Here is a 72,089-nt window from a genome sequence, read left to right as displayed (position 1 = left end):
GCGAGAGGTAAAACGTGACCTTCGCCCTATATAAACTACTGAGCAGCAATGATCTTTTCAAGGCACTAGTATCGCACAGAATTGAGAGATTCCATATTATGGTCTCTATACTTACCGTACCGTATTGAAAGAGGTCGCCGACGAGTTGAAATCAACAAATTTAGACTTTAGTTGAAGTTGCATGAGAGAGCCAGACAGAGATGGGATCAGTGACGAATGATGCAACACCGTGTGAAACCAGAAACGCGCAGACATGCATGGGGTACTCTGTATCTCTTGAGTCTGCAAGTACAACGACTGCCGTATCTGAACATGGATTTTTGTCCCGGTATATTCTGTTTTCAACTTTTGGCAGTAAGAACACGCCAGTCGAAGTACTTCCTGAAAATCAAAGAGGAAATCTTAATTAGTTTTAAATCCCCTCAATACCTAAAAACATTTCAAATCCCACCCCTCTAAATTATCCAAATTGTTCAACCCCACTATTATAGGGCCAATTTTTTATTAAGCCAACAAAATAAAATTTTTGATATCTTTGTTTTTCAATATTTTTGCTGTTTTTATAGACTCTTATCTTATCTTGTTTACTCTATATCATGTTGAAATATTCATTCTGAAGCTTATCAACAGCCTGCATATGTGTTACTTACACTTATATTGCTGGCAGTTACATTTCAGTCCAGCCATAATTTTAATGTCAACATTTCTATAACTCTCCTGCATATTCATAATCAGGCAGTATTAACAAGCCTAAAGCATTTCAACATTATTTTAAAAATTTAAGTACAAGAAAATGATGTTGATACACAGAATAAACAGTATAAAAATGTCAAGAAAAAAATTCAGGTTTCATATAGCTACTAATCATATCATACATTTTGGTTACTCTCTATCTATGGACATTAGCGATAAAATGGCCTCCATTGTAAGTGACACTCTCTAAAGATAAGTTTAGGTGAAAGAAATCTCTCCCCAGGACAGTTTTCTACAAAGTGGCTCCCTATGATTCGCAGGGCCCACCCCATCGTTATCACTGAAGCCTCCCTAAGTAATATCGTTTGGTGAATATCTCTTGCCCTTAGCAACAATACACCGGCTATGGAGGTATACCCTTTGTACAACCTGGCACGAATAAACACAGTGGGACAAGTTTGATCTAGCACCTGCTGAGGATAGTTCCCAGTTACCCATTAAGGTACCGTTCAGTTTTTACGGCCGGGGGGGGCCGGCAAAATCCAGGGGGGGGTCATCATAATTTTGGAATCCGCAAAGGGGGGGTCATCGCTTTTTCACTGGTAGGAAAGGGGGGGTCACCACATTTTCAAAAACATAATACCAACAATAAAGTTCACTTTATGCCATGGCCATGATCGACTCTCTTTACCGGCGGGCCGCCTTCGGCGGCCCATTACAATAAATATACATTATGTATTACCCATGACCCTCTTAACGGGCAGACGCCTTTGGTGCCCCACTCCAATTAGGTTTACTTCATGCAATGGCCATGATTGACCCTCTTTACCGGCGGGCCGCCTCCGGCGGCCCACTACAATAAATTGACTTTATGTAATACCCCACGGCAATCTTACCGTAAAATTCCCAATTGAAGCCGCGGCTTGTATTAGAAACATTTTTGAGGGACCCCTGGGATCACGCACTGAATAATGGTAATGGCCGCGCGCCTTCAGCGGCCCTGTCCAGTAAAGTCTACTTTATGCAATAGCCATGATCGACCCTCTTTACCGGCGTGCCACCTTTGGTGGCCCACTAGAATAAAGTTGACTTTACGTAATGGCCCATGACCCTCTTAACTGGAGGGCTGCCTTTGGCGAACCACTCCGATAAAGTTTACTTTATACAATGTCCATGGACATGAGTTGTCTATGGAAATGAAGTTAAAAATTGCCTTACAGTCGTCCTAATTAACAGACGTTTCAATGGATGTGGCTGAGAAGTTTGTGCACTGGCATCGAATAAAGTGCGCCGCGTACCAGAGTTCAAATCCAAACCATGCGGGTAAATTTGACATATGGGTTTTGGTTATTTTTCAGGGGGGGGGTCATCATTTTTTTTCGTCTGACAAAGGGGGGGGTCATCATTTTTTCACAAAAAATGCAGGGGGGGTCTATATTTTTTTGAACACCGGCGACAAGATTTTGCCGGCCCCCCCCAGGCCGTAAAAACTGAACGCTCCCAGTTACCCATTAATCTTAATTGCGTCCGGGGAGAGGTCAGAAAGGGAATTAAAAGATTAGACAGCGTGGAAATTCTGACGACTGTGATGTCATTGACATGTGTCAATCCATTGACTACGGCCTACTATAGCATATGTCACAGCCGGGCTTTCCTATTTAAGCGGTTGCCATTACATATTGTTCTGTGAACCGCATGGCGCAGCGCAGGTCATTGAATGATGTGTCCATATAAGTATACACCAATACATTGATAGCAACTTAAATTTGTCGCTCCGCATCAAGACGTTTATTTTGATTTCTTACATTTTGCAGTTACTGCTCGATATATCTCCGGAATGAATGTCCTAAATATAATATATGGGTAATGAGGAATTGGAAATGGGATGCATTCACGTGTTGGTTGAACTACTATAATGTAATCTTTACCGCGTTATTAAAATATATGAATAGGGCCTATATTATTTCCATTTATGCTTATGGTTCAATCAATCCATCTTACATCACGTTCTGCTGTACCGGTTATCACATGTTTGGTACCTTTGTACGTAAGTACAAAAAGGCCTGGTATGTGTGTTCATTGTCATATTTTTGAACAGATTTCCAAACCCTTTTTGAAAGTTTGTCAAAGGCTTTGACAAGCCTTTCTGGCCCTCCACGCATGCTCCTTAAGCTTTGTCCATGACAGAATTCGATGGCGCTGAACCAAGGTCGTGTACTCAAATTCATAAAAAAACAGAAGTGGAAGATTGTGAAAAAGACCCTCGTCTGTACTTTTCAATGTTATTGCAAGGCAGACAAGACGCAATCTTTTTCTTTTCTTGTGTGTGTATAAACTATGACAATTTTTCGACGACGACCAAACAAGCAAATGACTGAGAAAAATGTGTTAGCCTGCATGCAATGAATTCATTTTGACATTTCATGTAAGTGTTTTCGTGGAGAATTCCTCAATGTACTGTAAGATTGAGTTGAACTACAGAATCAACAGCCTTTTTGAGCAATTTTATCTAAAACAAAGGGTAGAAAAAATTCTTGAGCTAACCTTTTCAACATTTTACCATATGGAAGGAGTGTGAATTTTACATATGATAACAATCTCAATCGTAGTTCTGGTAGCAAGCTGATAAAAATGTATGTTTTGGTTCTTGACATTTTGGAAATTTGATGCAGTTATGCTTTTTTCTTTTCTTTCTTTTTTACCAATTGTTTTTCATAACCACTTTGGTATGAAAGTCGCTTCGTCCCATGCCTTGTCTGTCGCTATTGCCAGTGGCGCACTTTGCTTGAATGCGCCGACGGCGAAGACTACATCCAGCCAGACTGGTATACCCACGGGGAAGCCAGGATAACTAAATAAACAACGAAAACAAAAACTCGAAACCAACCAACCAAACAAAAAAGCAAATAAACAATGACAAACAAATAAAACGTCAGACCAAAAAAACAAAAAAATATACAATTAGATAAAAAATAGTAAACAAATGAATGAATAAATAAATAATTAAATAAATAAATGAATAAATAAATAGAAAAAATAAATTGAATAAGAATTCAAATAACTGATCAGTAAGTTATTTCAATTCTCATTCAATTTTGTTTTCCCGTATAGGCCTATTTATTTTATTGATTGATTGATTTATCTATTTGTTTGTTTATTAAGTTTACTTGTTTCAACTTGTTTGTTTATCTGTTTGTTTTGCACGTTTGTTTGTTTGCCCTGACCTTCCCTATGGTGTGCCATGCCATGCCCAGGCCTTTTGCAAGGCAAGGCCAGCAAGATCGAGTATGGGTCATGAGGTGAGGCGTCATCAGTCCGCAGCAAGTAGTCTCTAGTGTCGACTCGCGCCACCTACGACCAGTGGTTATGGGGTGTTAGTTACTTCCGTCAAAATGGCGACAGTTGGTTTGTTGTTACAGCGAGGCCTACGATTTTTACCACAAAATATGCGCCGTCAAAAGGTATTTAACTTCAATAATTTACGTTAGATACTGTATGTTGATGTTTAGAAATTGTCCGTAGATGTTAAAGGAAACCAAGACGACGACGAGTTCCATATCTCGACGGTTTGTTGTGTGGGCTACGGAATTCCGAAATTTGCCCATCCCATTCAGATTCTGAAATCCCTGCTTTCAGAATTAACCCTGACCAAGCTGATTAATTACCTAAATTAGTATAGGTCTGATCTTTTGTCAGCTCGTTTCCAAGCGATAATGTAAATGGCTTTCTGTTTATGGGGTCTTGGACACGCTTTTCCTTGCCAAACGCCCCGCCCTCGGTCATGGATGTTTGTACATCCATGGTAATTGGTATGGTGGCAATTCGGCCTGGTAAATACAAATCATTGTATGTATTTTAGCAAAGTCTTTTGTAGGAAGCCGAGGAAAAACCCACCAGTTTGACCTCCTGAGCCGAAACACAACGGCTGGACCAACGAACGGAACGGAACTGAACTGAACATGGCGTTCCATGATCATATCAATATTATCATGAATTCGTTACTGCAAGTGCGATCATTTTAGCTGCAGTACTGTAGCTCGAGGTTTTTCCTAGGTATTTGCCGTCCGACCCAAATACCCAGGCAAAACCTTGAGCTTCAGTACTACAGCTATTTTATAGCTCCATGCTGTGACCAAGGAGGTCCCCCTTACAACTCCTTGCTGCATAGACTTAGTAAGACACAGTAGAGCTACATGTATCTCTGCTAGTTGTTACCCTAGCCCTGCGTACAGGTGTGTTTGTTCACAGCGTTATACGGCCTCCACCACAGCCCTGCAACGGTCCATAGAGATAACTGGCGAGATTCAAAATGGCGATCTCCATGGGTAAACAACTTGTCGAGTACGTTATGTTTCAGAAAACAAGCAGTTTTGGACGTTAGGAGAAGTTAATTGCATCTTTTCTGGGGTCGATTAGGAGGTAAAGGTCGGCAGGGAAAGGATTTTGCCCCGATAGAGTAGAATTTCGGCCAAAAAGACTGTTTTTACGTTGCGGTCCGGATCCAGACCGCAGAGTCACCAGTTATCTCCATAGACCATTGCAGGGCTGTGGTGGAGGCCCTATAACGCCGGGAACACACAGACCTGTAGGCAGGGCTAGTTGTTACCCATAGTTGTTACCCATATTACTAGCACTCAGTTTCCTTGAAGACAACTTAGGGTGGCAGGGCTATGGCAGCAGATCCTACTAATTACTGCCAATCACTGCCCGAGCCGACCCGTCCACTACCCGTCGAGAAATTAGCCTTCCGATTACTGTAATCAGTCAATATTCCAATATCAAAGACTACTGCTGTATATAAAACCCCACAAAATAGGAGTCCAAGACCCTAAAAGCATTGACTTTCAAACCAACAGCAAGGCTAATCATGATTGTATTACCAATTACTGCTCGTTGATTTCCTAACACTACCTCTCCACTGCCCGCCTTGATCAGCGTAACCTGTTGTTCGAAATTCAAGGTTTTTGGTTGTAGACTATCATTTTGTAGGTTTCTATAAATAATAGTGGTCTTCGCTTTTGAAATATCATCTGATTATAGTAAATGGAAGGCCAATTTCCCTATGGACAGTGACAGGCAATGTTCAGACGGCGGCAGGCAGTGACTGGTAATACGATCATGCGATCAGCATTGCTGCTGGTTCCAAAATCAACGTTTCTAGGGTCTAAGACTATTAATTGTAGGTTTTTATAAATAATAGTAGTCTTTGGTATTGGTATTCTGTACTGATTACACTTTATTGCAAGACTAATTTCCCGATGGGCAGAGGACGGGCAGTGACATTCAGTAATCAGTAGGACCAGATTGTAGCAAACCCAAGCACCATGCGGTCTATAGTATTGCCCCCCGTACCTCTGCATCATGACAGGGCTGTATGTCATAAGCTACGCCTCCCACCACAGCCTTGCCGATCACCATATGCTAAACCACTGACTCCACATCAGTTTTGTGGAGGAAGGTTTTCCTGCTTAAAATAGACGGTTTGGAATCCAAAACATGCGTTGATCTGTGTTTCAAGCACAGTTACCATGTCTAGGCACAAAGTATGCTCAGTGGCACTTGTAAACTTCTGCAAAACCCACTTTTCTCTCTCTATGCGAGGAAAGTGTAACCGTCTGTATCCGCCGCCACTGTGAAGAACATGCCGCACATTTCAATGGCAGTGTAAATCATGATAAATGTCGCAGAAATCTCTCAGTCCATTGTGTAACCTTCATACACGGTAAAGATCAAGACGTCATAAACATCCTTGCAATGAACAAGCTACATGTTACTGCAAAAAGTATGTGCTGGAATTTGTTGCAAATTTTTGAACAAAATTCAAGTATACAATACCTGCAACAATTGTGGATGATTCATCTCACATTAACGTTCAACTAACAGAATAAACTGCCTACCAGTAAATGAGACTAGCAGCTATATCAAGTTCAAGACCATTTTGCAAACGGGAGCCGTTCTGACAGCATGCAAATCACAAATGTTGCGATAACTGGGATGGAGGTTAAAATATGTCTTTTTTTTTCAGATACAACAGGTGATGTTCGTTCGTAACAGGACTGCTACACCAACTGGAGCGATGTTAGCCCATCCTGAAAAAAACAAATTAGGTTTGACAAAGCTGCTGTTTGTCATAATTCCATTCGGGTACATTGGAGCCACCATGAGCAAAGAAGGAGCTGCATTTCTTGAAGAAAATGATATATTTGTTCCTGACGATGATGATGATTAACATGTAAGATTTGTTTCATCTTTGTAGTCAGTTTCGCTAATATCAATGTTCTTCATTTGGATTAAATATGGTGTAGCATTAGTGTGTGCTCGTGGAAGAGTAATTCAAATTTTTTTTACAGTGTGTGAAAGTGCACATTTCGAGCAGGGTTTAGCTTCATTTAAAGTGTAACACTTGTGTAATTCTTTTACACCATGATTTACCTGTGTTAATGCGTTAACAGTAACCACAGCCCTGGAGCCCAACACTCACATTTACACTACAGACAGCGTCTACAGAAACTCCTTTTACCCCGGAATGTACCTTCAATGGCTATTGCAGTCACAAGCCCAATAGTGCCATTGATTTGGCCAATTAAAACATGCATGGAATGTCCAAATTTTCAAATTTCTATGATGCCTGAATTTTTCTGTCCCCGTGTGATTCAAAAACTGTATTACAGTAAATATGAATTTGCTGGTTTGACAACTAGTCTGCCTTACCATGTTGAATTCCATCTCCTTCCAGAATTCCACGTGGTCTGGAATGAAGTGGTCGGGAGCATTACTGAAGACTTGGAAGGGAGATTACGCAGCAAAATCTACAGTATAACAGACCTGGCTGAAAGAGAAGGATGTGGTCGTATCTGAATGACGAGTCACAGAAATCTAACATCAACTTTCCGACCGTATACTCTACTAGCATCTGATATGGGTTTGTTAAACTGTAGTCACATCAAATCACTGGTACCAGTAGCTTGTAACAGAAACCATTGCTTGGCAGACAAATGCATCAGAGATTTTTTTCCCCTGTAAAATTCTTTGAGGAGTGATTGCTGTAATTAAAACCTTTTTTTAGTCACCTCTTGCTGTAAATAAAATTACTTTGGGAGCCATTCTGTTCTGGAAGACACTACTGTTCAGTATTCCTGTATTTTGTGGTGTGTTTCCACATCTTTTCCTGATGTAGTGCCATTACAACCATGCACACAAAGGTTGATTACATATAAGTATAGGGCAGCAATGTAGCTAACCAGATTTTACATTTTTACAGCACTGTATCACTCAATATATTTATAATAATAATTATAATATTCACTTTCACTGTGTTTTATTCGCTAAATCTTTTTGTTCTCTGTATGAGTGTATCATAAGTAAATTCACCTGACAAGCAAATTTTAGAAACATAGTGCACACAAATTAATGAGGAAATGAAGAAGTTTTGAGAATAATTTCTGTAATTTTAAGTAATTGGTAAAACACCAGAAAGCTTGAAGTAATATGACAATCTTTGAGAATGCCTCATAACAGTTGTTTGAGATCCACAAGAAAGCAATAACCTTGACATTGAAGTAAAAACTTATGGCATTTGTGTGTGTGTGTGTGGATTTCTTACCTCCAGTGTGGTGGAAGCCATGTCCATGTAAATATTTGTGGCAATTTCTGCAATGATTTCCTTCAACCTTTTTGGCAAAAGTGTTGCTTGATGGAATAAAATAATCACTGTTCTTTAAGAACCCTTCTGTGTTACAGTGTGTAGCAATTTTGATTCTCTGAAAAGTAGTGGGATAGGATTTGAAAAGATCTTGACTAGATAGGCATTTTCACGACCCGTTCATGACCTTACATTTTGGTGTTGTCATTGATTTGAATCAATCAGTGTCACAAGTACAGTCTGGAACAGCCAACTATACTCAACGAATCCTGCATTTCATTGAGTTTCCCCTGCGATTAGACTTGGTTCAAGTCGGTGAATTTTTAAAAAATAAAATCATTTATAATAGTTTCTCTTGTGTCTCTCCTATTTCGTACAAACCTATTCGGAATTTGGTAGCGCAGGCCAGGTTTTCACAGCGATTGAATGCGTTACCTTTGAGTCTGCGCAGTATAGTGAGTTAGTTTCTGCCGGATTCACCGACTTGGACTTCTTGCAAAGTACCGGCGGCCAGACGGACTGTGTACACAGTGACGTCAAGCAAATACAAAATGATTGACGGTTCCAGCCATTATTCTGGCCAATAAGGAGAACGCGTGAACTTCGTGTTAGTGGCGTCGAATAGGACCCTTTGCTGGGCCTTTTATTTTTCGCACGGAACAAGCCGTTTGACAACTTCTTTGGTCCCGATGGTTGATCATGCCGTATGTTGTGGGTTCGAACCCGATTGAAAACTAGCTGTATTGATCATTTAGATCACTGTAGTCAGAACTGCTGGAGCTTTTCAGCAGAGTTGATGCCGAATGCTGCATGATCTGCAACTCACATGAGTGTGCAGAAAGGGGTCAAGACTTGTACCGACGGCAAGCTCTATTTCTTCACAGGATAGTGCCTTTTTTCATCCTTGAATAACCGGCGACGATTATCACATTTTGCAACATGGGCCCCACAAACAACATAGATATTTCCACGCGTTTTCGGTGATACAATAGAGGGAGGTCGTGCTGACCTTTTTGGGAGTGATCTCACTCGACATCTTATGAATAATATATAAGTAAATAAAACGTCATCTCATGAATAATTTATAGCAACGCAAACCCTGCAGGAAAGCCAAGTCTGTGATTCCGGGTGAAACTCCCCTGTATAGCCTTCACCTGACTCATCACGTCCACTCCACTCACACGTGCGTTTCACATGAAAGCAAAATACAAATTATTGCGTTCACTCCACTCAAACATTCACAAATCACAGACTTGAACCAAGTCTACCCTGCGATGTGTTTTCACTCAAAAGTTCAAACACTGAATGTTTGATGATCAAACCAGGAACATTCATCCCCATAGTTGCAGTGTACAATAATTAATAGCAAGTGTCTACCAAATGTACTGCCCCATGATAAGCTAGCCTCTACTCAGTCTCTGTGCATTTGTGATACATCAGGGAATCGTGCTGTGTTCCAGGGATGTCACTCGGCTGCACAATGGTTAGTGATGTGTATATTCATGACTGCGATGCATGCTGTGAACAACTGTACTCTGCTGTAGCTAGCGTGGTTGACATGACTGTTCATGACTGTGATACATGCAGTGTAGAACATTTAGAAAAATACCCTATTACAAACCAGGAATTGAATCCAAATACCCTGACGACATTTACAGCAAGGACAAAACTGTAAGTTGTGTCGCATGTCCTGTGTGTCGTGTGAGTGAAAAGCATGCACATTCATGTCCTACAGGCTTGTTATACCAGTGCATATTAATGTGCATGTACTTTGCCACCTTGGGCAATTTGAATAAACTTGTCATGCCAAGGACACTGTGAGGTTGATGTGTGATGAAAATATGTTTATAGTTGGTCCTCTTCGTCAAAATCCCTGCAAAGTTTCTCCCATGGTAAGCTTGCTTTTGTCGTGACCTGTAAAAGACAACTTTCCCATTTTGAAAGATGCACAGAGAGAGTAAACTAGTCTTTCAAAAGGGCTTATCTGTGAAGTGTGGGGCAGCTTTTGGTGTTTAAAGGGAGAACTCTGCTCAAAGGTTGCCAGGGACCCCTACGACCAATGTTATCACTATGTCTCGGGTACATTGTTGATTGATGAAAGTTAAAACGTGTTATAACGATGAATATCATAAAACTTAAATGTTGATGTGATGCATCTAGATACCATGCATGAAATACATGGTTTGGAAACAAAAAAGTCGCACACGCGCATTTCCTACAACACCTTCCCTTTAATGAGCAGTTTCATGAGTTGTTTTGCATTTTGACAGTTTTAAAAACTTCATTAGTGAAGGATTGAAGTTAGAACATAAATCATTCTTTATTGAAATTTCTCAAAATATGAGTTTTGTTGTTTAAATGCAGTATATTAGGTAAGGCCTGACTGTAAAGGTTACCAATTTTTTTATTCACGAACAATCACTACAAGAGGATCAATATACATAGAAATATCTTCCGATAAAATGTCTCCTGAAGAACTTTTACCAAATGTTATACTGTGTTGTACATTCCCGATATAACTTCTGATGTACCACTGGTACAACATCCGGTTCAAAGTCATCGTCTACTACCGGTATACGGTAATCTTTGGTGCAAAATGCTGAAGTGAATTTTTAAAATCACTCACAAATCAAATGCAATTTACACTGAAACATCTGGCAGGATGATTTTTTAAAGGGACAACTTGCACATGTTTTGGTAATTCTTCAAATTTTGTCCCAGAAAGCAATATGAAATCTCTTTTTTTTCTTCCTAAAATATGTTGAATTGCAAAGAATTGGCCATCCCACAGTGAATCGTACATATGTGTATGGAGCCTACAACATGCAGGTATGATGTGTAAAAGTCCTGACATGATTTTATTATGAGTCTCTGTGATATAGGGACCGTGGTATAGTCAAATGTAACAGCAAGGCAACATTATTCCATACTCTACCATTAAAGAACACTAGAGGGCAACATGCATGGCAACTTCAAAACTACTTTTCTGCTTTCTGTGTACAGGGAATAGTCTACTGCAGAACAACTCATTTGGAGGCGTGTCTGGTACCAGCAATTTGATTGGACCTTGACATTGACAATCATTTGTGGTACCTTTCATTACCAAAGGGGATGTGCTAATTTCATGACTTTAATAAAATGTAATTATATATCGTTAATGCTTATTGAGCAGGCAATGTAATCCCCGAGGGACCCCCACCTCGGTGATACAGGACAAATGTGGGGGATTAGACAGTGTTTGTTATGAAACTATGCCCGAGGGGGTGGGGCAATTGCCTCATATTGATCCCCCTGGTCACTTTTACAGGCAAGTGCAGAATTTATGAACGCCTAACCCATTGGGGTGGGGGATTTACTTGTTTTAGGTGGGGATTTTCCAGATTGTCTTGCCACAGGGTGTGGGGCATTTGACAAATTTCATAAGACTAATTTCCAAATCCCCCCACTGTGCCCTGAGGTGGGGAGGGTGGGGGTTGACATTGACTGCTGCATTCATTCTTTTTCTTTTGATTCTTTATTCTTTTTCTTTCAATTCTCTTAAAATATCTTCGATGTTATTTGATCTTGAATTTTGGAAAATATATGTGCAATTACATATTAACATTATTTATATTATGCGCACAGAACCAAACAAAAATGAGGTTTCAACCAGAGTTATATCACTGAACAGAAATCACAAACTTAATGAAATCATAGACAGTAGAGGCGAGTTGAAATACATCTTCCATAGTTTGTAAAATGATCGGGAAAAAAACATACACTGTTGAAAGCAATTGCCTACTTGACAGTAAACAGCAGAAAATGACGAGCAAAGTTGAAATGACCCCTATTTTTGTTTGTTGATATAAATGTTTTTGTCATTTCAAAATAAACGATTTGAGTTCCACCATTGTTGCCTAGTTACAAAGGACATGTTATTGACCTGATGGTGTACTGCCACGTTATTCCTGACTCAACTTGGATTCCGGCAAAGGTAGTGAACTGTAATGCATATCGACCTATGTAACTCTGTCATTAAAACAAACAAATTTGTAGAGCCTTTATGTAGTTCAGGACTTCTGCTTGGCCAATCTCACACACAGTTGCTTGTGGTTAGATACACCAGCACTGTGCTACTGGCTATGGGTGTGGCCCTGTCCTGCCCTGATTTTGAGCTCTGTGTATATCCCTGCTGAGCTCAGCTACCTAGAAGAGCCCTGCAAGGCCTGGTTTTTGCCACACATTTGCTGTGGTCCCGGTCTACAACCTGACTGTTGAAGGCACATTGGTGTACACCAATGAAGAGCAAAGCAGAGATCAGAGGTTGCGAACCAAACAAGGGTCTGTGGGAGTCGACAAATTAAGCCAGTGTTGGATCTTATAGCAAGAAGTAGTCAGTGACTGCTATCATGTTGTTTAATAGTTATTTGTTATCGTGTGTAATCAAATCATGAAACGAAAACCATATCCAACTGTATAGCTTTTATGTAATCAACTCACTGAGTTTATTAAATTTGTATGAGTGCTCTGTATAGCATAACTTAAATTTGATTCTGAGATGTCAAACAATATGAATATAGTCCGAAAGCAAGTATCTGTGGGTGATAATTTACAATCTACATAGCTCCTGTGAAATTTTCATGCTCAAATTGTTTTAATTCAAATTCAAATGACTTAAACAATCATTTTTAAATGCTATTTATAGTTTGGTATTAATTCTTTACAAGGTTATCTGTAACTCATTACAGGACTATTGAGCTCACAAACATTGTGGTATTTCTATATTCATACAACCAAGACTGTACTACAGCCCGCTATGCATTTGCATTTTTGTATTATATTTAAATCATGTTCAAATATTTGACACATAATTATGACCCATTGTCATATCACAATGCAGTCTTAATTATGTTATGTAGCTGCACAATTTGTAACAAATCTACTCTGCAGTTGGGAAAGATTCAACCCTTTAATACTAAAATTTAAAACCCTCGGTGGAAAAAAAAACCAGGTGGGCGGGGGCCTTGGCAGCCTGCTGGAAAGAAATAAAAGGAGCCAACTTTGTTGAAAAACATATCAAGTCAGCAGTTTAAATTCAGATGATAATGAGAAACAGGAGAAGAAAATTTGTGATTTGTGGGGAAATGTTTGCCTAGCTTTAAAGGGATGTCAGAGCCTTGCTGCAAAGATCAATCTTCCAGACATGGCTGTTCACACTATCAGAATACTACTGTTATCAGTTATATTACAGATATATTCTATGGGGATCTGTATAAGACAGTTGACGCTGGATTGACCCACATGGTGCAGGAAAAGCACAGTACTTTTCACATCAAAAAACTTGATTTTAGTGCCTGATATACTTTGAAAATGTCTGAAGTCAGAATGAAAATTTGTACGTGTTTTTTGATTCCATGAAAATACAGAAGTCATAGCAGTTTGTGTGTGAATTGTATTGTTTCAGGCGGTAAGGACGGATATGATGGCAGTAATATTCAATCTGTGCAATCAACACCGGCTTCAAGTCTGCTTTGCAAATATTTGCAGTTACAGAAAGTTCATTACCAAATCAGCCAAGCTGATGGTGGTGAAAATAGAAATGAAATTTCTTATTCATATCAGTTTTGACAATTTTAGGTGACTTATTTTTCAAGAACTTTTCAAGGATTTTCCAGGTGGCAAAGACCATGGTATACACCCTACTTCCCTTCAGTTCTCGTGTGTACACACCAACAAAACAAGGTGCCCAAGTTCCATTACTTGTTGGTCTGTATGTCAGTTTAGCAGTTCACAGCTAAATATGTGTGTGCCACATCTGCCTGCAGTAAAATGTCTGCCTGTCAAAGGTTTACTAGGACCAAACTGGCTGCAATCAACTAGCTTGGTGGTTGTGGGGGCGTTGGTGGGGGTTGGCAGTTTGAATTGCACTGTGGACTTAGACTGTCACAGCCGCTTGTGCAATTGTGGCCTTTGCCTCTCAGTGTAGCTTGAATGTTTCGCTGGGCACAAGCCTTATATGCCTTCAGCACTCGCCCTCACGTCTGTGGCTCTCTGTTGTGGGAAAAGCATATTCCATTGCACTTGCCATATAGCTATGTCGGTATTTTAGGCAAAGAAGGAACAAGAGATAGTTGACAGTCTATGTAGACTGTCAATCTTCCAATCAGACAACTACACATGTAGAAAACCTTGGACAGATAAATATGATCCACTGAGTACGCAAAGTTATCATGTCACAAACTATCGATTTCTTCCATAACATTTGATTGAATTGAGACAAATGGCTGCAAAATGTAAATATTTCAATTTACACAATGCAGCAAAGAATTTGTGGCAACTTTTAATCCTCTCCCATGTACCGTGGATGCTCCATGTATGGATCCTATACCACCTTAGAACCCGGTGCTGGCAACCCTATCCCATACACTCTTCATCCCCCACTCCCTGTTGACAGGTCCACCATCAGGGTTGATAACAATAGGGTTGGGCTAAACCATTGTGGTGAAAGGGTTAAAACAATCTTTAATTGTCAGCTGACAGTATTGTAGCTATACCCTTCAGTCTTTTATGACAGAACAGCAACTTCTAAATTGGCTCTGCCTTTCACCACCATGGTTTGGCCCAAACCATTGCTATTAATGGTGATTATGGACCTCTTTATACAAAATGGGGGTAAACAAATAACCAAATAAAATCCTCAAGTTGAACTGATGAGCCCCTGAATAATTTCAAGACAGAGTCAGCATGCAAAATGTACAAATATCTTTCTTTTTACTTCTAAGTAACTACACTACAGCCAGGACACAAATTATCCACTAACATTTACTACTTTGTCACTAAATATAACAACTAGCATAGTCTTATATCTAATCTAAAATATCTGTCGTTAAAAACAATTACAAATACATAACCTTGTACTGGTCTACCCAAAAAAGTTCATATCTTTGTCAGAAATACGCCAAAATATTTATACTGAACATTTCTGTACTTACAAAACCGCTTTGAGAATATAAATCTATAGTATGATGAGTTCAAATGTAATTCTCCCCCTCCCTTTGTTTCTACCGGTAAGACCTGTCAGATATCAGCACGATGTTTCCATCGTCTATTTCAGTTTCCACTGCCATTATAGTCCTGAAAGCTGGAAGCTGGAAGCTTGGTGTAAATCAATATTAAAATTTATATACTTCACAGGGTATTAAATTGATAAGGATTTTTTTTGACAGAGATGTTCTCTTAAAAAGTTGGAGACATCTAAATGAGTGATTTTTTTTTTTCAGCAGATGCTTTCACCTTAAAATAGTCAGACACATCTGAACGAGTTAGTCATACATAGGGTATCTGAAATCACCGCTGTTAACCCTTTGAGCGCTGTAATATTTCACACTGAAATTTTACAGCAACGTTTTACCAGTTTTTGTGAATTTTCTGTAATTGTTTTGATAATTTTGGACCAAACAGACATCACACTTCATTGGATAGAGTTTTTCATCAAAATTTTGGCAAATATCTGAAAAAATTTCACTGGGGTTACATTTTATAAAGGGGACAAAAATTTACTTTGGCGCTCAAAGGGTTACTAAATGTTAGGTTTCCGTGTAGTGTCGAGACATGGTTATATACCATTTGTAAATCAGAAAGTGTTACACCTAAAATTGTCAATTCAATGAGGAAGTGCATGGACATAAAAACAGAAATCCTGCATTGAGTACATTGATATCATCAAATATTCACATCACTGTCAAAACATCAATGTGGAAAATTCTCCTTTACCTGTCATCAAAACTTCGGTGTTAAGGTAGTATGTGCCTCTAAAACTGATTAAAGATCTTTGCTCAAAACTTTCTACGAGGAAACTTAAAACCATTCTCTTTCAAAGTCAAGAATAAAAGGTCAGGGGTCAAATGTAAATTTTAGTACCAGAGATATAAATAAGTTGACAATAACAAACTCTTGAAATCCAAAATGGCCGCCATCTCTGTGTTAATTGTACAGGGAAAGTTAAAATTTTTGATTTACATAAAAATAAGAATGTGAATACTTTTTTTACAGCCTTCAAAACGAGGCTACACAATCGGTATACCAGAAAAGTATTAAAAAAAATTGTTTGTCTGAATATCTGTCCACTGAGGCGAATTCTACCTTAACTCTTATCGTATTTCATCAGATGGTTGGACTCCTGAGTGACAAGTAAAGTACTTGAAATAACTTTTTGTTGTTTCCTTGTTTCGTACAACAAGTGATACACATTTTCCTGTTGCCAAAGAATACTGAATTACTTGACTTTTGTGTCAAATCTCAAATGACCAACAAAATTCAGCATGTTCAGTACAGAGTGGGTTTCTTTTTTGAGAAAACTGACCACTGACTGAAATAGTCAGCAGATGGAGAGGTTTATGAAGCCTGGAATAGGACCTACATTAGCTTATCGAGTGAAAAAAAATTACCGATGGTAAAGTCATGTTCTTGAACACTGGAGTCCAACCATGCAAAAACACATTAGGATTTTAAGCGAGTCTTATGATGGCCGAGCAGGAGCAATCAAGGAAGAATCATCAGGATGATTTTCTTAAAAAAGAAATTTCAAAATATTACAGGGTTTACAATGGATATCTTCCACATTACAGACGCCTATCAAAGGCCAGCTTAACATTAAAAAGGTTAAGAAAATAACGAGAATATATTACCTTTGGTATTTTATAATCCATAGTTACAGTGGAGTGGAGGCTGGCCCTTTACAATTTAAAAACAGTGATTTTTTTTTACTTCCTCTGAAAATGTCTCCTAAAATTACTGTTGAGTGGCAATTGTAGGATAAAATATAACACTTCTCTGTGACACGAGATGAAGTACCAGTGAAAAGTTGGAAATAATTTACCATTAAGACGAAATTATTATGGTTACAGTTGATGGGTCTGTAGGTGCATATTTCAACCAGGAAGTTAAGTTGCTTTGAATTCTTGCAACATTTTACAGTTTACTGAAGAGTGGAGAGGCAACCAGTGCCTGCACAGTTATCAAAATATCCCTGTAAGACCATCTATATGAAAAATAATAAAAAAAGGCCATCTAATGAATTCTCTTTGAAGACATTATTTCTTGTCATCGTGTGAAAGTTATCCGATAACCTGTCTCAATGTTTAGTTTTGGCGATATAGTGTGAGTAGATAAGGATCTTGAAAAGTGCTTCCTCAATTTGATACCTGTCAGTTAGGAATTGTGACCGTTTCTTCTATTATGAAGTTTTGTGGCCCCTCTTAGAAGAGAATATTTCTTCTGCGCAGTACTTCTTGCCTCAAAATTAAACTCGAAAAGTGTACTGACTGAGGCAGACGCGAGAAATGTATATTTAAAACTATTAATATCTCAGATTAAAAGTACATGACAAAGACTTTGGATATTTTAACTGGCTGGTGACAAGCATGAGTAAATACTGGGTATTTGTTTCACTTTCCAGACAAACCCAGAATTTCCTACTTGAGTCAATAGATATAATTCGCATTCAAAACGGAATCACTTGGAATCATTTGTTAAATTAAAAATTCGAAGCAGGATATCAGGTTTTACGGAATACCTCAATCTCCCTCCACAACTGCGTAAATACTTCAGTACTGGGAGGAACAATTTGGCTTCGTCTTATTGTAAGATATCTTCCATAAGAGAAAGAGAATGTCTGAACGTCACGGTATTTCGGAAATGACCCATGTCACAGTGATGCCATATTACTCTGGTGGCTCATATGTCAGAAATGATTTTGATTTATGTTAACGATGACTCAGCCATGTCAGAGTTGAATACGAAATGAGGTCAGAGGTCGCACTGCAGGAGTCAAAAATATTTCTTGGGTAGTGGTCACCTCACCTAGACTGACTACACCGTTTCAATGCGTGACACATGAATCGTACACAATGTCACATTTTTCTGAAAACTCACAGCAGCTCAGACGCCTTCTGCATGAGTTGAGTTATGGTTAGAGGCACATACAAACTTTCCTATGTTGTAAAAAACCGTTCAGATAAAAGAATTGTTAGAAAAGCAGATTTTATGAGAGTGTATATTTGATATATATGTTGACTGGAAGGAGGGGGGTTACCAGTGCACTGCATCAAATGATCACCTTACTGCATGTTTCAAGAGGCCCAGCCTTTAAAAACTATAAATTGAAGCCCAGAATGTCAATTTTCAACACCTTTAGGAAGGCCTACCAGTATATCGTCACTTAATAGGGTCTCATGGCCAAAAATGGAGTACAACGATTCGAGTGCAGCATATACATAAGTTACAACGTCATCACACTTTTGAAATCACTGGATACGTTCAAGGCCACCTACAATATGGCTACTAACGGTTCACTTTGAGATATCGTCTGCGACACGGATGTTGTTCCTGTTGCAACACGGGATGATCATTTCTCAAAAAAGGTGGCGAGGAAAATTCATTTTTACAAAAAATTCGTTGATAGGCAAAGTGGTGATGTGGAATACGTCCTGAAAGTGGGAGACTCACTGACTGCACAAAAAAAAATGCACAAAAAAAGACTTGCTCCTGATTCACTGGAGCATTAGTGACTTGAGATTGTCCTGTAAGATTGTGTCCTTCACCGCTTGAAAGACAAACTTGATGTTCTCAGTGTCTATTGCCGTCGTAAAATGATGAAAGAGAGGCTTGCTACGTTCCCTTCTCCTCGAGTCGAACATGTTGAGTATAAAGTTCTGTACATCTGTCATGTCATGGGGATTGCCCTGGAAAGAGGCGAAATAGTCTCTTATGCTAACCACTTTGACTTTGTCCTCTAACAAGTCTGTTTTGTTCAAGAAGAGTATGATGGACACGTCGGAAAATGCCTTGTTATTCACAATTGTCTCAAAGATGTTGCACGATTCTATAAGCCGATTGGTTATCCTATCCTCCATCAGCACTTGATCGAATTCGCTAGAAGACACCAGGAACAGGATAGACGTCACTCCTTCGAAACACATGAACCACTTCTGCCTTTGGGAGCGCTGACCCCCGACGTCAACAAATTTGAACGGAATTCCCTTGATGTCTAGATTGTGCTCCACGATTCCTTTGGTCGCTTTGCGCGAGTGAAGGATGTCCTGATTGGTTGGGAGATAATTCTGAGTGAATAGAAGAGAGAAATGAGTTAGATGCTGCGTATAACAAGTTCTCAGCTCATGAATATGCATATTGTAAATCTGCTTCATTTTGGAAAATTTTTCAACTTATTTGTACTTGCAACATTCTGATGTTAACACCCCCCCCCCCCCCCCCACCCCCCCCCACCCCCATTTCCCTGTAAACAGGTCCACTCTTGCAATTGATAACAATGGGTTTAGGCCGAACCATAGTGGTGAAAGGGCTAAAGCTGGTTTTTTGAGAAATATTTGTGATTTTGCTTGAGACATTACTTGGTAGTTTTCTCACATGAAAATTATTGTAGTCCGTCTGGTCCTTATATGATGAAGTATACCGCACAACGATTTTGATGGCTGCATATGTTTTGTGAACACTCAATATGGTTATAGTGCATCACCTACAGAATTTCTGTTCAAACTTGAATGGTTTGACAATAATAGCAACATCCGTCACACATCTTATATTTAAGCTATACGGGCAGTGTTGATGAGCTTATACTGTTGGTGAGACCCAGCGTGGAAGAGTCATTCACAGCTTCTATCCATTCTACGATATGATTTTCATATTCAGCAGGGAAACAAGTGTATTCAAAAAATCTGCACATATAGTTGATAAATTGTTTCATTCCTCAATGTCAATCCTAAGAGGACTGTAGACAAAACACAGAAATGTACATACCGGTTGTCCCACACGGTCTAGCTCATCCAGAAAATATTTCACAGAGTCCCCCTGTAAAAAAGAGCAAAGAAAGAGAGTTTAATACTATGAATTCTTACTAATGTAATGTTTATTTTACTGCACTTGAATCAAAAAAGGGCAATTTCTTATGACTGACGGAAAAGTTGGAAGCTTTAGGAGTATGGTAACATTGCTTGCTCACATCAGTTATCAAATTAATTATACTACTCAAATCAATGATCAGCATGTGATTCTTGGAAACAATACAGCCAATACAGCAAACAAATTTAGAAACAATGTTTGTACATTAGTTACATGGTGGTTCCACAGCTTAGAACAAGAGATGACATCCAATTTACGAAACAATGGATAATTTACAAATTCTGTTGTTGTGAAAATACATTCTTTTGTATCGCTATTAACATATGAATAGAATGCCCCAAAGACAGAGGGCTGGCCCACCAATCAAAACCCCCTTGAGGAGAGCGCCGTTACACGTAAATACTTGAACCAAGGTCCCTCTACAAGGAGGGACTATGCTTGAACACAGTATTTAGGAGGCACCTGTAGAGTGTGCTGAGTTCAATCATCTTTATCTCTAATATTATGTGATAACAAAGATGTTTTTCAACTAAACGTGTGACAGGTAACACTATAAATGCATATTTGGCATGGTGCATACTGCATGTAGTAATCTGCATAGTTTCTGTGACTGATCTCCATGCATTGCTGCTGGGCACAAAACTGCAATATTTGTTATCATGAATTATGCAAGTATCAATAATGCTTGTATAGCAAATGATAAATAACGACATAAGCGGCAAACACTGTCCACTCTGTTGACAGTAAGAATAATGAGTAATTAATTTTCAGAGGAAATGACTGTTGTAGTTTGAGTGCATCTACATCTATATATATATATTATATATATATATATATATATATATATATATATATATATATATATATCCATTATATATTTCTTGAAAAAATAATAGACTTCATTTTTTGTATATATGTATATTATATGTATATATGTGAACATATACAGCTATATAAATATATTTTGATATACATATTTCTCTCTCTCTCTCTCTCTCTCTCTCTCTCTCTCTCTCTCTCTCTCTCTCTCTCTCTCTCTCTCTCACACACACACACATATATACTGGTATAAGCTATATAGATATATTTTGATGTGATGTACATATTCTCATATATATATATATATATATATATATATATATATATATATATATATATATATATATATATATATATATATATATATATATATATATATATAGTATAAATCATGCAAAATGTAATTTCAATGTTACTTGTTACATGTTTAGTTGAATAGCATCTCTGTCTCTGAGACCAAACTCAGAATGTCATTACTGAATGCTGAAGATATTATCAGAAGCTAAACTGCTTTTCCATTTACTCTTTATGTTCTTCCAAGTTTCAGTGTCAGGAAAGTTTTTACAAGGCTCTCCAATAAATTTGAAAATGAAAATCAAGACACAACTCTACAACACGTACATGACATCAACAGAGCTGCTTTCTTGTAAATCTGTGTCCACAAATTAACCCTTTGAGTACCAAGGTCAATTTTTGTTACCTTTATCATACATAAATCCGTAATTTTTTTACAAATTTTTGCAACAATTTTGATAAAAATTTGTAGCCAATGAAATGCGATGGCCATTTGGTCCATTGGCAGGAAAAATTAAAACATTCAAAGAGTTGAACACACAATAGCAAATAGAAATACTTGTAAGGAAGAACCACTATGGTAAGTCAAGAGTGTACAACACTATCACATCTACATAAGATCTCCACACAAAGTCAAACAAAAGCTATTTTCATCCTGTGAAAAAGCTGTTTCTCTACTTCTGTACTATGATATCTGGACATACCCTTCCTGTTCCTGCCAATATTTGATCACTATTTCCTTGTCGGACGTGTCGTGATCTGAACAAAATCTACAGTCAGCCGCAAATTTAGAACGCCTATTGAGTGATAAGCCTTAATAAAGTGCACAACATCCATAGAACACAGGCCATGAAAATGAATATTACACTCTACATGTGAACAACACTCTTTTGCTAAAGTGAAAGATGTAAAACATAATAATTTATTCCTTTGACAGCCTAAATCAATTTTTGTTGCCCTTGAACAGAATATGTAATGCCGACAACTTTTTTTAGATCTACACATTTTTTTCGGATTTTCCCAAAACTTTTGGTCAAAAATTGTAGCAAATGAAAAGGTACCCCCATTTGGTCCAAAACTATAAAAAAAGTATAGAAAAATTCATAAAGATTTGTAAAGCACTTATAAGGCACTTTAAATAAAATTCTTTGTTTGCCGTCCGTGTGCTATAGGTTTTCAGAGCAACTTAAGAAATAAACACAATGTTAAAACTATAACAAATAAAAATATTTTTTTCCACAAGAAACCAAATAAAAATTGAGCTTATGTTAAAACTTGTGTTTTTGTCTGTGTTTGTTTTTTCCCTGGCTGGTAGGTTTTTCAAAAATCAAAGGATGGCAAACAAAGAATTTTCTTTCAATGGCCCTAGGCTAAATCTGTATCCAATCACAAAATACATATCTTTAAGATATAGTTTTGCATACATACATGTACATTGAATACGCTCTATAAGGTTTCAGGGCTTCTGTAGAAATAGCTATAAGACTATAAACCTACTTATTTTCATTAAATCCATATTATCTTACATCTATACTCTCTGCTTTGGATATTATGAACCCAATGGTCCAACTGATAGATTACACTGTACCTCCCTTGGTTGCTATGCAGTAAAGAATGTGCAGGGAAGATATCTTTCAGATAGTATGTATTGATGAATGGTCTGGTTTGAACATACAATGTACTACATAGACAGTAGACAGTGGGGGAGGGGGGTTGTTACACACATCCACTGTCTATGGTTTTTGTAGGATGTCTCATGGGTAGAGTTACCAATATTCAGAATTATCAAAATCATTCAATTTTTCCTTGGTTATCAACTTGTAATGACTCCTTTCAATTTCAAATGTTGTGGAGGAAATTTAAGTTTGGCAATCTTGTCTTGGTGTAACTAAGAACATTTTTCCCATTGAGCTACTGCACTAAGTGGAAACCATATTGAATATCACATAACAATCAGTAAAGTCTGCATGTACGTGATTTCCTTTTTTTCATCAAATGCTGATCCCTGCTTTCTATTCCTGTGTAAAAGATGATAAGTATCTCACTGAGCTAATATAAAAGTTCATAAATCATTGTTTCTGAGACACATGTGCAAATAAAGGTATCAAGCAATAAAATTAACCAACATATCTATATCACAAACATATCTGACGCAGCAGACTAAAGAAAGTGTTTTAAGTGTATTTCATAATCTACTTTAGGGTCATGACATTAGTCATGCCTGCTTTATTTTTTTCTGTTAGCACTCTTAAAAATCAATAAGGACATGGATGACCTGACTGACAAGGAAATATTATCCTGAGGTCAAAATCTATTCCTTTCCTGATATGATCTTTGATAAAATTCTATTACTTGCAAAACAACATGACCAGAGTTCTATTACAACAGTAGCTTTGGAAAACCAGTGGGAATGCAGTGGGGTGTATGCATACAGCAAAATTACTCTGTGAGACTTTGAGCCTGAAGGTACCAAGTGTAATACCCAATCATGGTCACCTGTTGGGGAAGACAGGGCTCGAAAATTTTTTAAAAATTCACTTGCCATAGGGCAAGTGAATTTTCAATTTCACTGTCCGAAGAAAAATTCACTTGCCCTGAATTCAGTTGATTTAAGCAGGGCGGCTCGAAAAATTTTTTAAAATTCACTTGCCATAGGGCAAGTGAATTTTCAATTTCACTTGTCCGGAAGAAAAATTCACTTGCCCTGAATTTCAGTTGATTTAAGGAGTAGATGTGTACAGTTTTATTCATGTCATTGTAAAGAAACAGTAGCTGTAACTTACTGATAAATTTGTGTCCTTAGTCTGTGTATCAAAAATAATATCTTATGTAACGTATACATGCACAGTGTTTCAGCCAGCTTTTGCTAGCATGGGGACACAGTGACCCATAGTAGGTCTTAATGGGGACAAATTAAATTTTGGGGGGACATGTAATGTATTTCAATAAAACAACACCGGTACATTGTCATTGTGTGTCATCATGACCTGGTACCTTGTGTTAAATAGGCAAGTCAGGTAGGTGCACCAAGGGTAAGTATATAGGCCACCGGTGTTGTGTCAAATTGTGCCCATGTAAAACTTTCAGTATCATTTAGTTTACTGCTACCACGTGGTATGTGCATAAACTGCAGGGTTCCCCTAAGTCACCAAAATGATTAGCCAACTCATTAGCCAAATCAAAACTCTTGTAGCCACTTTGAGCAACTTTTAAACAGTTTATGATCTCAAGTGTAGCAAAAGCTTTCTCGGCATTCAGGAGTTTCTAATTTTACAAATCAAGATGTTTTGTATGTTGTTCATGATAGTTTTTACATTAAAGAAATATTTGTTTAGTTTTTATTACATTAATTATCTGTGTTTTTATGACATTGAAGGGATTGAAATACTTATTCATTTCTAGTGGTAAACTTTTGCCACAAGAAATAATTAGGGGCAATTCTAAACATCAGGTAGCAATGTGAAGTGTATATTACCACAGATACAGAATACTTCTGCAGCATTGAGTCAGTGTTCACAGTATGACAACTTATCATACATATACACTACAAGCTCCTTATGAGGTTTTGTTAGCCACACAAATACAAATTTTCTATGCAGAAGAAAGCATTTGGTAGCATTGTGACAGTGTAGATACAAGTATTGTGGTGTTGTGTCATAGTTGTGATCAAGCAGGCTCAATAGCATCTTCAGCATAAGTATTTTTCTTGAGACAAAAGGGTCAGGTCAAAATCCTTTAAAACAAGACACAATGATATTGTTCAATTCATTTCCCAATGTTTTAAAGAGTAGTAATAGTTTTAATGATAATGATAACATTGTAGCCCAGGAACATTTTCATTTGATATTTTGATATCATCAAGAAATGTCTGGTGATGTTCACTGTTACATCATTAAACTGGAGGAATCTGCAGAAATATTAATGTGATGATTTGAAATGGATATGCTTACTGCAACTACTGTTGACAATTTCCCTTTGCCATAACTGTTAATAAAATTTAATTTAAAACTGGTAGTCAAGCTAAATGCCATTAAATTGGAAAGCAAGAAATTACCTTTTATCATAAGATTGTACCTATTAGACCTCCCTAGGTGGTTTCTTTTGCACCATAATTGTGTACTTAAGGGGTCTTCATCATGACATCACATAAGATGACCAGATTTGACCTTTCAGAAAACCTCAAGTTTTTCTCCTTTTCCCTGTATTCTGACTCTGTTTGTGAAAGTTTCCTTTAAAATAATGGTTTTACTATCAAACTGAGTAATCGCAGGCCAAATTTTCATTCAAGCAATGTAGGTAAAACTTGGACTAAAAAGGACGTCAGTACGCGGGACTCACACAGGCAAAGCCAAGCCTCAGTGTATTCACGGTCGCTATACATCCATGATGTATTGTAGTATGGTCCGTCCATGAGGGACTGAGAGGGACCCTGATTGCAGTATTGAACAGTATGGAAGACCGGTCACGACATGCGACATGCGACCTGCGACTTCAAAACTGCGACCTGCGTCCCGCGAGTTTGAAACATGCGACCTGCGACTTCGGCATTTAGACCTAGGTGTATAACCTGCGACTTCACAACAGCGACCTGCGTGTTTGTGTTTGGTGGGAGAAAATTACAGCGCTCAAAGGGTAAAACGTGGAAAGGAGATTTAACGTTCAACATCGATCAATTAATAAGCCATTGCTTTCGCTTTGGTAAATCGTTCACCAAGTCTGGCAAAACTCAATTCATGTACACACCAGTTCACTCATTTTCATCTGGAGAGATAATTTTATGACGGAAATGTTGACAGTACGTGTTAATGCATGGAAAATAATATGCTACGTGATCTAGGCATTTAGATGTTTATATTATAATTTCAAATTATTTTAGATATTCTTCGTCTGCCTTACCTCGCTTCTTTCCTTATGTTATCAACAAACTTTTTGATTTTTAGAAATCTCTGGTATTTATCCTCATTTCACTGTGGTATAACCATCTAGCTGTCTGTTTAATTCATCAGTTGTCCCCCTGTATCATAACTGCGTCAGTGTCATTGCAAACATTAGAATTTTCAGTTATTGTCGTTCATTTTCTAACATTTCCAGTTTTGTTCCAATTCTCCAGTGATTGATCATCGGATGTTGCCATCTTTTCGTCTAATTTCATTTTTACTTTTCGTCAAAAAATCGAATTGATCCAACTTTTGTTCAGTTGGAAAAATAAAAATATTCTTACTGGTTAACTTCGGACTACATTTGTCTACACAAATAACATATGCAAAGTAAAGCAGTTAAAATAATACTGATATTGACAGAAGTGCAAACATATTTGCTAACCATGAATAGCCAGAGACCGACTCAAGTTCTTTATAGATAACGCGAGTTAAAACTGTAAAACAGGACATAATTAAACCCTCCTACAATCCTATTTTCAGTCTTTAAGCCTAATATGTACATACTATAATATGTACATATTATTTTTTGTGTGTATATAATATTTTAGATCATGTAGGCAGAAAAGTTCCAGAAACTATTAAACACTGATGTAGACGTTTAAAACCCTATTTCTATTGCATTATTTCAGATCGGTTTGCCTTTCGTAAGAAGGAAAATAAATTTGTGCTCTTCGTTTGTGGAATTCTCTACCGTCACAGCTTCATGCACTTCTATCGCTGGTTGAATTCTTTCGCTGGCCGATTTTTGCGTAGCCAGCGGTGCGAAAATAATGCTCTGGTCGCGAGAGATGCGGTAAACCGGCTGTTTTAATATAGTGCAATGGTGTCCCTCGTGTTTTTCAGGCTCGTGTTCAGAGCAATGGTGCGAACAAATCAAGACTGATATCGCAGTTTGACAAACACGCAGGACGCAGGTCGCTGTTGTGAAGTCGCAGGTTAGGCCTACACCTTGTAAATGCCGAAGTCGCAGGTCGCATGTTTCAAACTCGCAGGACGCAGGTCGCAGTTTTGAAGTCGCAGGTCGCATGTCGCATGTCGTGACCGGTCTTCCATAGAACAGCAACAATGTTTGCTTCACGTACCAGGGATTTGTAACTTTTGTAGAGAGTAAATTGTTCAATACATTGCAACTTTGTAGGAAGGAGGGTAAATTGTTTCAACACCTTAAAACATTTTATTGTAAAGCTGTAGTTTTCTATTGAGGAGGCATCGTGACATGATTTCATGAGAAGAAAAAAACATAAAATCGTGCAAAGACGTCAATATTTTGCCATTTTGTAACCAAGCAGAACAGAGTTATTTTATCAGCCGGCCATCTCGAAAGCGGTACACTCAAAGAACTAGAGAGAGTGGCAGCGCGTACGTACAGTGGCCTCATTGAAATTCACTTGTCCGTGGGCTGGGAGAATGTTGTTTTCACTTGCCAGGACTCAAAATTCACTTGTCACGGGCGTCGGGCGGCGAGAATTTCGAGCCCTGGAAGAGTTGGGGTAGAGTATTTACATGGCCCATATCATTCTGCTTCTAGTACTGCTGCAACTATTTTTCTAAAATCCTAGCATTTACACTCCATTGATCATCTCATACAATGAATTCATGGGACTACACTGACTTGCTTCAACTTCAAAGCCAAGCAAATATTTACTTTATGTCAAAATCAGCGAATGTAAAATGAGTTCATTTCTCGGCTACAGAATTCCTTGCACTTGGCAGATTGCAATCATGTGACTACAGACCAGCACTGCAATGTACAAATTCTCAATCCACACACATCCGGTCCGGCGCAGTGATTCAAACTAAATATTTGTATCCAAAAAAATACAGTAGACGCGCTCACTCCTTTCCAGTCGACAATCGCCCTACTGATCTCACACACAAATTCAATTGCAATATAGAATGAACTGTTTGTTCTAGATGTGAAGAAATGACTTCATACTGTTAAGAGCTTTTACATGTTTTTGTCTCTGACTGTGGATTTATTACGCTGACATTTCAGTCCTACCCAAGAGCACCGCGCTGACATTGTCTTGATAATCAAGGACCGCCGCACAAAAAGTTTATGTGTGGACGATTTAGGTCACCAATTGTGTGAATGCGGCACATAAACTTTACAACTTTAGTCCACACCTACATTACGGTATTTCTGAACCTCACCATTCTAAGAGAGAAAATGGTCAGCAGTGCTATGTCAGACTTTAGATAGTCATGTACCTTATTTAACTAGAAATGGCTAATCTTCTTTTTTTTTATTTTTTATGAGCTCAATGAAGTTTCTGAAACCTGGCAGGCTATTTTGTGACTTTGCTATAAAGCACCAAATGACAAATCAGATTCAGGACAGTCAGTGAAGAGCCTCGTCATGTACCTTATTTAACCAGAAATGGCTAATCTTCTATTTTTTTATTTTTGCAGGGGGTCATCAATAATCTTAAATCCCTGAATTCTCAAATGATGATGGATATTCTTCCCCATCAAGCTGTCAGTGCTGTTGAAATGTCAGGGTACAATTTAAATTGGTTTACGAATTTCTAAAATCATGCACAAGGCACGTTTATTTCGTCAGCTTAATCCCATAAACACACCAACAATGACGGTATTTGTTTGAATTCCAACTGAAACAAACACTCAACGGCCTTTTATGAGGGATTTTATGCTTTCTCTACTAATTTTAGAAACTGCTTTTTGAGTCAGTAAAGTTTGCTGACATTTCGAATCTATGTACCTCACTACACATGACCACTACTGGTATTCTGTGTTTCACTTTTAGACTTTTTATCATTTATCTCCTTACCATCGTTCAAACAAAGTTTACATTCAGGATTATCACGTGCACACAAATATATCATATCAATTGCAATCTCGGTTTTGAACAATTCAAACAACTGTACAAAGCTAGTATGGTCAAATGTCTGACCTTCTTTAGACAATTCACTATATCATGCATTATCAGCAACAACACTATTGAAAATACATGTCCATGTATCTTTGTATCATGTATCTTTGACAAAATTACCACAGCCTGATGGCTTTGATACAGCTTATTACTTGACATTTACCATAATAGCCACAAAGCTCCCCCCTGGATATAAATGTATTTATAGTGGACAAGGCCACAACTATGTTAAATGTCCCACGGGTTCAAATAAAAGCTAACATCAGCCCTTGTGTGTTTGACTTGGTGTTACCCCCTCGTCTTTCACTTCACTATGTGGTTTGTCTAATGCCACACTGTCACAATAAATCACTTTTTGCTGCATTTTGAAATATTTATTACAGGGATGATGTAAATACTATTGATTCAAAACCTAAAGCCACATAATATCTGATATAGTACACCCATTGTTCAATAAGGATACGTGTGTAATTCACACTTTGAAAATCCTTGTTTTTCCAAATGAATTTTCAATCTGCTCCATACACACAGATACATACTCTCTCTCTCTCTCTCTCTCTCTCTCTCTCTCTCTCTCTCTCTCTCTCTCTCTATATATATATATATATATATATATCTGAATAATATTATATACTATTGTACAAAATCTGACCCATGACCTTTCTATGAGGTCATGACATGGGCATGTTTCAGCTTTATGATGGTATGTTGAACCCCTGTTTAAACAAATGAGCAACAATTTTGTGTTTGTTTGTTGTTTTCTCAAAACATCAGAAACAGTAACTGTGGTGAAAAGTTGTAAGTTTGTTTTATCACACACACACACTCATGATAAAGTGATCTTGACTGTCCGACCGTCCATCAATTAATCCTGTGATGCTGGATTTGTGGCAAGACAGCTTGAAAGTTTTGAAATGTTTAGCATTGACAGACTGCTGGGTACATTGATGTATTGTATATGGGTAGTGGCACGTCTAAGTAGAGGCGAGGAAATGCCACTCTTAAAAACTGATTAATAATAATAAAAAATAATTGAGGTTTTACTACATGAACTGTGTGAAAGGTGAACATATCACGTATAGCAAACGAAACCTCAGGTACATATATTTGAGATTACCCATATCAATTTGCTTTCTACATATTCCAGCCGCAAGACAATAGCTAAGACAGAACACATTGCAGACATCTCGGAGATCAAAACAGTAACATGAAAGTTAAGTTAAGTGCTTTTTATAATGATAATGGTTTGACTCCTTTTCATACCCAGGAGTGTTTTCAATGTTAAAACATGTAACACATGCAGAATGAGACTCCAGAAATCATGACACGGCGTAATTTCTGATTAATATGAGCAGGCACTAAGTGACAATTCTTGTGTGCATTCAGAAATTATATTAATTTTCATCAATTTTAGGTGTATAGTATACATATAGGCTACCACTATTTTTCATCAGAATATTTTTGGCTGAACTGAACGTTTGTATTAGATGTTGGAGATACAATTATTGTGAAAGCCAAACAGAAGGGTTACGAAGAAAAATACAGAAACTAACAGCACATGCTTTGAATATGTAAGGAAAGTTATTTTGTAATGAATAAAATACGGAAATGCTCATCCTCTTCAGAAACAATTACAAAAGCTGGTAAACAAAAGTACTTAACCTGTCTTCACCAATTTCCTACAAACAAATCCACTCTCACCACTGATAACAATATATTGGGCCAAACTACATTGTTGAAAGGCTTAACCCTTTGAGCACTGTAATTTTCCCGCCAAAAATTTCGGTGCAACATTTCACCAATTTATGAATTTTTATGTAATTTTTTTCGTAATTTTCGACCGAATGGACATCACATTACTTTGGCTACAGATTTTTAGCAAAATTTTAGCAAAAATTAGGAAAATATTGACTGGCGTACATATGATAAAAGTGTCAAAATTTGACTTTGGCACTCAAAGGGTTACAAAGTGCAATATTTCCAACTTCCTGTAAATACTGATGATCAATGAATTGTAGTTTTGAATTTCTGACAAGTATTTTCAGTGCATTATCTTGTATGTTTTTGGTCTGTTATCTTTAAATTAACCTATTTTAAATTATTGGAGTCCACAAAAGTTAAGTGTGCTAGAATAGAGATGCCTGTCGGTACAATCAAAGAGACTTATGGGTAATGTATCAAAATTTGCGGTGAATGTCCCAGAACACAATCACATCAAGAATTTGACCGAAGTCAAACTACTGCAACGACAGAGAATTAAATTGTTAGAGCAAGTGATATCAGTTGAGATTTACAGGGTAAGGAGGCTTGCAACTATCATATGGATGTCACTGTACGCTTCAAGTCACAGTTTGCGGGCCCATCCTCCATGGCTTGATACTGAACAGCCAGAAACTGCCGAGTCGATTGACGGCTCTGTCGGTCATAGGTCATCAGTCAGATGTACTGATAAAGTGGTTGCAGAGATTCCAAGCATTGGAAAGGACAGGACTGTTAGTTATAAATGGCTACAAGCTATATGCTGGTGTCTGTCAATTTCTGTTCTGTAGTCGGCTTTTACCATAACCTACTGGTGATAATGCATGGCTAATTTGTCTCAGTCCATCTTATAGAGCCTCTAATGCTAACTTTTGTTGATTATTTCATTATATTTATTTCGCATGTCAAAATGCAAGTTCTTGTCGTACCCCCTAAAGCATGTCGAACAGCCAATATTTAGCTCGTCAGCATAGCGCCTATATGTGTAAAATGCACTGTTATTGTTTACATTTAAATTCTAGTCCAGACCAGAATTCACTTGTTAACAATTACAAGGAAGTTTAAACTTTTACAGGCTGAGTTGACAAGCTGAGTCCTGTGTATCTCAAATGCTTTTGGGAGTAGAACAAGAAACTGCTGGTGATATTAAAAATAACAATAGCTGAAAATCATCAAAAATCAGCATTACTGGCCCTTTAAGATTGATCAGATCTGGCAGACATACCAGGTAATCCAATTACTTGTCACTAACAAAGTTATTAGAGTGATGTTTTTGTTCATAGTTCACAGCTTATCATCTAAAGCGAGAGAACTGATTAATTCTGGACCAGAAAATCCACAGTAACATCAATGCACTCAGACAAATTAATTTAATGACATTGGAAGACCATTATCTTTATTAAAATCAAGCACAGTATAAGACAATGTTGTATTGAATGGGGTCGACCGATCTCATATCCACCAATTATCAAAATTTTCAGAACAGTGCAATCAGAGTTGTATTCTACCATAGAAAGTAGAGAAACTATGATTCTACAAAGAAGACTTTTGAAAATGTCATGGGTGAGAGATCGCCCGGTGACCTCTGAGACCCCTGGAGTGAAAGGGTCGCTGAAACAAAACCCTATAGAGGTTGAGTCGGCCTTGCGAAATGAGAGTACTATCTGGTAATAGATGCAATCTGAGATCTACATATTTGTAGCTGAGAGCCATATAAGAGCCTACTGGCCATGCGTATGCACAGTACTCTATCTTGTAAATGTTGACAGATTTCAGTCTATACCTTGTGTTTACCAGGTCATGACTCAGTGCTCTTGGCATAATGTGACAACTGCTTTTACATAGCTAATATGAAGCAACCCTGACTGGTTTCTTTGTTCTGCAACAACTATCTGATGAATTTGAAAGAAAATAATTCAAGTTGAACATATGGGATTGTGTAACAGGTATCTTCAGACTGATAAAGAGCCATGTACAGCTTCATCTGTCAACATAAAAGGCTACAAGAGTCATTGTGAGTGCTAACAATGTACAATGGAGACTGTATGCTTCTCATTCTAAGAGGTAATCTCTTTCATAGCGAGCCCTTGGCTTTGAAGTTGATCTGATAATAGTCCCTTTTGGCTGGAGGGACTGTGATCAGATCAAGGTGAATCATGGGCTATATATAGTACTGACTACATGTCTATCAAATTCCACTCTCCGGATTTGAAGATAATACCTTGTTTTCTGTAAGTTATTACGACAGAATGTAGCCCGGGGACAGATCTCCACAATCTCAATTTTTTTCAATACTGTTCTGGTGTACCCTTTGTGGTGGTTCGTTTTAAGAGTCTAGGTAATAAATATGTTCACCATCTTAGTTTTTCTAAAATTAAAATTTTGTTTTCCAACCTAGAGTTAACACAAGGAGGGCGGCCATGTTGAATTTCTTGTGGCGGGAAATATTGGGTAATTTGTTTTTCTGATACTGAATTTTCGATGGTGACCCCTGATTTTTACGCGTGAGTTTGAATGAGAACGATTTAAAGTTTCCTTCAAGAAGAAAGTTTGAGCAAAAGTTTAGGTCTATTCATTTCAAGATGTGAACGACCTTAAAAGGGCTAACTGCAGATCAATTAACTATGGTTCAAAGTGTACAAGATGTTCACAAATAGCTCACAACATTATTGGAAATCTTTGAAGGACCTCTGCACTTTAACCCTTTTCCTGCCAGACAGTACTAAGACTATTACTTCCCCATCAGCCAAGTCAGTAAAAAGCGGTATTAGCCAAAACATGACGTATTTCACCCGCTTGGCTTGGTATGTTATAGCATCTTTAGTCCAAAAAAATCAAGTTTACAGTATTTATGTTTTCAACAGCCTTCAAATGTACAGTATTATGTTAAAATACACTATATGGAATATGATGTGTTTCATTAATTTAATCATCTTGACCTGATGGTGAAATATGGACTTGGCAGGAAAAGGGATATACTGTACACTACTGTTCATTTGGCGTCCAATATTGCCACTGATTGACCCTTGACCTCTGGTCGTCGACCTTCATGCTGATACAGAATGAACTGTGAAACTGGAAATATAAAGAATAATCAACCAGAAACAGAAGCATGGCTGATTTCTCGGGGGGGGGGGGGGGGGGGCTTAAAGTAACCCTCTGTGTATCGGAGCTAGCTGTTCAATGGTTCACTTACGGTTCAAGTGTTTTTACACACTGTATCAGGCTACAGTAGTGGCAATACAAAAATGGTCATTTTGAAAAGCAAGAGCCGGAAGGAGAATTGAATGACATCAAAGTCAGTCACATTTCCAGCAAATGTCATCTGTTTATAACTTTTGATGAATTAAAATTCCATTAATGTAATGGAAAAGGTGAAAATCTCAGCTGTCAAAAAAGGTTTACACAGTTTATATTTTCAGCATACAAACATTATCTTATCTAGAAGTGCTGATTAAATCACCTTTTTCTGTACAGCTGGGGCCTCTGCAACAAGTCAGTGTTCTCCACGGGTTGGAAAAGACAGAGTCTTAATTTACATAGCAATGTTTAATTTGCATATTCATTTGTGGTGAAAATGTATTCTTTTGTATAGTTATTAATTTGTGAATAGATAGCTTGAAAAACAATGGGGTGACCCACCCCTTAACATCCCCTTTGTCAGTGGGGAAACCCTGCAAGTTGTTAATAACTGGCAGTACTTTTTTAAATGTAGAAGAGACTTAAGATTTAGTTTCATTTTTTATCAAAAGAAACCTCATTTGGCATTATGATTAATTTCAAAGGTTCATTCTATGGGCTACACAAACACATTCATCATATATTGTATTCAATATAATATGTTACACATCTGTGGTAGAAGAAAACCTGCGGAGTTTGGCTTTTGTGCTGTCTAACTCACTGCTACACTAACAAGTCAAAAGATATGCTTACAGGCAATGTTACACCCAAACCATTGATTAGATATAGCAAGTAATGCTTTCTGAGGTTATGACGTGAACTGTGCAAGGGATTTGCTTGTTGAATTCATCTGTGTGGGCCCATTTTTGTGCGTGGTTGTATTCTTGGGACAATGTATGACAGGTGTCAGGTTCAAGGGTACGCCATGCCAAATAATTGCTTTGGGATTTAGTATGGCCGTGCTGAGCCTTTGCAAAATTTTGTTTCTTGTCATGCAACACTGAACATCATACATGGTTTATTCTTCTGGTTGCAACTAACAGTAGTTATTGGGGAAAAAGAACTGGCAAATTTGATTAAACTCATTTCACAATCCTGAGGAGGAACATACAGCACACAAAAATCTGGCTGTGGACAATGCAAAAGCAAAAGTAGGATCCCATCACTTCTCCTTTGATGACCTTTGACCTTGTTTTGCAGAGACAGTGACAATAGCTGTTTGCTTTGCTACATTGGTATGACCCTTGTATGCAATGCCGCTGATGTTTAGTCTGGTCAATGTACAAGTTTCACCGTGTAAAGTACATTCAATGAAATTCCAACTGTTTTACTTGACATTGTACATTGAACAGTAATAATTCCTCAAATGTAATGCATAAAATGACCAAATTCAAATAAAGTATAATAACATCTCTGTATTTTTACAGTCTGAAAATATTTGATATTTGACTCATTACATTGAAATAGTTGATACATCACTGGCGATTTTACAGACAGAATTAATGCCCGTTATCAGTAATTATGGTCAATTTGAAATCTGATCTACCCATTTTGAATATTTGACTCATTAATAACACATACATGTATTAGACACAATGCAAAATATTGCGAGTCTTAATATGGTGTCCTTCAATTTTTTCAGAGATCTAGTCAGAACTATTTTTTTTTCATGTGTGGCATTCAAACACACTGTTGATAACAAATGGTCTTATAGTTTTACACTGAGTGAGATAGACCAAAGTAATTTATGGCTTCCTAGTAAATGTAAATTCATTCAGTTCTCAGTATAAGCATAGATCCGGTCTATGGTATAAGACAATAGTAATCTATGGTTTCCTTAGTTAAAATGTGTACATTCATTCAGAGCATAGACCCAGTCCATGGTATGAGACAATCTACGGCTTCCCAGTAAATGTACATTCATTCAGTACTCAATATGAGCATAGACCTGGTATCTTATAAGACAACGATAATCTATGGCTTCCTAGTAAATGTACCGGTACATCCATTCAGTTCTGAGTATAAATGAACAAACTCCAGGATGTACTTGTGATATATGGGATTCTTTTGATAATACGTGGGATTGACACATAAATGAAAACTGATTAGGCAGGGCTTGTAAAAAACCCACCACAGTCAATGAAGTAACAATAGGCTTTGGCAGGGTTCTCCTCCACGGGGGATTTTTGAGGGGTGGCCCACCCCACTGTTTTTCCGGAGCAATCTTTTCATATGATAATAACCATAGAAAGGAAACATTTTTGCATGCAAAGAATATTCAAATTATACATCGTTATTTAAATTGGCCACCCTTTGGGTTTTTTTAATTGTGGAGAACACGTAAATCTAAAGACCAAATGGTAAATCTATCAAGATAAGCTACTTAAAATGCAAAGTCAGTGATAATACCATAACTTTAGTCTCCAGAACTACAACACAGGTAAAGTCACGGAACTGATCCTCCTAATCTACTCATCCCACGGCACCTTTTATCCTTAAAGAGGAGTAAATATACCCTCTGGGATAATATCATTTCAGTCGGACAGTGTTTAAAACGCGGAGACAAGTGTTTCAAACATGCACATGGTGGCCATCAACCTTCCAAAAAGACCACTGAGGTGGTTGCTCTCAGAGGATGTAAAGCTACCCATATTTATTCCTTATGATTTATTTAGATTGCTTGTTTACAGTCATTTCGCCTGTGAACAATCCAGTATAGTCTCAACAGTTTTGAGTAGTGACTACATCGTACATCTGGCCTGGAATTTGATTCCTACCAAATGTTGACCTATATATGTGAACGTGTACAACTTTCCGACACCAAATCAGTAAATGGTATCAACTGTGTAAATCTATTTTTTCGCATCAGTTTCACTTTCTACAGGCAATTAAACAGACGTCTGCCTTGCTCTATTTTTAAGATTAAAAAAACGTTACCAAGTTACAACCACACAAGTATCATAGCATATCAGCACACACGATGCGGTATGTCCGATGAACAATACTCAGACAAACGGCACAAATCATTTTATAAGAATCGCACTGTAGTCAGATGTTTATCCAACAACATGCACAGGAAGTGGAGTGGCTCTGTGCCCTCTGTGTGGTGCCCATTTTGTGGCATTATCAGCAGCTATTTCCTGACGACGATGACTGAAATATCAACATATTCTGACATGGTCATGAAAAAACACCCATGAAGAACACTACCAAATATTCATTATTGTATTCCTGAACAAATGAATGTGTTCAGTGATAATTGTCGTTTTCTATGTCATCATATTTAATATTAGCAATCATCATCATTATAGAGGAATAGGTCTGACTTTGTTGTTGTTTGCTCCCATATGTGTCAACACTGCAATTAAACCTATTTTCAGCAACAAGGAACCATGCGGTTTTGGTGGGATTAGAAAGTGTGAAAAAACGTTATTTCTGGCAACCATGCACAAAATCCAAAAACAGATCACTTTACATTCCTATTAGGCCTTGTGCGACTGCGTAATTTTAATCATGTGAGGACAGAAGCCCTGCTCACACATATGGTTTAAAAATCTGTCTTTTTAAATAGCATCGAATCTCCTGAAAGACCACTTATACCAACCTACTGATCATTTGCAAGCAATGCTCTAACAATGATGTCAAAATGAATGAAAAGTGTTTTTCGTACCCTTTCTTCAATGAACAAAATAACAAGACGTTGGTATCGTACCAGCTCTTGTGTGCAAAATTTGAGAGAGCTTGACATGATGAAGAGAATTGAAAGACTTATTATAAGGTTCATGTAGAATTGTGCCTCGGGGATAGATATTTGGACTCTGAAATTTTCATAATACTTTTCTGGTCTACTGCTTTTGGGGTCCCATTTTGAAGCTCTTGGAGTAAACAAAATTCTCACCATCTCATTTTTGTGAAATTCAAATCCTAAAATCGAAATTTTAAGTTATTTAAGTTACAAGCTGTAAAGACGATGCCGCCTGCCGAAATATTTGTTAGTCGACTTTCTCCACAAACGACCGAAAATGATGTAACGTCACACCTTAAAAAGCTTGGCTTTTGTGTAAAAACTGTTCCGATACAAACCAAATATGAATCATATTCATCCTTTAAGGTGATTACGACTTCCGAACATTGCAAAACATATTGACACCAAACGTCTGGCCGTCGGGTGTTATAGTGAGGAAATTCTATCCTGCGAGAAAGAATCAGCAACTTTCATGACTTTAAATATTACATCTTACAACTGTCGTGGAATGAAATCGTCTATTGAGACTATAAAGGAACTGTGCAAAGATTGTGATATCTGCTGTCTTCAAGAACATTGGCTGACGCAATCAGAGCTTAACCGTTATCACATATTAGTGACAATTTTTATGCAGTTGGTGAGACGTCGATGGATGATGAGGCAGGTATTCGGATTGGTCGTCCATATGGGGGAGTGGCCGTCATGTGGAGAAAATCCCTTGTTGATGTTAATGTTAAACGTTATGATGATAGCCGTATTATTGGCCTTGAAATTAAGCATTCCGGTGGTATTCTGACCATCATAAATGTATATATGCCATTTCATAATAGAGATAATTACCACGAGTTTCTTGAATATCTGCAGAAAGTTCGCCACTGCATTGATAACGCTCAAACTAATAGTGTTATGGTCATAGGGGACTGGAATGCCGACATTAGAAGTAACTCTGAATTTGGTAAAGAAATTACTAGTTTTTGTACAGACAATAATTACATCTGTTCCGATATCAGTTTCCTTGATATAAACAATCACCACAACTTCACGTACTATAGTGAAGTCCATCACTCTACATCATGGCTTGACCACTGCATTTCAACTCCTGCTGCACATTCATGTATTCGTGATGTTAACATTTTACATGATTATATCGGGTCAGATCACTTCCCTTTAAGTGTTGTATGTAATCTTGATTCCCTTCAGAATTATGACTTTCAGTTTTGTGCCCAAAATAGCTCAACTTTCAATAAGATCGACTGGTCTTGTATTGATAAAACTTCCGTACAGAATTATCATGATTTGTCAGAACATTATTTGAGAACCATCAGCTTCGATGCTGGAGCACTCTCTTGTCGTGATTCCACATGTAAACATTCCTCTCACCTGAATTCTATAAATAAGCTTTATGACAATATTGTTGATGCCCTGACATCTGCCGCGTCTCAGTGTATTTCATCGAAGCAAACACATTATATCAATAAGAATGTTCCGGGTTGGAATCACTATGTAAAGGAGCACCACTTAATTGCTCGGGATGCATTTATCTTGTGGAGGGATAATGGCAGTCCTCGCCATGGTCCAATCTTTGAAATAATGAGGAAAACCCGTGCCAAGTTTAAGTATATTTGAAGATTTGTAAGAAAAGTGAAAATCAAATGCGAGCTGACGCCCTTGCTGAAAATCTCTCAAACAAAAATACTAAGCAATTTTGGAAAGGTGTCAGTGGTAAGAAGTCTTCACCATTGTCATCATCTGTGGGTGGTTGTAATGGTCATCAAAATATCGCTGGAATGTGGCGAGATCATTTTTCTGGTCTGTTGTCATCTGTCACTGATCATAGTAACGAATCCTATGTAAGGGCCGGAATTTCGAATGTTAACTTTATTGACAATATGACTGTCAGGCCCAATGAAATTTCCAACTGTATTGTTAGATTAGCCAATGGGAAAGCAGTAGGGCCAGATGGCCTTGCTGCTGAGCATATCAAGTATGCACACAACTGTGTACACCCTTTGTTGTCACTTTTATTTACAGCTGTACATGTTCATGGACATTTACCATCTGCTATGCTAGATACTACCTTGATACCAATTGTTAAAGACAAAACCGGTGATATAACTTGTGTTAAAAATTATCGCCCTATTGCCATAGCTACAGCCATTTCAAAGTTATACGAAATTTTACTACTTGATAGATGTAAGCATTATCTTGGTACAAGCGATCATCAGTTTGGATTTAAACTGGTCATTCGACTGACAATTGTATTTTTCTGTTAAAAGAAACCATTGATTTCTATAATCGCAACAATAGTCCAATTTTTATGTGCTTTTTAGATGTCACTAAAGCGTTTGACAGGGTCAATCGTTGGACCCTCTTCAGCAAGCTGATTGACAGACGTGTTCCTGTGTATATTGTTCGCGTTTTAATATTTTGGTATTTCAAACAATAATTTTGTGTCAAATGGGGTACCGTTATTTCTGCGAGTTTTACGACAAATAATGGCGTTCGACGAAGGGGGATTTTACCTCCTCGTTTATTTAGTGTTTTATGGATAACTTGAGTGATCAACTTTGTAAAACACAAAATGGCTGTCACTTTGCTGGGCAATGCGTTAATCTTGTCTGTATGCTGACGATATTGTCTTAATTTCTCCATCTGTGAAGGGTTTAAAAACAAACTCTTGGAAACAAGTCGTAAATATACTTTGTCTCGCGACATTGTCTTTAATCCAAACAAATCCAAGTGTCTGTCTATTTTACCAAAACATTGCAAAATAACTTGTATTCCACATGTATATTTGAACAATTCCACCCTTTCATTTGTGAGAAAACACTCATATCTTGGTATTGTTTTAAACCATTTGGGTAACGACATGGATGATATTAAACGACAAATGAAAAGCTTTTATGCTAAATGCGAACTCCCTAATCCGTAAGTTTTACAATTGTTCATTTTCTGTCAAAATTCATTTATTTAAAGCGTACTGTTCAACCATGTACTGTGCACATTTGTGGAGTGTATTTACACAGAAATGTATTAACGATGTTCGAGTGTCATATAATAACGCTTTCAGAATCCTACTCGGTATTAAACATCGCTTAGGTATTTCTGAAACCTTTGTCAGCAACCATATTATGACCTTTGGTAGCAAACAACGCATGCTTCGTTCTAAATTCTATGTTAGATTGCATAAAAGCACAAATACCTTGATTAAAGCAGCTCTATCTGTCGATGTTGTAAGGCAAAGTGTCTTTTGGGCAAAGACTGTATCAGATTGTTTTTAATTCTGTATTTTTAAAAGCTCTTTTAGTGTTTTTCATTTTTTTTTGTTTTGTATTGTTTTGTGATACAGGCGTTAGTTGTTTACTGTAATGTTTTTTTTACATTTGAGCAAGTACTCGAAATATAGCTATTATATTATATTATATATTATATTTCCATACAGTTAACACAGGGATGACGGCCATTTTGAATTTCAAATATTGGCAAACTTTGCTCGGTGACCCCCGACTTTTCTTCTCAATTGAGTAAGCAACTGGCTACATATATGGTTGGCAGTATCCTCAAGGAAAGTTTGCAGAAAAGTTCAAGTCTTCTCAGTCTAGAAGGCCCAAACAACCTTGAACTTGGGCTTCTCTTAATCTCATTATACAGATTGGAACTGACCATTTGTACTAGAATCAAACACCTATGTCCAAAACAGTCCTCCAAACCACTCCCTAACCTATTAAGATTTAAGTGTGGGTGTAAAGGTTTGCATCGACTGAATCAGTCATTGTGGGAGCCCACTCAATATACCATGCCCTCTGATTCACCTGCGGTACACTTGGAAAAACCACAATGTCTTTTTTCATTCCAATTTGTTAGCCAGTGAACTTTGCCCAACATCAGCACAGTGGGTCTCTATCATCAATTTGCAACAGTCTTTCCGTTGCAAATTTGTAAAAGGTTGTTCCATTTAGTTGCATATATGCAAATAAAAATTTGAGCACAGAACAGTTTATTATCACCTGTAATGTGCGTACCTATTTAGAACAGTTCTCTGACAAACATCAATCAGCTTGAGCTTCCTTGCTTCAATCTACTGTGTTAACAATCTGACTTGCACTTTTGATAGCCTGTGTGGGTGATGTGCAACTTTCACTGACGTCTGAAATTCATTTTCCTCATCTGTTTTATCTGAATACACGTCCATATACACACCTTTAAAGTCTGTACATTCGTGGACATCGACAGCTGAGTCATTGAGTCATGCAGACATAATTTTTAAAAAATATCTATAAATGCCTTCACTGGTATTTACAGCCTTACCACTGCCCTGTGGAAATGTGAAGTATGGATCAGATGTACAAATAATCATATTTACAGAAACAGAGACACCGGACCCCGAAATCTCTACAGCTTAGAACAACACACTTGAAGCCTTGGTACATATATGCTTTTGACCTATTTAGAGTTGGAAATGACACTGTGGTGTCCCAACACAAACTGTTTACATGTAGACAGACTAGATCAACTACCACTTCCTGGCACTACACAGCTACAGGATGCAATGGGACAAAGTTTCCACAGGGCAAATAACAAATGGGAAAATTTGAGATATATTTGGAGGGTATATATTGCTTGCAGGATGGTAGAGTTATGGGACCTGATAATATGCTGCCACATTCTATTATGAAATATTAATATACAGCATGTTAATATTGGGTTGCTGATTTGCCCCCTGTATTACCAAAACAGTATCTTCATATAAACACTCAGGAATGGGATGACATCTTTAACCCTTTTCCTGCAAAGTCGGTGAAAATCCGCTTGAAATTCGGTGTAGCCAGAATCTAAGCACTGGTGACAGTTATTTTACCAACTCAGTGGAAATCGGGCCCTTTTTGGGTACCCCCATTCCTGCCAAGTCGACGGCACTACGTTTTGCTATCCCCTGTGCGTTTAGGGGTCATCGAGGACAGGTTTTCTGACAAAGTACGCCTTTTCCCCTCGAAATGGGTTCGCAGGGAGTCAATAGACAGGGAAAGGTGCAGAAACCTGTCCGCCAGTCCCCCACATCCGAGGGGGGCTGGGTTTTTTTTACCGCTTTTTAGCGGACTTGGCAGGATAGCATGGTGACGTTTTCTGGCAGAGTTGGACGTACTTGGCTGCCTGGCACTATACATGTAGAGATTGCTGCCGAACTTGACCAACTTGGCAATGCTAATCTAGAAGGCTACCTCTTGCAAACGACTTGGCAGATGGTGCCAATGGTGCGAGACGAAAGTCACTTATTCAGTTGTGCATGACTGAAAATGAGAACGTATTTTTGACGGGACGGCTCGACTTGTTCCTCCGATGGAACGGATATGAACGACTCGGAAATACCATTACAAACTGGTGTCCGACGTACTAAGCTGGGCTTCAGCTCTGCAAGTTCAAGCCAGTCAACGTCCTTCACCGCCTTGGCCGTGCCATTCAATGGACGTAGCTTTGGATTTTTTATTTATTCCATCGTCCGAAGTATTGGCTCTGGTTTGCAGGCAAACGTATCCTCTTGCCGACGCATTGGTAACTACGTACGCTGTTTGCGTACGGAGAATTCAAAAGGGACATGAGGTCAATGCTACGGGGATACCGCCTGCACTTAGCAGGGACTGCTTTTGTTATGCAAACCAGCTAGCAGTGCAATGGCCGCCAGGCATGTGGACACGTCGATGGCTAGAACGATGGAAGGATATTGTGTTGTACCCGTGCATCGCAAAAGTGAACTGAAGACTTGGGTGTAGTGACTGGTTATCACTGGTTAGCTGCAACCCAAGCCATGTCGGTACAAACCCGTACCTGACTGAGGACCACTTGATTAAGTCAGTAATGAACGGTAACACTCGTAAGCCAACTCCCAAACGAGCTGGCTAAACTACATGGAGCTGTGCTTCAATGGCTCATCCATGTCGTTAATACAACGGCAAAAACATAGTTTTTGTGCTACACTGCCAAGTCGTTGAAGGTACGTATTCAATTGACCCTACCCTGGGGAAACAGGACAGGTTTGCCGGTGCTGCTGCACCCCTAGCACGACCCCCAGGGTCTCTGAATAACAGACGAGTGAGGTGAAGTTTGTGCCTAGCGGACGTGAGTAATACTGAAGGAGTTTATTTCCGAAAAAATAAACATGAAACGGCAATAAAATGACGCACTCCAAGGGGCAAACAAAGCTGGTGACCTCAATTTTTTTCTGCAGTAACCCTTGAGCTCCTTCCCCTGTCTACGGGCATGTAGAAATTATCGAAGTCTAACACGTATAAGTACGGCTAAAACTACCCTGAAAATGGCGATTTCTGCCAAAATGGCTGGCAGGATAGTGTGCAGGAGAGCAAATCTTTTGCAGGCACATATTACATGTATGGGGCCGTTTTCTACTGACTTGGCAGGATAACGGACAAGGGCGCTCGGCAGGAAAAGGGTTAATGAGTGTTTCCTGCATGTCCACCAGTACAACATTGGTTATGACTACATGTACAGTCCATGGAATCTGTCTTTTATTTCCTGAGGGCAGATCACAACCGGAAAAATTTGAAATTTGTAAACCAGACTTTGGAGGGTATATATTGTTTTACAAGATGGCAGAGTTATGAGGCATAAGTATACAGCCACATTTTATTACGGATTTTAATATTGCGTTGACCCTCCATATTAAATTATCAAAGCAGTACCTTCACATGATAAACACATGTGTACTGACAGGAATGAGATGACACCTCTATGAATGGTCCGTGCCCTTACCTTTGTAATGATTGGATGTACACTGCAGTCTAGTACAAATCTGTCTTTCATGCACTTTTCGTGGACAAGTGCATAAAAATAATTCAAGTCCATGGATATGGACCTAGAGAGTCCTTTTAGTTAAATATACTGCGTAGAACAGATGTGATACAAACCTGTCATCTATGCATCTACAATACCTAGCATAAAGGTGCAAATTCAGCACAACACCACATGATATTGCCGCACACCAGTGAAATATAGATGCACAATCACACAATAAACTCTTTCTCTGATGACAGTTGATATGATTTGTGACACAATCCATCTTATTCAGGAAACTGTACTGACATTATGCTACATATGTGAGTACAGAAACTTGCAATCTCATCAAATTTAGCTTTTTTTAATCAACAGACAAGTGCTGTTTGTGTTACAAGATAGCCAGGCGGAGTGCTAGCTGGAATAGCTACTCCAGAAATAACTTTCAAAAACCTAAACTTTTCTCTCATTCATTGATATTGGTTTTACCAAAATACTTTCCCGAATATTGCTTTGCTAGTCTAATGGAAAATTTGGATGTACTTGAGAGAAAGTGTTAGAGTGGCTACCAGTGGTGTACGATTCACCAATCTTCACCTTTGATAAATACCGGTAGCTTTCATTATGAGAAACATCACATCTGCACACAAGGGGTATACCTTCCATTTCAACGAGAAATAACACACAAGGTCTTCGATTTAAAATTGATTTTCTTAACATCAACCAGAGGGTTAAAGGCCTACAGACCTTACATCACGCGTAAAAAGCAGATAAATGGATTAAATTGATTTTTGCTTCCTGCCCTAAGCAGCTTTTAGATCTATGAGAATTTGATAGATGTGATATTTCAACCTTTGCAAAACGTTGGGTGCCAACCCAACACTGCATTGATTTAACCTCTATACCTACTAACACTGGGAGAACACTTAATTTTCTGCCTTAGACAATGGGTGATAATATTTGATGGCTGTGAAAATAATCAAGTAATCTAATTCTACATGTGGAACTCAAGTCTTGTTTTGGTAGTGGTGTATAGTTCAAACTTAATTCATGGCCATGTTCTAGAATACAGTTTACTAAGCATATTCATACACATTTAGTAAGTAAAAACCCTGAGACTTCATCTATTGTTGATTTATATCACAATAAAATTGTCCATAATGTGCACAGACTTGTCACTTCACTTCAAAATTACCGATAGATGATCAATATTATGGCTGCCATGTTTAATATGGTGGCCATGATATGGTGATCACCGTTCTTGCACCGCTAAATATATTATGTCAGCTCTATCAAGCATGGCGTTAAGTTGCCTGTGTTTTGATGGTCCATGCGGTACTTGCAAGCATTGCATATTTTTGTCCAATTTCTCATCATGACGATGTGATGCTCCTAAACAACGCACTGCACTCAAAATGAATTATTTTAATCATATTGGATGTGAGAAATGTTATTACATGAATTTTCGTGACAAAATCAACCACATCTGCTTAGTTTTTCTATCCATTAAGCAATGCTACTACTCAAGTTGGTGAATGGCTTTCTGTAAATCATTTACTGCCCAAGCAATATAAAATGATTTTTCAAAGCTGTATTTTGCTTACAAATTTTGATAAAAACATCAACAAACATCACATCCTGCACAAAATTGACAGAGATAAATTTTGCCACACACACCAGTGGACTGATTATTCAATATTTATTTAAAATTTTAATATGTCACGATTCTATACTTGATTTCATACAATCAGAGTGCAGATATATGCCATCACAAATGAACTGTTTATGTCCCCTTCAGAATAACCCTTGACCTCAAACATAGCCTGGCGACCCTTTACCAAAAACTCATAGTATTCACAGAGTTGTGCAGAGATAAGAGTCTGCACAGTCTGTGACAGTAAAGTGTCAGGGCTACATCATTTATAGTCATCCCTCCACCACATTCCACACATGAACAGCCCAGACACATACCAGCCTGGGTCATCGTACACTGAATTTGCAGGCCAAGTGACCCAGATAATTTGGGTATCTTGTCGCTGGCTTACTTGTACTTAAAAATAAAAGTCTGGCTTAAATAAAGTAGTGATGAAAAGCCTTGACTGAGAACAAGTTCCAATCATATCCTAATATTTGCATGTTGAATTAGTATAGCGTGGTATTGTGCAAAAGGATGCACCAAATTACATTTGACCTGTAATCTGGCATCCTCCTTCTGGCCTTGTTGTGTTATGTTCCTGTAGAATGATAACCATACCTTTATTATATCAATGCCACATTGCAGTTTTATAATAGTGTGATCTACAGTAAATCAAAAGATTTCACAAACCATAACTTCAGTCCATAGCATAATACTATTACTAGGTGACATCAAAATTATTCTGCCAATCATTCCACTATTGCCTGTACCACAACAATATATCTCGTACAATATACTACACATACAAAGTATTTATCTCAGCTCAACGGGCCCAAAAGGATTCAAATTACAGTGCCTTGTTTCCGAACTAACAGGTGCTTGTTGCATTTTTTACCTTCTTATCTGTGTCTCTGATCACAGCTTTTCAACTTTATAAAAAAAAAAGTCGACCAGCCAGCTCTGTCGTGTGAAGCTGTTTAAAAAAGTGAACACTGAGCCAGAGATATTAATACATGTATTATTAGGTGATAGTGACAGAGACAAACCTACATGTTACTTATAGTTTTAAATGGGGTTAACGAACCGCCTAGTACTAAGGCACCAGGCTGATGTAACAGAAACCATGCAGAAACCATATAACTGTGACCTGATCTCTGTTTTTTGTGTCAGACTGGAGAGGGTGACCCGAAGGGGACAAACACGTCCACTCTGGGTCAAGCCGGCCTACACAGTGGTATAGGCTGTGTACGAATCATACAGCATATGTAAATTTGTCACAAAAATAAAACCGCAAATTAAAAAAAGGTGTTAATGAGCTTCAAACGGCCGTCAACTTACCAACTGAAACTCGTTCCTCCGATCAAAGGCGTCTTGGATACCTTTATCTGCCCACAGGGCCTTGACTGAGCCACATACTTTGGAAAAGTTGTCGCATCTAAGGATATACTACTGTCATACTTCATGATCTCTTCGCCGTGTTTCTCATTCTGCGGATCGCCCCATGGTATGCGTAACTTATCCCTGGCATCGACAAGAACCTTGGTGCCTTTAACAATGTTACTGTTGATAACAGCTCGATACTCCTTCAAATCTTCGTCCGTGAAAATCTGCCCGTGTATGATTCGCATTTGCTTGAGAAACGTGCTCTTGCCGCTCTCTCCGGCACCCAAGAGCAGGATTTTGACAAGCCTTCGGTGGTGTGCCTTCTCCTTCGCAAGCATTCGGTCGATCCTCATGCTCTGCTGTCGTTGTTCGATTTCTTGAGGCGACAAACAACATGTGAACATTTTGTCCGCCATGATGAAAACTGTCTACACCACGCCCATGACGTCACTAACCGGAAGTGGGCCTCATCTCCGCTGCAGCGAAGTCGGGCTGGAAAAACGAAAACACGCATGACACAGAACTCATAACATATAAGCTTGTTGATCGAGGGACACATATATGTGTATTTGTATCGTATGGAAGATAGTTCACAATATTTCGCCATGCGTTCAAATAAGTGCAAAGAAATTAAGGTGTCATCAACATTATTATACATTTATTTATTTAGCCGTGTACACATAACTTACTTGGCATAAAATGATATACAAAAACAAAAGAATTATAAGATTGAAAAACTTCGTAAGAAAGAGATGAAAAAAGCCATCTCAAAATTATATGTTATACAGCTCATTTAATAACTTTGCAGTAATATGCACAATGGAATCATCGGAACAAGACATGTATTTGAAGAAGGACATCTTTGTCAAAATGTTTCAACTGAGCCTGAGTATCAAAAATAGAATTACAGCAAGTAAGCTTATCTCTAAAACCTTGTGCAGGTGCACTTTGACAAATCATAATACAATGAAATTCATCTCCAACGTCACTTTTGCATAAAGTACCTAAAGGCTGGAAAATAAGCCAAAAGATGGACTCCCAGTCACGCCTAAGGTCTTTTAAGTAAAGAAGTTGTTTGTTGTGCCGCCGCGCGCCCTTTCCACGAAAAAAATCAAAGCATGGTAGACTTTCATCCGAAAAAGGACTCAGCAAAGATTGACAACATAGGAAATGTTCCTATGCTTCCTATGGTTTAACAAAACCGTCACATGCAACAGAATAATGGTAGAAGATGATCCCAAATTTTGTGAAGAAAGCAATGAGTCAGTTGTTGGGATTTTGCATCGCTGTCAATCTGACTATCAGGTGTACAGATTACGACGTTTTCGCCTTTTGCTCGTTCTGTGATAGTCGACCTCGCTGCACTACGAGAATAGCAAGGAAAACCAAAACGTCACTATTGCTAATACCATAATTCAATCGCACAAAACTGGTGTTTGTTCTAAAAATATCATAAAGTACTCTCGTGTTTGGACAAAAAATATTTATTCACCATCTGTCTTTCTCAGATTGCACCTAAGTGCGTCAAAGTTGGGGTTTCTTTTCAAACTTCGCCCATGATAGGCGATACACTCTCTACGTATTCTCTCCCAGAAAGTTCTCTTGTGTCTCCTTTTGAAAAAATAAAATAAAATAAATTCAACAATTGTCCTCCTAAGATTGCATAGATAAGATTGCATTGCATCGATGACATGGAAAACACTTCCGTGTCACTTGCTTCTAGGCCAGTATGCACCGACCTTTGTCGGCCTATAGTGAACATTTCTAAGCCTGAAAAAGAATTATTTTGAAGCCGTGTAAAGTTAGATGTCGATTTTGTAATGTTGTCCATTCCTTTCTCAGTTCGCTTTTGTTTTGTCATGTTCATTTCAATGAAGTAATATCATTATATTGGCAAAGGGGCACGAAAAACATTCCTCGTAGAAGCATAGGGAAAGTGAAAACATACCAGAATTTGCCCAGTTGAAGAAAAAAGTAATTCCAAGTGGAGCAGTAGGGACCACAATTAATGCTCCCCACCAATATTCCTATAGCGCCCTCCTCGAAATCAAATGGTCCGTATCCCTATCAAGGCCCGTTATTGTAAACCTAATCAGTTTACCGGTCGTTTGTTGTTCATTTGGGATCGAATAGAAAGATTCATTGACCCTAAGGCCAGCTATCATCTTTTATTTAAACTCTTTTCTGCTTGTTTATTGTATAGGCGTAACATCCGTTTGATATACCTTAAGGGCCCATTTAGGCTACGAGATGCGTCAAAACAAATTAAGAAAGTAAACAGACGTACAGAGGAGCTATGCTATGTCAACATTGGCATTGCACATACAGGCAGGCTGTGTTTACAAGTTGAACACATGACTTAGTGTAGGAAGAAAATTTTCTTATGAACGCAAGCGAAACTGGACCATGCTCCTCTAGGGTATATGGGCCGGTCTATGTTTGGATAATATACTTGTTATGAATTCATCAGAGACATGCGCATTGTCAAAAATTGAAACGACGGGTGAGTGTGTAAAAAAGACATACATTAATGCCTTGATGACCGACACTTTGAATAATCTATTTGTAGTGCATGAACGCAACTAAGTACATAAACAATATTCTCAAACACCAAAGCGTCATGGTGCTACTTGTTGAATCCATTACAATGCTCTCTTCTTTTGTGTGACGTAAGGTTCCTCGTAGGATTAAGGATAATATCTATATGGTAGGAACGAGATTAGTATACATACTTGGAAAAAGTTTTTAGTTCAAGTAGAAGAAACAGTGATTTTTATCACTTTGAATATTGCGGTGAAACACAGAAGTGACACACAGTGCAAAAGGGAGTGCAGGGTTTGGGTGGGCGGGGTATTCCAGCATCTTCGTTCCAACATTGTTCTATTGCGTCCGTATGATTCTTATAAGTATTCACCATTTCAAATAACTCATTTGAAAGTAATGGCTACCTGACCTCTTTCTGATTCCATTGAATCAATGCGGTTATAATTTTCGTAAACGAAAGAAACAGTCTCCATTTCCGAATGGGAGAAATAGATTTGTCACTCCAACGTTTTACAAAACGAAACGTTATCCCTTAACAAACTTAAAATTGACATTGACTCGGGCAATGATTGGTTGTTATCTGAGTAAGTAAGTAAGTAAGTAAGTTAGTTGTTGTTGTTGTTGTTGTTCCTTTATTCCTCCTCAAAACATGAGAAGAGTTACATCAACACATTAAATTACAGAGGTATTAAGGGAAAAAAGTTACTCAAAATAATACTAAATTATACAAGTAAGCTTCTGACAGAAAGCAATACACGGTACTAAGTTCAGTTCTCAAGGCACATTTGTACAAAGTCCAGCACAATTTCTTGAAGAGTTGCTTGTTCACCAGGCTCCTGGTAGTTAATCATGTAAATACTATCTCCTAAAATATTACCAATGAAGTCAAGGTCATTTCAGTTGTAAAGTGTTGCAGAAACAGTAATGCTCATTTTGTCGAAAAGACAGTTCCAAAAAGAGTCTCTTGCTATTGTTGTATGACAACAGGAAGTTAATGAGTCAAAACATCATCAACTGTATTTTGACACTTAAAACAAACTTCATTTCCAGGAAAAGTGAGAAGTTTCATAATACTGTAAACAATTTCACTGCGCTCAGGAAAATTGCGGAAATATGTGTGCAAGTGAAACAGAGCTAACTTTGTGCAATCGAGACTAAACCAGCATATCATCTCTACTTTCCAATCTTTGTCTCCAGCAATTATTTCATTCTCATGGATGGCATCTTCACAATTGTTTTCCAAATAGGTTTTGGCGGGAAATAGCCAGTGGTGCAAAATTCATCAAGAAAGCATGTCAGATTTTGAAATGATCTTAACAGTATCAGCAATAAATCCTAAAGATTTCTCTGTAGGAGACAGTTTGAATTCAAAAAGTCGATGTAAAAAAATACATTTTCTTGTCGAAAAAATATTACAGTTGCAAAGATTTCCAAAAAATAACAGTTTACATTTGTCAATGTAGGCTTCAATTGAAATTAGACCTAAAGCACTTAAAGCGAAGTCAGTGGCAGTTCTAATGGGGAAACCCTGTATGATTTTAGCAGCATAACGCTGACGCGCGCGACTTTTCTCAAGCATAACCAGTTCAGTTTTTGTGAGAGACCAAAGCTCACATCCATGAAAAGTAGCTGGAAGGCACACACGTTTCCAGACTTCACAGCTAAGAATTGGATTTAGACCATGCGGTCCAATACCCACACTGCGAAGCGAATCTATCAATCTCCTGGCTTTTTTGTAGGCAGATAATGTGCGATCTATCGAAGACAGCATGCCAACAATAGTGATTGAGTCAACTTCTGTGACAGGAAGTTATCTAACAAAAGATTGCGTTGGCAGTGGCGTTCTCGCTTTGTTTCTCCGAAAACTAAAAGTTTACTCTTTGATGCGGAAAGTTGCAGTCTCCAATTTGAACAATAAGCACAAACTGTATTAAGTTTTTTTTTCTGGCAAGTAGCGCGAGTTGGCGCTAAAATTGAAATATCATCCGCTAAGCAGGGCGAGCCTACAAACGAGGAGCCTTGGAAATAGGGTATTTGTGCGGAACATACATTCCCAAGGCAATTTGACATTCTTGGCCATAGAACATGGTTCGCAGAATCCTCCAAACTTTTGAGTTTAGGCCATCAGAATACAATTTATGAAAAAGTCCGTTCCACCATACGGAATCGAATGCTTTATGAACATCTAAACTACACAGAAAAATTTTGCTGCGTCTTTCTACATGGTGATAAATTGTTTCTAGTATGCAGAAAGCTGTCGTGATATTGCTTTGACCCGGTTGATATCCGGCTTGTAAGGGATGCGGAATTTGTAGACGCTGTGAAATTTTCAAAAAGTTTCTGCAGCGAAAAAAGCAAGGAAATGCCTCTATAATTTGAAGCATCGAAACGATTTTTGTCACCTCCCTTGAAAATTGGAACAAGGAAAGCAGTTTTGAACGAGAAGGGAACGTGATATTGCTTTGACCCGGTTGATATCCGGCTTGTAAGGGATGCGGAATTTGTTTTTCTGCAAGCCAGGACTGTAGACGCTGTGAAATTTCAAAAAGTTTCTGCAGTGAAAAAAAGCAAGGAAATGCCTCTATAATTTGAAGCATCGAAAAGATTTTGTCACCTCCCTTGAAAATTGGAACAAGGAAAGCAGTTTGAACGAGAAGGGAACGTGATATTGCTTTGACCCGGTTGATATCCGGCTTGTAAGGGATGCGGAATTTGTTTTTCTGCAAGCCAGGGCTGTAGACGCTGTAAAATTTTCAAAAAGTTTCTGCAGTGAAAAAAGCAAGGAAATGCCTCTATAATTTGAAGCATCGAAAAGATTTTTGTCACCTCCCTTGAAAATTGGAACAAGGAAAGCAGTTTTGAACGAGAAGGGAACGTGATATTGCTTTGACCCGGTTGATATCCGGCTTGTAAGGGATGCGGAATTTGTTTTTCTGCAAGCCAGGACTGTAGACGCTGTGAAATTTTCAAAAAGTTTCTGCAGTGAAAAAAGCTTTCAAAAAGTTTCTGTAGTGAAAAAAGCAAGGAAATGCCTCTATAATTTGAAGCATCGAAACGATTTTTGTCACCTCCCTTGAAAATTGGAACAAGGAAAGCATTTTTGAACGAGAAGGGAACATATTCAACGGTGATGATTGAATTGAACAGGTTATCTTCCCCGTGGCTCTCAGAAAGATTAAGAAGGGAAAAACGTTAAAAATACAAAACTGAAAAGTAACAACTGACAGGTTGCGGTTATAAAGACATAAAAAGAACAAAAATCGATCAGACAAAGAGTCTTTTAAAAATTAACATGTGTTTTGGTGAAAAGTTCACGTTCGCATTTGTTCCATAGAACAGTTTCTTGGTACATACATTTATTCGAGGGTCAATGGTACATACGTGTTCTGAAGTAACACCGTTTTTAATGGTTTTGGGGAGTTCAAATCGTCAGTACAACCTAACGTTTACTCTGATCTGATACCTACAAACTTGTGACCTAGGAGTAAATAATTCTTTAAGATAAAAACAGCTTGATTATTAAAAGTTGTGTACAGAATTACACCTCTATTGTAAATGATGCGTTGGGGTATACGATATGTAACCACTTTAGCAAAGAGGTCACAAACTGCAAAGGATGTAACATCCACAAATAGTCTCGCTGCCCGTTTTCGAGTTGGTTCGCATTACAGCGCCCCCGGATAATGGATCAATATGAGACAGAACAAGTGTATTTTGAAGGAGAAGTCTCGACTGTATAGGTAAAAATTCTTGATTCTTCTCAGATAATCTTTAACTGAACAACTGAGATCTGGACAAAAACAGGGCAAACAGAAATAATAATTTGGTTTATTTACCCGATTTGAAAAAGTCAGTTACATGGCACATGAACTCGAGAGGAAGAAAATAACTAAGAAAGTAGAGGGTAAATGGGGAGTCGGGAAATAGCTTACAGCTAGTCTAGCCCAACCCCGTCATGGTAGCTTGTCTGAAAAAAACAGAGTTAGCGAAGAGGGCTCATGATAACAATAACAAATAGTTCTTTAAGTAAATAAAAGAAAGGTGCTGAAATAATTACAATATCGTAGAAGATCACTAAATTACTACATGGCAAAAGTGAAATCTGTTACTGATTGATCAAATATTGTCTTAAAAGTTTGTTTGAAGTTATGTAGAGAGTTTGTGGACTTTATATGAAAAGGTATGTCATTCCAAACTCTTGCTCCAGAAAAAGAAACAGCAAACTGGCCTTGATTTGTCATTGCATGATATGGAGTTGACGTAGGTTTTGGAGTTGACAATTTCTAGTATTATAGTCATGACAACTGACACTGAAGTAATCTGATAATGTATGTGGTGAATGCTTGTGAATCAAGCTGTAAACGAAGGTACCTATAGGAGGAATTTATGGAGTTTAAAAACATCGAGAATATTAATATTGAAATAATATGCAAAAGCGGTCTATACTTACAATAAAACCAAAATATTTATTTTTCGAGTTGAAACATATTGCTCTCCACTGACAAAGAAAAATCAAACGTCGCAGAATGCCCCTGAAGTTACTAGTCATCACCAAGAAACATTCGGTGATCGATTACAGTGATCAACGATATCGGTTGGAACAGCTCATGTTTAAACTTTCGTAACCTTTCTTTTTTTATCACGCTCATTCCATGAAGATTTTGAATAATGTCAGACTAGTTGTATGAGACATACACGGAGAAAGAAAGCACATATCTTACACAGAATACGATACTGAAGGTGTTTTGTGCTTTAAAAATCCCGACTACCGTTCTTTACATAAAACTTCGATCGGCAAGAAGCAAAAGCATACAGTTTCATGGTGTGGTATCAGAGTATAGCACCTTGAACTTGCCAGCGTCCATGAACAGATGAATTTGCCAGTAGAAAATCACAAGAGATGTCCGTTCATCGACGAATCGGTACTGCGGCTTTGCGATTATTGCCAAGTTGCTGTCTATCGTATCTGAGTTTTAATTACTTCTCGCTTTTTGGACAATTTATTCACAAAATGAACTTGGATGCATATATGTCCACCGTCCACACTCAGCGTCATGTCTGCATAATTGTGAATGAGTGACGTAAAAATGTACGACAAATGATCTGAAAACAGAAAGTGTGAAGAGAAGAAGAATAGTTTATTTTTATTTATTTATTTATTTATTTATTTATTTATTTATTTATTTATTTATTTATTTATTTATTTTTTTATTTATTTAGATATTAAAGGATTGCCCATTTACACGCTCAAATCGAGTTAAAATTACCAAATAAGGTTGTAATCTCTCATGGGATCCTAATTAAATCGTAAGTCCTAATTAAATATGAAATCACACAAACTGCACAGAGTAGTCCAATGTGATGCATAGGGGTGAATGTTTTCAACTGTGACATTGTATGTTCTGGTCCCTTTGTAATGTTATCAATTTTTTGTGATTTCCTACTTGGAGGGAAGTTAATATGACCGATAAAATTTGAATTACATTGTCAAATGTTTCACAAAGGAACGGTTTCCTAATGCAGTAAAAGCCCATATCCCTTCATAGGGTAGAATTCAGAGAAAACCAGGAGAGATTAGGGAGATAATTTTGAGGTCAACAAATTTCAAGAGTTACAGCTGGTGGGGCTTTAAATTGTGATGTTTATGTAAATCCAACACTTGTTTTCTTTCTGACGAATATAATAGGCACTTGAGAATAAAAATATATTTCATCTTATATTTCATTGTTCAGGCAACATTGACAAAAATGTTTTTCCGTTTCCAATTTACGATGTATTTCTGTTTCTGTTAGCGGATGTGCACTGAGGCGAAACTGTGTTAAAGAAGGATATTTACTTGTGTGTGCATTTTTTACAATATCTAAGTAGGGTCCAGAGAGCCGTTCTGTTTCCATGTTGCCGGTCTGTCATGAATAATTTTTCATGGATTTTACGTCTGAAATATCTTCTCTTTTGGGACTTACGATTTGAATGTTAACTTTGTCTACTTTTTATATTCCCAAATTTTTTCATGATCAAAATTAGATGTTTCATGTACAAGAGACACCAAGTTTATGATTAGTTTGTGATTCTCTTTGAAGGTGATGTTTCTTATATCATACTCTTTTCAGGTCTTGATACTATTTTTCTCCAAGATACTGAAGATACTATTTTAGACACCGACTTGAAATAAACTACTCTCAATCTCCACACCCAAAATGCTATCTTTTTTCCTTGAATTTTCCGTATCCCACCCTTGACGCTGCTCGTTCGAAAAGATCGGTTGTGCAGCTGTGTAGGTTCCCCAAAAGTACTTTTCAGCGAGAAGATATTGTTTAAAGGGAAGCAGTCGTCGGAATTGCGCATGTGCGACTTGCTTATTTTCAAACATTGTACTTCGAGAACTATATTTAAATGCATGTCAACACAGCCGCAGCATTCAAATTTTACGATGTACATTATGGCAAATATGTTCTAACTTTCATCAGTCGCCAACGTACCTTGGATGCAGTCTTTACATCGGTCTTAGGGGTCCCTAGCGACCTTTGGGCACAGTTCCGAGGGTTGACTTGAAAGTTTTGCTCTGCCTATAGGGGGACCTGAAAACCTTTCGGTTCCTTTTTTACGATTACAAGGATTCATGGGTAATTCAATGAAATTTAATAACATTATAATATTATCCAATTGTTTTAATTAAATAATTAAACAAGATCAAGAACCATTTTGTCGTATTTTATTACTCTTGTCTCGAAAAAGTCTAAAAATATATGAATTTTCGTAAAAAAACCCCAAACAAGTAGGCCTAGTATAGGGGCACAAGCTGCAACTGTTCATAATATTGTGTATATTTCTATGCATAAGCAAATACAGTTTCTTGCCGTGACAAGGATAGCTCTGACTATGAAGTACTGAGCTGAAGGAGAGTTTTGGTCATGTGACGCTCATGACAGTGAAACATACTTGTACATAAGATCAGGCCAGAAAGCAACACATGGGAGACCAGTAGACTTAAAAGTTATCAGGGATTTTTTTTAATTCTGGCATATGAGATAATCAAATATTAAAGAAAAAAGATGGGGTCACAATGTTCGATTTTCTAAATTTTCACATTCTCATCATAAAATGACAAAAAGTGAAACTTTGTACAGTATTACACCAAAAATTTCAGGGATTAAAATGTTTAGTTGATGGAATATTTTAACCTTTCATTATTGTCTATTGTTTAAAACTTATAAATAGCATCTTATGTAGCGAGGAATTCACAATTTGCATACTCTCTCATGATCGTCATTTTCAGTGCGCACTAGCAGGTGCCATATTGGCATGGCCAGATCGAGTTGGATCAACTCAAGTCGGCTTAGACTGATAAAATCCAAAGAGTCCATTGATGCGTTTAAAAATGAATTTGCCTTAGGCTTTACAAACTGCTAATACATGGTTTATTTTTCTCGCGTGCATCCCTAATAGATGTGCAGCTATATGATAATTGGAGGGGGGGATTGAACATTTTTGATCATATAGACGGGGGACTTTACAATATTTGAGGGTATTTAGGGGAATCTGAAAAAAATAAGATTTCAATCGCGATTCCTCTTCACCCCCACTCCTTCCCCCATCCGTTATTGGTGAACGTAGCCTTAGGTAGAGGCTGGAACGTGATCCCCCATGGTGCATCGCTCGCTCCGGAAATGTAAAGAATAAACAACAAAAGATACATTGAATAAAAAATATATTGCATTTCCCTTTGTGTCTTTTGTATATCACGTATGTATGTTTAACATTTATAAATCTATACTATCATAGCGTATGCGCACTGTGAAAATTAGCACGACTCAAACTGATCGCCGACTCAAAGGTCTTCTAGCTCTATTATACACTTAGTGTAAGTTTGGGCGCTAAGGACACAGGCGTTGTGTGAACTGGGTAGTTTAACATGTAAGGGACTGGTCCAGTTTCTTCGGCCGGGGGGGGGGGCGGTGGATTATTTTTTGCCGACGTCAAAATGTTGCTGAGCCCTTCTATTCCACTTTCGAAACAGGGTTAGCCCTCCTGCAGCCCGACAAAGGTAAAACAAAAGGTGAAAAAAATTGAATAATTCAGTTGTGTGTGTGTGTGTGTGTGTATTATATAACACACACTGAATTATTCAATTATATATATATATATATATATATATATATATATATATATATATATATATATATATATACATACACTGAATTATATATATATATATATATATATATTGGGGTATAATTTAAACAGTCAGTCATTCTGTGTTTTAATGACATTGTTGTTATGTCAGTTGTAAGATTGGAACTTAAACAGTCAATTATCAGTTTGAATACATTATTTTGAATGACCTTGAATGTGTCATTTGGCAGTTCAACAATGGAATGACAAGGACGGCCATCTTGGGCAGCTTCTTTTGTCGACCTGTATTGCCACCAGCAAAACATCCTATTTTGGCTCTATATTGAGCCAAAGTTATGCCCATTTTGTTGTAGAAAGTATCTGGACGAGTAAACGCACCTTATTAGGGAGAGTACCACTCCATACGCAAATCCTCAACGCAATTTTTGAGAGATTTGGACGAGCTGATGTGACACACGTGTTATCGCAGTGGCGGTTTACGTAAGGCCCCCCCGACCTTGAATGTACTCCACTCTTTTTGCGCATAAGCAGATGTCCAGAACTGCTGAAGAAAAATGTGATTGTGAAATATTAGTGCATGTTGCTTTCTAATACTGAATTCTCATATAGGAAACAGAAAAGTATCAGGAACTTGTAATGCTTTTCATATGAACTGCAGATTTCATAATGATTAGTACACTTTGCAAAACACACTTTCAATTTACAGACATCAAGATATATCTGACATATTAATTTACTGCACTCGAAGGGTGCTAAAAATATTAAACATCCAGATATCTCTGATATATATACATATCTGATATATGAAAGTCATGCAGCTGAAGGGCATGTTTAAAAACATTGTTTGATATTTTAAAGAAATGCGCCCAAAGGGCCCGCCCAAAATTTTAAACATACAGGTATCATATATATATATATATATATATATATATATATATATATATATATATATATATATATATGCCTGATATAGTAAAGTTTTGCACCAGGACGAGGCTCCATATGTCTTATTATTTATTAAAGTTACGCGCCCGAAGGGCGCGCCGAAAACTGCAACTGAATGATGAAATTTGTGGCTGGCACAATGCATTTTTCGCAAGTTTGAGCCATGTCGAAATTAAAAAACACACCGACCCCAGTATTGGGCATTTCAAAAATATGGTGACCCCCCCCCCCCCCCATCACCAAAGTCAAAACAGGGTGACCCCCAATGAATCCACCGCCCCCTCCCCCGGCCGAAGAAACTGACCAGTCCCTAATAGTGAAGCGTTTATGCTGTGAGTTTCTGCTACGTTCTGACGTTCTCAGAACGTACCTAGCTCACCTGTGGTAAAGGACACTCAGTGAGGGTGGTCAAAAATCTTTGCAATTCACCGCATTTGTACTGACATTTGTAAAATATTCACGTATAGCTATCAATGCATCGCTGTGTCCCGGTCGGCACTGAGGCTACAACGATAGTAACGAAGTTAGGGGGTTTTAGGTCACTTGAGGTCATTTTGTCTCGGAAAGACGACGAACGCGTAATGGCGTTCACGCAGATGAAAGCGGGCGAAGTTCGTATCGAATCATTTCCACAGGCCTGTCATAAAGACTGCGTAAAATCATATTTCTTGGCCGCGGCCGGAATCGGGGTAGCTGCGGTAATAGGATGGAAAACCTACAAGTGGTGGCTGTCGTACTCGAGCAGAGCTGGCAAGCCAGACGATGATTCGGATGAAGGTTCGGAGACAGAGACTGTACCAGCTGCCAACGACCCGCGGATCAAGCGAATAGGCATTACAGGTGCTGCGGGACTTATCGGTGGTATTTTGAGGGAGAAACTTCCCCAACACGACGACTTCGAGTTGGTTTTGTTCACAATGTTTGACGACGAAGTTAAAGGTTCCATTGGCGTCGATTTGAGTGATGCAGACAAGCTGAAAGGAAAGTTTGATGACCTAGATTGCGTGGTGCATTTGGCAGCGGACGGTTCACCTCAAGCATCATGGGAGAGCGTCATAAAAAACAATATGACCGGCACGTATAATATCTTGAAAGAATGCGCGAGAGCCAAAGTAAAGAAAGTAATATTTGCTAGTTCTAATCACGTCATGAATGGTCACATCGTTGATAATTTCGATGACGTTGAGTCCGTATGCTTAGAGAGGGCGCCCTTGCAAAAATTTACTGAGTTAGATGACCCCCTTCCTGATGGACCGTATGGTATCAGTAAATTAACAGGCGAAGCGCTCGGAAAGTTGTTCGCTGCCCGTCATGGAATCGATATTGTCTGTTTCCGTATCGGATGGGTAACTTTAGAAGACAATCCAAACGCCTTGAGTGGCAAAAGGGGAGAGTTTCTGCGCTCCCTGCACCTTAGTCAGAGAGATTGTGCTCAAGCCTTCCTTAAAGCCATCAAGACAAAACTGTCCAAACGATTCGTTGTCTTCAATTTAACTTCAGCAAATTCAACTGGAATCTACAATCTAAATCGAGCTAGGCGACTGATAGGTTACAGACCGTTAGATAATAGTTCTCATAGGTGAGACACCATAATGGGCAGAGACAAGACTGCTTTAAACCCCGGATGAGGCTGAAAGGTAGTTTTCAATTCAGAGAGCTTGTTTGGAGATGTCTGGCAAAGGAAAGTTCATTTATAGTTCAATTTATAGTTAGTTTCTGTACTCATTCAGAGATTCATGAGAAATGTTTAATTTTATTTGGAGACATGTGTCGTGTACACACTGATTGTACGATTTGTCATTCTAATTGCTGTCGACATGATGGGATTTCTTATCCATGCTTTCTGATTAATAGCAGGCACGTCCTACCTATTGATGCTATGCTCCGTATTAAGTGATATTGCGAGGGACCGCTTTGGTGCATAGAGCACCTTTGGCTCCGCAAGTGTGTTACTTTTGATGCAGAGAGTCGAATATTCTTATGTTACAAATTATCGTTTCTTAGGCTTGAAATCATAATGGAGACAAAATATGCTGTTTTACACGCTATCAGTCCTACAGTATCCCATCACAGTAAAGTTTATGACAGCCACGATCATATTAATGAGATTTGGCTATTTTCCATACACAGCTAGCAGTATTGATTGATTGCTTTGTTGTTTTGTAAAATGTCATGTCACTGATTAATGCTTCATTTTTAATGTAGTACAAAGGGCAGAAACAGAAACTGGTTGCGTGGATGAATTCGAGCGAGAAAAGCTTCAAAAGCTGTGTGATCGTTTAGTTTCCTCTATGAAGGAATAAATACGTGTGCAAGTATAACTCCGTTGGTACAGGAGTGAGTGTGCGGTGTGTTCCGGTTCGTTCTCCCCTTTTATAACATGATTTAATGAGTGGACTTATTTCATCTCTCTGTGCTACCTGTAAAGATTTACATTGCTTCGATGACACCATGGCCAGAAATCGCCCTAAGCTTTATGTCGATGTCGTAAGCTTATATGTATTTTACTATCCTAGTGACGTTATGAGTGTTAGTGGTATAGATTCTGTTTCAATTATGGCACTCCTCCATTAAAAAAGAGTGTTTTACTTTTATATTTGTTGATCTTTCTGGGGGTTTATGGGTAGAATTCGTAATTTTACAATTTCACAATTTTTCAGATTTTCAATTTTTCAGATTTTGAAGGGTTTTAAAGTTATAGATTTTATTTCTAAACGAATTCAATGTATTTTGGTGATAGTATAGTTATGGATTTTACATATTCTGATATTTAATCTTCATTTTATTGTATTTTACATTTATTAAAAGTTTTCAAGTATTTTGCTATTTTATTTTAAGAACGAGTGTTACAATTGAAATAAAATGAAGTACGTATTTCAAAATCGGGACGATTTCTTTAAAGCAGGGGAGTGTGACGATTATAATATTTAGGGAAAAGTCTTACACTGTGTTTGTAGTGTAACTATGTTAATTCCATGACGAACATTCTACTGAGTGGGTACAAGAATACAAACAATTGTAGTCGGTCAAAACGTGGAAGTTCTTTCTTCTATTAACTCAAGTATCATTACCGGTGTTTCTTTTATTAACTTAAGTGTCATGGCCGATGTGTTAAGTAACATACAATGCAGCTACCGGTAGGTCAATTAAAAGAAACTGGAAAACAGCCAACAGCTTTGCTTTTTATTAAGTACGGACAAAAGATGTTTACTGACATTGACAGTGATGCCGATACTTAATTGAACACTTACGCTAAAACAATAAGTTTTGACAACTATATGGTTACATCTCTTTAGTCAACACTTGATGAACTTTGAAATGAAACGATAGTTTATACATACATAGTCGGATTCTGGCTCCACAAATCTTGACCGTGTAACTTTAGTGACTACTATTTTAGAAGTCGGCATTTTATCATAAGAATATCAGAAATACTAAAAAGCGTCGGTTGGTATGCAGAATGGGCAGAATAATTATGTATACCTTAAAACATTCTCCCAATCAAATATTTGGGACCTCACTTTTTATCCAATTAAGTAGTTTCTATACTTTTCAGCCAATGTACGATTACTTCCTGTTATGTATTGTACATGTTCACATAAGCCTTTAAAATTGTCAATATAATGTGAAGTTTTGATGTGTATAGGTATATTTTCGGGGACTTTCAAAGACTTGTGTAGACTTTCGGAGGCTTTTGCACTCTAGGTTTCAGCGTTCGGACTTTGTGGGGAAGGCTTAGACTTGTCAGTCTAGGTGTCCCCTGGTCTCGGCGGACTTTGCGTTTGAGCATTAGTAAATCAATGTAAATTTCGGCAATATTTTGTCAAAATACAAAAGTTGTAGGGTATGTAAGCTTATGGGTGATGCACAGTATTGGACAAAAAGTTCTTGAAATTGAATATGAGGAAAGGATATATAAATATCGTGACAAATGATGTGATAGATTCATTGTCAAACCTGAACTAACACGTAAAATTATCATCTTGTGACCGAGAAAGCCATTGTTTAACAGATACATGACATGAGACGGCATGAACACCATGCAGTTGGCGAGATGTGTCGTATGCATACTGTTCATGATTCGTTGACAGTAATTATTCCGTGGCTTGTGTCCATGCTTGATAAGGGCATGGGTGAGACCCATGAACAAACAATATACAAATATATCTCTTATTGCGAATTACCAGGTCAACCCTATAGATGAACTGGGTATTTGATTGTGGATGATCAGTAAGCACAAATAAAGGCAAACTTCAATTATCACACATCAAGTAGTGCAAAACAACATCACTTGCAACATGATACAAGCAGTATTACATCTTAACTATGACATTAGTGAGCAGCGCAGCCAGCGGTAGAAATGGGGCAGAGGATCAGACTACGTCAAGTTCCACTCAGTTGAAGACTAAATGCTGTTTGCACACTCTAAACTCAAGGTGTGATTAACAGCTGTGAATAATGACATGGAAGACAAAAAATACTCATGTCGAAAGTATGATGAAGTCATAGCAAAAAAATAGGTGTCTTAGATTTAATCCATTTCGAAAAATTAGACAGACAGATATGAATCAGTCTTTACTTGACATAATTTTCCCTTTAAAAAGTATTATTTATCATAAATATATAAGGGAGAAAAATTGAGTACTAAAGATGAAACTTCCTTTTTATGAACATCTTCAAAAAAACGCGCTCTGAAAACCATCCTCTTTCCCAACAACGTATTTTAAAGCACGTGTCCTCAAACACAACATTTATTTCGAACCATCTAACGGTCTGTAACCGATCAGTTGCCTAGCTCGGTCGAGATTGTAGATTCCGGTTGAATTTGCAGAAGTTAAATTAAAGACCACGAATCTCTCGGACAGTTTTGTCTTGATGGCTTTCTGGAAAGCATGAACACAGTCTCTCTGACTGAGGTACACGCAGCGCAGATAGTCTCCACTCTGGTCATCCAAAGCATTCGGGTTGTCTTCTAAAGTTACCCATCCAATACGAAAACAGACAATATCGATTCCATGACTGACTGCGAACAACTTTCCGAGCGCTTCACCCGTTAATTTACTCACACCATACAGTCCATCGGGAAGCGGGTCGTCCAACTCAGTAAACTTACTTGAGGGCGCCTTCTCACGACTGAAAGATTCCGGATTGTCAAAATTATCGACTACGTGACCGTTCATGATGTGATTAGAACTTGCAAATATTACTTTCTTTACTTCCGCATTCGCACATTCCCGAAAGACGTTATACGTCGCCGTTACATTGTTTTTGATGACGCTTTCCCATGATGCTCGGGCAGAGCTGTCAGCTGCCAGGTGGATAACACAATCGAGGTCATCGAACTTTCCTTTCAGCTTATCTGCATCGCTCAAATCTACACCAATCCACAGGCGTACGGAATGTTTCCTAGATCGTCGTCGGATAAGAAGTGACGGACACTGCATGCACCGTGAGGCCGAAGGCCGAACCTCGGTACTGTATAACAATACCAAGGTATGACGCGAAAAATCGACCGGTGGCCCGAAACAAACGAAATAAAGCATCTACCTCAAAAAAATTACATCGACCGGTCGGAAATACCTTCAAACTTCAAATCTTTACTCTGGTTACAGCATTTCTTTCAATCTGCCAGTTATGGGCGATAATTAACTGTCCGGCGAGTACTCGCACTTGCATTGCCACTTCGCCATTTTGAATAGCTTTTTTACTCCCGTAAGCCTTTGCGAGTGGAAGAGTGACCCCGTGACCCACACCCGCTAAATTCAACCGTTAACCGTTTGGTAAATTTTATACTGTCAGTGAATACAACTTCAGCTATCTGGCAACAAGGCAATCAACGTAAACGATGGGAAAGTTTATGCTTGTGAATCCCGCCATCTGACATTTGTAAACAACTCTTCACAGGGTCACTCGTCACTTGCAAAGGCTTTCGGGAGTAAAAAAGCTATTCAAAATGGCGAAGTGGCAATGCAAGTGCGAGTACTCGCCGGACAGTTAATTATAACGCCCATAACTGGCAGATTTGAAAGAAATGCTGTAACCAGAGTAAAGATTTGAAAGTTTGAAGGTATTTCCGACCGGTCGATGTAATTTTTTTGAGGTAGATGCTTTATTTCGTTTGTTTCGGGCCACCGGTCGATTTTTCCGCGTCATACCTTGGTATTGTTATACAGTACCGAGGTTCGGCCTTCGGCCTCACGGTGCATGCAGTGTCCGTCACTTCCCATCCGACGACGATCTAGGAAACATTCCGTACGCCTGTGCACCAATCGAACCATCAACTTCGTCGTCAAACATCGTGAACAAAACCAACTCGAAGTCGTCGTGTTTGGAAAGTTTCTCCCTCAAAATACCACCGATAAGTCCCGCAGCACCACAGGTCCAGTAGGCATAGGCCTAATTTGTGATGATTTTTTCCTATTATTATCATAAAAATAATTATGAATATTAATAAATTATTAATATGAATGTTACAGAATATTTAAACTTTTTTACACACAATGTCGTCTACTTTGTGTAAATGCTGTCTGGAAACTCCATTGTTGTGATAATTATGATTATTAATAAATTATGATTATGATTAATAAAGTCATATTTTACACATTGTAATGTGCTTATGTGAACAACCCTCTGGAAACCCTTATATAGTTTCACCATGGAGGTAGGAAGAGAACCATGGTTTCACAATCTATGCCAAAATATACAAGTGACACCATTGCCCAGGTTCAGTCTGCGGCGAGAGTTACCATTGCCCAGGTTCAGTCTACGGCGAGAGTTACTACACAGTGTATATAATGAGAAGGTAGCCAGCTCCACTCGACAGTAAACTGACATACCCATGAATTACCTCCGTTTTCTTCACTTCTGCATGTTGATTCTCAAAATTTCTCCCGGTGTTGGCAAGTCTATAAATCAGCCATCAAATCTACCCAGTTTTGGCCACTTAGACGGAAAATTTGTGAAGTTTGAGGCTGCGAGAAGGTATATATCGCCAATGAAATGATGCGGCCTTACCGGAATCGACAGCATCCGGGATCTTTTAGGGCCGTTTGCGAAATTTGAATGTAGCCGCCAAGCGGGGGCCGAGGGCGGAGCCATGATTTAACGTTATTAGATATGCTGACATAATTGATCGTACGGCCTATGAACGCTCGTGACCTTTGATTAGACCTCTCATCAGTTGACCCGAATGTACATGTGTCTGATCAACATCAGAACGTGGAATGAGTTTCATTTCTCTAGTTGAACGATGTATTTTCGAACTTTATAGCAGTTGTAAGGTTGCTCCAAAGTAGCTTACTGGTATACGATCAATGGAGGTGGTAGCTTCAGCGAAACGGGGACAGCATCAACTGAACAAACGTCAAATACCGCAGTAGGCAGCTCAATATAGATTGCTGCGATCGTGTTTGCCAGCATTATATACACCTTATTCATATTATTTGATGACACCGTCATCACGTATGTGCATTACAAACGTCCAGATGAAATTCCGACGACAGTGAGCACACCGTCATCAACTGTGACCGACTTCTCTGCCCCTCCTCCGCCAAACACATCAGCGACTAATCCGTAGCAATTAAAATGTTTCCACTAGCTGTGATATTTGACCGTGGCGGTGACCTTTGATTTGAACGCGTTCGCCGCTGCGATATCACAGCTAGGTTTCCACGGTATCCACCTATTCCCAAGAACCTCCACCATGTGCACATCGTACCCACAAATACCTTGAATAGCAAGGAACACGACTGACACTTCCAGGCTTACAAACGTGCTGACATTTTCTTGCCCGTTCTCGTTTCAAAATTTTAGTGTTTTTTCCATAGACCCTGCTGCATCCGTGTGTAGCGTCAATTGTTTTTCCCGAAGACAGAAAGTCCTCGCTTCAGTTTCTGAGTGTGATAAAACTGCAGAGCTTCGGTTAGGATTTCCAAATCTGCGTAAGGCTGTTCGCAAATTGTTTTTCTATTTGCGTAAAATGTACAAAAAATGCGTACAACATGACTACATGTAAGTACCTATATATAACAGCTGTCTACGCGACATCGAAAACCGGTTCAAAAGTCAATGAATAAAGTGTTCAATAAACAACATCAGTGACAATGTTTTTCTTTGATATTAGTTTCACAATTTGTTCTATTTTCTGTCGACGATTTCATTTCTTACTAATTATTTAGACTACAACTTCCCACTATTGCCTTCGCTGCTTCACTCTCGAAGCTGGGTCCGAAATTTGCATATTTCTACACTATGCAAATAATATGTTAATGAGTTTGGTCGTCCGCGGGGTACAATCCAAGATGGCTGCTTCACAAAAATTGCCGTGAAAGTATCGGACTTTGAAGGTTCATAATTCGTCTTCATTCCTTTAACTGCTCTTTATTTAGTCATTTTTGGCCAAATTGTACCTTAAATATTTAAATCAATGAGGTTTTCAAAGGCTAAATAAAATAACTTTAAGATTCAGTGTTGTGAATTTCGCGTACGGTCTCTCGCTGCTGCCTCAGCTGAGCTCGGCTACGTACTCGGGTATGTAAATGTGGTTTTCACCACACGTCACCTGTCTTGTGCAGAGTTCATAGTTCGTATACATATTCATAGTGTATCTCTGCATTCTGATTGGAAGTTTGAATGCTCTCTGATCTTGCCAACGCAAACGACGCAGTGTTGAATGCTGGCGTGTAGCACTGATGGGCAAATGCGGAAGTAACTCGTCGACGAGTATTTTGCTCTCGCGACTGTTTATTTGACGATACCAGGCGATCATGCTTTACAATGATACTTGTTTTGCTATTTACTTCTTTGGTAGGAATAATTAGTGAATTTATAACATGAAACCCGTTTTTATAACATTTGTGCACGGCAACATCGGCGAGCTAGGGAAGTGTACGCAGTACAGCATGTACTGTGTGGGTTTCATTGGTATACCGTACCGGACTACCGCGGCTCCATGCGTGAATACGTGATCACATTATCTGTTTGACGTTAAGCGCAGTCATTTTTCCGTCTAAAATAAAATTGTTTAAATTCAATGAGAACGCAGTTGAACTTTATGTATATACATGTGTATCGTTTTTTTAATGATCAGCCACCTTGGTGTTGGTAGCACAGGGGGCTGTCTACATGTCCGTCCCCAGGGGTGGGTAGGTGTTCGTTATCGCTAATAAAGATATATTCTACCAACCTTTGGTGTTTCGGTCTTAACTTAGCACTGCCCTTGACAATCTTGCGTATACGTTTTATCAACATGCTGCGTCTATTATCTGATGAGTTTGAGTGCCTAATTAGCCAAAGTAATCAAGGGTAAATTACTAATCTGTAGACGCTCTCACCAGATTATCACCGGATTAAATATGACAAAGTCAATGACTTGCTGGTGCGTTGTTATTGACTTTGTCATATTTAATCCGGTGATAATCTGGTGAGAGCGTCTACAGATTAGTAATTTACCCTTGATTACTTTGGCTAATTAGGCACTCAAACTCATCAGATAATAGACGCAGCATGTTGATAAAACGTATACGCAAGATTGTCAAGGGCAGTGCTAAGTTAAGACCGAAACACCAAAGGTTGGTAGAATATATCTTTATTAGCGATATAACGAAACACCTACCCACCCCTGGGGACGGACATGTAGACAGCCCCCTGTGTTGGTAGTAACATGGATGTACATCCATGGTAGTAATTGTACAGACAACAGTTTGTGAATGACAGAAAATTGATCAGGATATCATCGGTCATCGAAGCTGTCTCCATCTTCTTCTTCGTCATCTCCATCTGTGTATTCTATTACTTCAACCATGTTTTCTTCAGCAAGATCATATTCAATATTGATCTCATCAGTTTCTTCGATTTCAACGCTTCTGTGGTTTGCCCTTCGTTGGTTTCGTCAAAAACAATGTCATCAATTAAGCTGTCAACTTGATCTCCAGTATTGGCACAATTTAAACAATTGCACCCTGGGCCACAGGCATGATTTGACTTTTTACATTTGCAAAGTTTATTTTTGCACCCAGATTTTTCACATTTACACCCTTTGGTATAGAATGCCACCCTTTCCTGTACTTGGGACAAATTTTCTGGTGAATCCCATATGGGTGATAACTTGTTGCCATTGACAACATAGCCAGAGTTGTCATATCCATGTAAGACAATCTGGCCCCTTTCTGACTGTGACCATAAATCAGAGATGAAACAAGTTCTGAGCCAATGGTATTTTAAAGCTGTTGGGTTTGGAATTAGATCCTCCTCCCTCTGAATTCTAACTTGGATGGTATTTCTGATTTTTTCAAGCCACTGAATATGCAATTCCAATTCAGTGTCAAACGTTTCATCCGTTTCATGGCTTTAAACAGGTCATATGGGCTGTCATGTTGTGGTTTAACTCACTGTGATGTTTCTGGTAGTAAATAGTTCCAATTAAACGATAAAAAGACAGAAGGCCTTTTTCCCAGGTGTCACTCTCTGTGTCTGCAAGAGTGCCTGAGGTGGCAATTCCACCAGAAACAAATTCTGAATATTGGAAAAAATCTTTCAGAAATGCTGCTTTTCCACAGCCAACAAAAAATGACAAAAAGTCACAACCAGATGTGATATAGAGAGTTTGGAGACATTTTGCTCTTATGTCTTGATCAATTTGAGCAAGATCTGGATCATTTGCTAAGGCTTCAATTAATTTATTTAAATGTAGATATGACTGATCACCTGCACGTGCATTGAGTTGTATAAAGATGTTTCTGTCTGATAGCTCAGATGCCATCAGAGGTAATCCGATGTGGTAAACATCTGTATCTGGCGAGTATATGAGTATGTTCTTTTTTACTGAAACAGTGACATGGCGCCATATAAGTGTATCAGTTTCTTCATGATTCGAAAAGTATGCAGGGTTTTCATGAGAAGGGTAATTTCCACTCACAATTATTGCTTTGCCTTCTTTTCCCCATCAAAACCCCCTGCAATGACAAACTCCTTGTCAACTCCAAGGTAGGGCTTCAGAAAGTCTGGAATTTCTTCACACAGAAAATTCACCAATAAGCGCTTATTTTTTTCTGTCACCAAGAAAACCATCCAATTTTCTTTTGGAAGTACTGTTTGCAGGTCAATTGATTCATATGCTGTACATTTTTTTGCTTTACCATCGTCTCTACGTGTTCTTTCCAAATCTTTAGGACTTGGTAAAGTTGAACTTAAAGAATGTGGGTCATCGAACAGCAAATGAACTGAGAGTGCACCTCGTCTGAAATGGGGAACAACCCACCTACTTATGGTATAGATTAAGTAGTCTTTGAATGTTTTATGATGGGATCTTATTGGCGCACACTGAATCAAAAACATACCTTCAAGTATTACCATTTCAGCTGTCCAATTCTCAGGCAGTGCCTCACTTATGATGCTGCATGTGTCATATCTTTTTTGTAATACTTTAGTTGTGTTTGATTTTGAGCTTTGATGGTGCATAGACCCATCTGCATCACAGATTGCACGTGGGAGGGGAATAAATTGCACAAAGCCTTTAATAGGCACACCAGATTTTATTGAGTGTGCAATTTGCCTTTTTAAACAGGCGTCAAGTATTTTTTTGTCAGCATCAGCTGTACGTGTTCTCCTTTTTACTACAACCTTCCCTGAAAATGTTTTTAATTTCCTCCTCCTCACAGGAGCTTCTGTACTAGGTTTATGTAAAAGCCTAGTAGAGATGTAGTCTGCTAGAGCTCTTTGACCTACTTCATAAAATGTCATCAGGTCTTCCTGTATTGCCCCTGTTGCTATTTCATGAGAGAACAACTTTCCAAAGATTTTTTTTTCAGAGGTTGCAGCAAAAACAGAGCTCTCACAGATTTTTTTATAATACACTCGGCACAACCCTTCATCAGTCTCCCTCATTCCCTTCTGCATTTCTCTATATCTGTTTTTGTTGACACTTTTGCCACTCTTTTCGGGGAGTATTTCAGAATGCAGATTTTTAAGGCATGAAGCCCTGAAAGGTAAATATTTTGCCATGTTGTCAAGCAATTCAGGAGAGGGCTTATGAACTGCAGTTTTGACACTTAAATTGATAAGTTGTTCATGGGCTTCATCAAGCGCAAGCTCTCTCCAGCTGAAGCCAGTTATGCTTGTTGTAAATCCCCCAGACTGCAGGTGATCTAGGATGCAAGATGGTGCTTGCAGCAAATCATGGAGATGCCTTGGTATGAGACGAAGATAGGTTGACCGATCAAAAGCATGATACAAAGGGGCTAGCTGCTTGATTGATGCCATTCTCAGTGGCCAATTACTGCTACGGAAAGCCATGTAAAGAGAGATATAAGCAAAACAATCTCTGTGTATGAAAGTTGACCAGAATTTGTAGCAGTCATCTGTTTTACTTCTTGTGTCAATGTAATCCAGAAATTCTGTGTGAAAATTTTCTATGGACGTGTACAAGTCCTTTACAAGGCATTCTATATCATGAAAGTCAGTCTCATTGTTGTTATCAAGTTTCTGTAGAGTGACGGCTTTCTCCAGTATACCTTGCATGATGGCTTTGGTATCTGATGATTCAGTTTGTGTGGCCTGTGAGGCGTCCCGTGAAAGAACAAATTCAGATATCTGATATCTGTAAAATGCTTCCCACACATTCATCAAAAATCTATGACAGCGTTTGAAATTATGACACTGTATCAGGGACTGCAATAGACCCTCCTCTTTAAATGTAGTCTTAGCAATGTCTTTCAGTCCGGCTTCCAAATATATTTTGAAAAGAACTGGCTGGGTATTCTTTAATATATGCCAGTCACCTGGCATGATAACTAGCCAATTCA

The 72,089-nt window shown here is 38.3% G+C and overlaps 3 protein-coding genes and 1 long non-coding RNA gene across 4 annotated transcripts; 2 read left to right on the top strand and 2 right to left on the bottom strand.

The window, feature by feature from the left end:
• Nucleotides 1–4,027: 4,027 nt before the first annotated feature.
• Nucleotides 4,028–8,417, top strand: LOC139151533 (uncharacterized). Its single transcript, XR_011556445.1, has 3 exons — nt 4,028–4,154; nt 6,719–6,925; nt 7,430–8,417. It is a non-coding gene; the product is annotated as an uncharacterized lncRNA (long non-coding RNA).
• A 6,644-nt stretch (nt 8,418–15,061) lies between these two features.
• LOC139151532 (guanine nucleotide-binding protein subunit alpha-13-like) lies at nt 15,062–48,116 on the bottom strand. Its single transcript, XM_070724426.1, is given in 4 exon segments — nt 15,062–19,434; nt 20,132–20,182; nt 47,623–47,693; nt 47,696–48,116. Coding segments are annotated over 4 exon segments (1,080 nt in total). The 5' UTR covers nt 48,084–48,116; the 3' UTR covers nt 15,062–18,864.
• An 11,754-nt stretch (nt 48,117–59,870) lies between these two features.
• LOC139152292 (uncharacterized protein YtbQ-like) lies at nt 59,871–60,872 on the top strand. Its single transcript, XM_070725435.1, has one exon. It carries the CDS (start codon nt 59,871–59,873, stop codon nt 60,870–60,872), a length of 1,002 nt encoding a protein of 333 aa, XP_070581536.1.
• A 3,168-nt stretch (nt 60,873–64,040) lies between these two features.
• On the bottom strand, nt 64,041–64,733 carry LOC139152291 (uncharacterized protein YtbQ-like). The gene has a single exon (XM_070725434.1). It carries the CDS (start codon nt 64,731–64,733, stop codon nt 64,041–64,043), a length of 693 nt encoding a protein of 230 aa, XP_070581535.1.
• Nucleotides 64,734–72,089: the final 7,356 nt, after the last annotated feature.

The sequence above is a fragment of the Ptychodera flava genome, chromosome 15 (assembly GCF_041260155.1).
Source record: "Ptychodera flava strain L36383 chromosome 15, AS_Pfla_20210202, whole genome shotgun sequence".
In the NCBI taxonomy this organism is placed as follows: Eukaryota; Metazoa; Hemichordata; class Enteropneusta; family Ptychoderidae; genus Ptychodera; species Ptychodera flava.
This window is presented reverse-complemented; position numbering and strand designations above follow the sequence as displayed.

Coding starts and splice junctions, on each gene's coding strand:
- LOC139152291 (XM_070725434.1), bottom strand. CDS start 64,733: ATGCAGTGTCCGTCACTTCTTATCCGACGACGATCTAGGAAACATTCC.
- LOC139152292 (XM_070725435.1), top strand. CDS start 59,871: ATGGCGTTCACGCAGATGAAAGCGGGCGAAGTTCGTATCGAATCATTT.